Source organism: Drosophila innubila (assembly GCF_004354385.1).
Source record: "Drosophila innubila isolate TH190305 chromosome 2R unlocalized genomic scaffold, UK_Dinn_1.0 1_C_2R, whole genome shotgun sequence".
NCBI classification, from domain to species: Eukaryota; Metazoa; Arthropoda; class Insecta; order Diptera; family Drosophilidae; genus Drosophila; species Drosophila innubila.
The window spans coordinates 22,632,844-22,698,183 of NW_022995374.1; the positions used below are offsets into that span (position 1 = coordinate 22,632,844).

General features: G+C 37.1%; 2 protein-coding genes and 4 non-coding genes across 8 annotated transcripts; 5 read left to right on the forward strand and 1 right to left on the reverse strand.

Moving 5' to 3' along the window:
- The first annotated feature begins 8,788 nt into the window (after positions 1 to 8,788).
- Positions 8,789 to 11,750, forward strand: LOC117784156 (protein gooseberry). Its single transcript, XM_034621814.1, has 2 exons — positions 8,789 to 9,103; positions 10,266 to 11,750. The coding sequence occupies exons 1-2, from the start codon at positions 9,049 to 9,051 to the stop codon at positions 11,525 to 11,527; spliced, it is 1,317 nt and encodes a 438-aa protein (XP_034477705.1). The 5' UTR covers positions 8,789 to 9,048; the 3' UTR covers positions 11,528 to 11,750.
- A 10,968-nt stretch (positions 11,751 to 22,718) lies between these two features.
- On the reverse strand, positions 22,719 to 43,598 carry LOC117783326 (protein goliath). Of its 3 annotated transcripts, XM_034620694.1 has the most exons (8): positions 43,567 to 43,598; positions 30,901 to 31,587; positions 30,707 to 30,839; positions 29,201 to 29,318; positions 28,981 to 29,132; positions 28,821 to 28,917; positions 26,616 to 26,984; positions 25,998 to 26,562 (listed from the first exon to the last, which is right to left on the reverse strand). In XM_034620694.1, exons 2-8 carry the CDS (start codon positions 31,448 to 31,450, stop codon positions 26,131 to 26,133), a joined length of 1,851 nt encoding a protein of 616 aa, XP_034476585.1. In that variant the 5' UTR covers positions 31,451 to 31,587; positions 43,567 to 43,598; the 3' UTR covers positions 25,998 to 26,130. The 3 variants fall into 3 exon arrangements, with proteins under 3 accessions (XP_034476587.1, XP_034476586.1, XP_034476585.1); XM_034620696.1 differs by lacking the exons at positions 25,998 to 26,562; positions 26,616 to 26,984; positions 43,567 to 43,598 and adding exons at positions 22,719 to 22,745; positions 28,466 to 28,720 and having other exon boundaries at positions 28,763 to 28,917; positions 30,901 to 31,450; XM_034620695.1 differs by lacking the exons at positions 25,998 to 26,562; positions 26,616 to 26,984; positions 43,567 to 43,598 and adding an exon at positions 22,719 to 22,745 and having other exon boundaries at positions 28,466 to 28,917; positions 30,901 to 31,450.
- Positions 29,479 to 29,550, forward strand: Trnaa-cgc. Its single transcript has one exon. It is a non-coding gene; the product is annotated as a tRNA-Ala (tRNA).
- Positions 29,859 to 29,930, forward strand: Trnaa-cgc. The gene has a single exon. It is a non-coding gene; the product is annotated as a tRNA-Ala (tRNA).
- On the forward strand, positions 30,240 to 30,311 carry Trnaa-cgc. Its single transcript has one exon. It is a non-coding gene; the product is annotated as a tRNA-Ala (tRNA).
- Positions 30,581 to 30,652, forward strand: Trnaa-cgc. The gene has a single exon. It is a non-coding gene; the product is annotated as a tRNA-Ala (tRNA).
- Positions 43,599 to 65,340: the final 21,742 nt, after the last annotated feature.

Consider the following 65,340-nt stretch of genomic DNA (forward strand, 5'->3'; position numbering starts at 1 on the left):
GAGGACAAAAGAATTCATATATAGATATGCATTGATGACTTCTGCTCAAAGCTTATGAATACATTCATGAAAAACGCTGCTTATTTAGGTACGAGTTTGATTTACTCAGAGAATATCACTACTGAGATATTCACAAGACTTTCGCACAGTGTCTACAATATATCTTCGCATCAATAACATAAATTAAGTGCCCACTGAAGGGCAACTCCCCGCGGCATTGCTTTGTGCACGCTGCTGACACATGCAACACCCATCCCTGGTCGCCCGGTTGGAGCAACTGCAGCAGACTGCATGTCGTCTCCCACATGGCGAGCTGAGTCTCGGACTGAGCAATTTGTTAGCCCCAATGCGAAATCGGAATTGCTCAACATTTCGAGTTCGACGGTGTTCCTGTTCGACGGGGCAGTTCGTTATAATTTATTTAATGGCTGGCAACAAGCGAGCGGAGGACGCACTGGGATGCACTGGAGGCAGTGCGTCATCAATGTCGAAGTGTTGAGTAATTTGCTAAACATGCAGCCCACATACTGAGGGATTGAGTGAGAGTGTGACTGTGAGAGGAGGAGGAGGAGGATTAGGAGGGAAAGGGGAGGGGACAAGAGGGAGGCAGCCCCAACCGATTGCAAGTTCCCGCAGATTTATGATGACGGTCGGCGTTTTTGTGTTTATCACTGGCATTGGCCATAAACATTTTTAAATGCAGTCGAATGCGTTTTTAAACAGCGCATCTTAAATCAAAGATCTGTGGGCACCGACTCAACTTGTCCGACTGTCAATTTCCGGCGAAAATTGCGTGCGGCTTTTGCGCAGATAACTAAATTAACAGAGCAGAAGGCAGAGGCGTCATAATTGCAGCGTAAGGGGGCGTGGCTCTGCAATATGCTGGCAAGCAACAGGTGACAGAGAGTCTGGCAGTCAAGGACATGTCGTGAACTAACAAACCATTAACACCCGAACCGCAGAAAACAAACTAAAAGATGCAGATACAAATACAAATAGAAAGATAGAGATACAGCTACACATAGCGTGAGAGTGAGCTACCTGTTGGGCAACAGCGCGGTAGGTCCTGTCTTTTGTCGCATGATTAGAGCCCATTACAAATCGTAAGTGTTATGCTATGAACTCGACTCTATACGACTCGACTCGGCTCGACTCGACTCGACTCAATGTCTGGCAGGTGGTCCCATAGTCGGTAAATAGACTTGTCAAACTGTGCCAATGATCGATTTGATACGCCAACTTAGTCAACTTCTGGATGCGGATACAGATGCAGATGCGGATGTATCTGTGAGTCCTTCCTTGGCGTTGCCAATCGCTTTAGCAGCGCTTTTTAGTCTAAACATACACAAATTTACAGATAGAGATACAAACACAGCTGTAGATACAGATACAGATACAGTTACAGTAACAGATACGGATACGCTGCTGTTAGAGCTAAACTCTTGTGGGCGTGCTAAAAATAACCAAAAAGGTGTTGCCAAATTATGCTAATTAAATAAGTCATCTTATGGCAATCGCTTCAGCTACCGTTTGTTAGCCTGTGCATCTTCGAGATACAAATTTACATACCATAATAATCACACATTTTATATATTTGACTGTTTGTCTGTCACGTTTAACGTTACGTTGATATGTTAATTGTGAATTTTGTGTTTAGTTTTAGCTGTTTGCAAATTGATTTTGAACGCCCACTTAAAATCACATTTTATTCAAATTTATATAGATATTTTAATTGGTTAATAATGAATGAATTAAGTTTTAAAATTTAAATATACTTTGATGGAAAAAATTATCTGTAAAGGTACTGATTTTTATTTGAAAAGTTCATTTGATTTATGGGAAAGTATGCGGCAAACTTCAAAACAATTTACTTGAAACTGTTTGAAAAGCAATCACTAATTCTAAGAAAAACATCAATTAAATGCAAAAATGGCGCAACAAATCAAAATCGAATTAAAACAACCAAAGATAACATGCAGCTTAATTATTCACAGTCGACCTTCGGATTCAAGAAGAGTCAAAAATTATTGCCGAAGAAAGAAAATAAGAGAAAAAAGCAGCCGCTGTAATTTGTTTTGGAAAAGTCGTTGGCACGAGTCGAAAGCTTAACGGCAACTTGTGGCTTGATGCCACAATTATAACTGCAACTTGGAAACTACACGTATTGATAAATTAATAACTAAAGCCCAACTTGGGCTTTATGTGCTTTGACATGTGCCGCCTGATCAATCTCCACCTGCCGCCTGCGGGGAATAATTGAAAATCACGCTGTCCAATTGCCACTTCAATGGCAACCAAAGGTTGCAAAGAGCGGCAGAGAGGGGGCATCGGAAAAATCAACAAAAATGGAAATTGTAGCCAATCGATTTTGGTGGGCTGACTGGAAAAAGGCTAGTGAAAAACTGGAAGACGTGTCTAGAAATGCGTCTTTAATTAGTAGAAGATTCAATTCACAAAAGTTCAAAACCAAATGGCAGCCATGTAACCTTTCGATAATTATTTATTTTCCCATTTTCACATGGCACTTTCTGGCGATAATTTCGGGAACGGTGGCTGCTTCTCTCAATGCAGAACTAAAATGCATTACGAAAATCCATTTACTATGGAAAATAAATCAAACGAGAAAGCGACTGAGATACTGAGTTGGAAAAGAAAAGCCTTTTGGTGCTAACCAACAGTGAAAAACTGCCTCAAATGCGTCTATTTATTTTTATTATTTATGTATTTGTATTTGAATCTAAACTCTGTACTTCTCTGTTCTCTATAAGGGTGAGTGAAAGACAGAGCATGAGAGAGAAGCAGCATCAAAGGATTGATTGCTTTTCGTGATTATGTGGTTTATTACTATACTGGATCTATTGCTGGAGAGAGCGAAAGAGAGAGACAGTCAATTGAGAGCCCAAATATTCCTGAACATGCTAATATTTCAATGTCAAATTAGTTGTAATCAAAATGTGATAAATATGTGAATTATGAGAAATATGTGGGATTTATGTTGGCATGCATAATTTGGTACGTTATCAACATAACGATTCAGAGATCGACCAAGCAAAGAAGTTCATTCTCATACAGAATACAGAATGATAAAAGAAAATAAAAACTTACAATATAAATAAATTATGCTATGTAATATTTCGAATTTAGTACCGTTAACATTTTTTTAATTGCGTGCAAGAAAATTGTCAAAAAATTGCAATTGACTTTTATTTTGATAAAAAAAAAAAATCAGAAGTGATGATTATTTGTGATTTTTATTTTTTTACTCAAAAATATTCATTATCATTGATGAAAATCCATAAAAATCATGATGTAATGATTATGTGTAATTTTTAAAAATTAAACTTATACTGATTACGTTCTCTAGTTATTTTAGTTTTCTCGGGCTAGGGTGAAACATCGCCTCCTAATTTTAACTGCAGATTAATGTTGAACTTCTTTAATTGTTACCAAAAAGAAATGTTGTAAGAAATGTATAGTTTTGATATAGTAAATGATTTTCTACACATACGATACTTTTGTGCTTATAGTTTTGATGGCTTAGTCACTCACGATAGGTTTCATAAAAATTGAATGAAGAAAATTTATATAACTTTTAAAATTAACAATACTAAACATTTATTTCAAGTAACTTATTTAAATATATTTGATATTTTTGAATACTTAAGACTAAGGTATTCCACTTGATATTTTGGGATACATTTATTAAATCATTTTATTTTTAGCTTCATTTATTTTCTAAATTTAGTTTTATTGCAATTGCAGATGATTTCATCAAATTTTTTGACTGTGAAAGAACTTTTTTATTAAATACCAGTACACAACATTCTCAAAATTTTCTTGAATTTATTTGGTGGGGCTAAATTGGAAAATATTTTTAATATTTTGATAAATGTTTAATTTTATTCAATGCATTCGTTACTAGATAAAAAAAAGAAAAAAAAATATAATTGGCTGCAAATTCAATAAAAATGTTAGAAAAAATGAGCCGATAAAGTTCACATTCACCTTTGGTCTTCAAAATATATTTTCTGTAAATTTTGTACATATGTAGTTTATAAATTTGATGGTTCAATAAGTAACTCTGCTGGCAACAGCAGATTATTAGAGCAATTTTAACAATCAATCTGGAGCAGATTGATTAAGTGTGGTGTCGGCAAGCCTTTCATTAAGTAAATACTAGGTGCAGGCGTTATAATTATAATCATTGATATCACACCTCGCCTCACGGTTGAGTCAGTTGCAGGTGCTAAACGAATTTTATGGCTTGACGCCACGACAGCAACAGCAACAACAGCAAATAGTACAAGAAGGGCTCAAAGCAATTGGCGCATAACGGTGCGATCGACTGGCCGCAGGCTCAAAAGGAGTTGGCACGCCCCTAAGATCAGAGCCATCAGTGTTGAGAGTGTTAATCAAGGATCTGCGATGTCTATCAAGGGCAGAATTAGCAGGAAAGCGTTAAACGAAGGCGCTACGTTCAATGCCGATGGCAATTAGGAATGTTCCTCATCCTCATCCTCATCATTATCATCATTATCCTCTTTTTTTCACATTTGGTTTTGTTTCAAAGAATCCGCCACATTTCAGCGAGGATCCATGGATCTGCTCTGCAGCTCAAATGTTTTTATTTACGATGATCTTTCCAACGCCGACGCGGGCTGTTAGAATTCACACTTCAACGGCGACGCCGCCGGCGGTGGCAGCGGCGTGTGTGTCCTACTGGCCACGGACTTTGTCGACTTGCCGACAAAGCGCCGCAGCGAGCACAAAACGAAGCAGAACAAGAACAAGAACAAGAAGACGTATCAGAAGGGGAGATGGAGAAGAGAAAACCACAGATCATGCACATAATGGCATCCTTTGTTTCGGTCTGCCATCGAAGTCAAACTGCTCTGGAGTTATCCTTTTTCCCGGGATCCTTTCTGCCTCATCATGCGGGTTGGCTGCGCGTGCCCGCCCGCAACACTAAACAACACTACACAACACAACACAACTAAACCACACATTTGATTGGCCATCTCAGAAATACACTTATCTCTGACCTTCCTTTACTCTCTCTGCCCTCTCTGCAATTAGTTAATTTCTCCCGACTGTTTCTCTGGCCGCATTCTTTATAGGCGTTATCGGATCACACGTTATTAATTCATTTTTAACCGCTCCGAAGGAGTGATATATTTGTACATATTACTCTTCTCACCTTGGCCAGGCCATTCGACCAGGCAGCTGACCAACAGTCTGGATATGGATCCTCTTCTCTGGCAAGTAGCCGATCCAATTAATCATCTTTCACTCTGGGATTTCATCTCTTGAGACGCGGCTTTAACTTGCCGCCCTTTTGTGGTAACATTTGCTGTGTAAACAGTTGCGGTTGAGTTTTAATTTAGTTTTCTTGTTTTTCATTTGCCCCAACAGCTGTTGCTGGTCTTTGGATTCGGGTTCCGGCCAAAAGGGGCTTTCGTTTAAGCTGACATATGGGCGTTAGTGGTAATTTTTCAGCGAAGTTTATTGGGAACATTTTAAGTACCATTAGTCTGGCATTTTCGGGAAATACTCTTTAATGGTGCATTTTATATATTAAGCGTTTTAACTAACATATGACTGAACTGGAGATCAACATTTTTGAATAATTTATACTGCATTCAAAATGTCTTTATAACCAACCCATCTGCAAGCGATTATCATTCTTGTGGTTTGAGAAGCGATTAATATGTAGCACAAAATTTCATAATTATTTTCCAAGTAGATCTTTAAATATTTCATAATTTTAGAGTATATTGAATATTTTTATTTTAATTTCACAATGCAATTTTCCATGTTTCAAAGTGTGAAATCAGTAATTCGTAATGCCCTTTAATATATTTCATAAATTTTATGGAACTGTTCCTAATATCTCCCAAGATATTTAATTTCCTTAAAGTCAGCCTCATAAATTCCAATTTAAGCTCTCTTGCTGAAAGCCAAGCATTTGAAGTTAATCTCAATATGTTTGTCGTGTAACTGTTGCACTTTAAAGATACGAGAGGCAAAAGAAGAAAACCAATAAAAAAAAATTAAATTCCAGAGCCATCAGTCAAGTCAATTTCTTTCTAGCCGCATGCTTCGCTTGCAAATGAATTTTCAACTTGAACTAGATACTCGCTCTGCTCGGTCTGACAGCTAGGCAAATATTTCTTGTCCCCTTCCACTTTATGGGGCAGAAGCAGCAGCAAAAATGTTGCCACAGAAAAAAACACGAATGGTAGAAAGAAGGAAGAAAAAGTAGATCGTTGGCAAAATATGTAACAAGTTAGAGCCAGGCCTATATATATTTATTTATTTCTATCGACAAATAATGTGAATTGAAAAGCGCGCACATGAGACACCAGCTCATTGAAAGGGGACGGGGAACTGTATAGGACAGAGAGAGGGGACAATGAAAGTGTAAATATTAAAAAGCGTCCACCGACAAAGGCCACAGTCTTGAAGCCCCAGACAAAAGAGCGAACGTACACTTGCCATTCGAAAGTTCAATAGCTATAGTAGATACAGCTACAGCTAGAGCTACATCAATGCCGCAGATACATTTACAGATACAGATACAGATATGAACAGTAGCAGTTTAGGTTGTCATAAGTTTTGAGCGATTGCCCCGCAGCGAAGCCACACACACAGCGTGGCGGCTGGCCAAACAATAGCAGCACAATTATTGCCAAATGGCACATACTCACACGCACACACGCACACACACACGCACACCCACGCAAGTGTATCTCACGGATACATGCGACTGACGAACACGTACGCAAAAGAAATACGAGCAACTTGACAATTGCCTCACTGGCAACAGAGGCAATAACAACTTGGCTCTTGTTGTTCAAGTTGTGGCTGACTTTGTTGTTGTTGTTGTTGTTGTTGCTGTAATTGGTGTTGTTGTCACGTTACCCTTGGTGACTGCGCTTTTGGCCAGCAACAACACAGCAACAGCAGTCGCCGCATAATTTCCATGCGCGCACACGCGGCGTATGCGCAACATGGACAAAGTTCTTTGATTTCGACCGCCCTGACAACAAGAGGCCAAGCCTTAAATTAACCAAGAGTCATGCACTAGGAAATTACGTTTTACTTTTTTTTTCTGCTCGTGCGAAAATCTTTAGCCAGCTTCCCAACTTCCAAACAAATACATTTCGTCTCATTTGAAGCCATCTTTTTCTCATGAATATTAATTTGGTCTTGCTGTTGTTATTTTCAGGTTTGTACTTAATTAACTGGCCAACAACTATAGCAATTGTTGTGTGTTGTTACTGTGGTTTCAGTAATTAAATGGTATTAATGAATGAGAGCGAATGAGAGAGATAATATGTATATAAGTGAGAGAAACAACTCACAAGCTATTACAAGAAAAACTATCAGAATTTCTCAATCGCAGAAACAGGATACACACAGCTTAAGAATACTTTCCATTACCAACCATTTGTTCTTATATTCCTTATGTCCTTATCAACTAGTTCTGTTTTTGCACTACAGCACTTTGCAGCCCTGGCATTTCCATGTCCATCAGACAGCTATTAAAAGCGTCAGCCAGAGTGCAGGTCCTGATGCTAACAAATCCTTGCACCATTTCAGCTAAAGGCATCTGCAGAGGCGTTTGGAGTTAACGTTCTAAGAATGCAAAAAATGGAATTTAACCCACGCACCAATCTGGCCAAAGCTGAAACAAAAATATTTCTCAAAGCTGAATGTTGACATTGACATTGACATTGACGTCGTTGTTTTTGCTCAGAAGAATGCTGGCTGACATCGTGCAACGTGTGCGAGTATTCCTGGATATCTTGGTAACCTTCACTGTCGCCTGCCACTGCATAATATTTTTGCATTCCGTTTAGAGCATAATCAGAAAAATATTTGTTGATGGGGGTAACATAATTGTTGGCATCCTAACATTACACTCTGCTGCGCATTTTGTTATGCAAATATTTTCAATTTGAGCTGATAAACTATGAAAATGGAATAATGTTGGCGTTGATACTTTTAGTTTTATTATAAGCAATTTACAAATGTTGTTATTTAACCCCGTTGAAATATGTTATGGAAGAGATTATAATGCTTTAATTTACAACCCTCATAATATTTAATCAGTTTAATCAAGTTAAAGATTTCGCTTACTATAATACGAGTACAAAGCTATTCGTATTGCAAGCCGGAAATATAAAGCTTAAGTATTTTCAAGCAACAAGAACAGTTAACTGCCTGGGAAAGACATCAAAAGGCTAGTAGAGCAGTTGGTTTCGCATAACTTCAAATCAAGTACTCGTATAAATACGAGTGAATATAAATAATATTAATGGAGTCAAATATGAGCGGTACAAGATCCAGATAGATTCACTTAGAAGCCAACACTCTACTCCAAACCTGGGATCAAATGGGGCGGCGCTACGTCAAATTGCAGCCATGCTATGAGTACTCATTGGTTCTCTTTAACACACGCACACACACACACACACACAGTCACAGCGCTGAGAGTAGAGCGCAAGCAAGCAAGCACGAGTGCTGTACTGCTCTCGCAGTCGACGTAACAGTGATCGGCTAAATGCGCTCTCGCTGTGCATGCATGCTGCCATCTCGCTCGCACTTGCCACCCTCGTTGCGTGGGTTAGGCTGTTTGTTGTTTTTGTTCTTTGAACGAAAACAAAAAAAACTTGTTTCTGTTTGTTGGTGTTCTGCATGCAGCGCTGCCGTCGACGTCGTCGTCGTCGTCGTCGTCGTCTGAGAATCTCACAAATTCGTTTTAGTCTCGGCTGCTGACCGTTTCAAAATCAGTTTCGAGCTGTCAAGCAAACGAGCAGCATCAACCAGCAGCAGCAGTGTTACGCATGCGCATTAGACAAATATCAACAAAAGAAAAAAGAACTTGACCAAAATACTTTGATAAATACAAAAAAATAAAAGTACTAGAAATAGAAACTTGTACAGTTTAACAGTGCGTGTTGTGTGTGTTATACTTACTCTGACCAACGGATTATATTAAAAACAAATACCACAAAAAAGTAATAATAATAATAATAACAAATCATGGCTGTATCAGCACTCAATATGACACCCTATTTCGCTGGATATCCCTTTCAAGGTAAGCATACGACAACAGTGCATTGATCATCATCGCTCTATTACCAATTACCACAATTACGAGTACAAAACGACTAGACGAGAAGACCTAGAGTAGAAAATATGCTTGATCATCATGATGATGAGGGGCAGCGCTTTCGCCGGTTTCGGTTCGAAAACGAGAGATCATTACCCGTATATGCTAGGCAGAGGCATTTTAGACTTTCTGGCCAGCTTGTCCAGCAATCATGATCAGCTTTTTGACTTATTGATTGTGATCACAACTTGCAGCACAGCCACAACATTCCAGACTTTGCAGACTTTTTGGCGCGCTTGTTGTGTCTTGGGGTCCCTTTCAGTCTACACTCTACAGTCTACAGTCTACGGACTACAGACTCTACAGACTTGTCGGTGCGGCTCCGCTGCTTTGATCTTGGCTCAGCGTCTGCTGTTCGGGGTCTTGTGTATCACGTAGCAGCAACGTCAGCGCCCCAAAACAGCAACATCAACAGCAACAGCAACAATAACTGAGTTACAGTCTTTGGGGTTTTTGGGGCCGGCCTTTTATGCTCACTACGTACTGATATTAGGTGGCACAGCTGGATGTCCGTCTGTCTGTCCGTCTGTCTGTCTGTCTGTCTCTCTGCCTGTTTCTCTTTCGGTCTGTCCGTCTGTCCGTCTGGCTTATGGATTATTAGTTTGATTTGATTGCATGGGCCACATGGGCACACAGCTGCACAGTGATCGGCATTTTCCAAGCCATCTTAGTTACTTAGTATTATGTTTTCTTTATCAGAGCAAAATTTGACCCACGCAAATTGGCAATTTGCGCATTGTTATGTTTGCCCAGACAAATGGCCAACGTATAGTTTTCATGCCAAAACAATAGATCGTGCGAAGTGATCCTCGCACTGATCCTCAACATAGTACACTGCTGTGCACTCTGCATAATTGGATTACTTACTGCCGCTCAATCGAGCAGAGAAGAAAAGTTAATTGAGGATCACTTGAAGATCGCATGAAGATCACCAAAAAAACAAGTTCGCTGCCCACACACACAGATAGATCTATAGTACAATTGTAGAAGGGAATCCTATAGCTTATGTAGATCAGTTGCACTAGGAATTTCTATTGAAGATCACACATCACTAATCACTTATTTTCTCTTTATTGTTATTTTGTAGGACAAGGACGCGTCAATCAACTTGGCGGCGTCTTCATTAATGGTCGCCCTCTGCCCAATCACATTCGCCGCCAGATCGTGGAAATGGCCGCAGCTGGAGTGCGTCCTTGCGTCATCTCTAGGCAATTGCGAGTCTCGCATGGCTGTGTCTCCAAGATTCTTAATCGCTTCCAGGAAACGGGTTCCATCCGCCCAGGCGTGATCGGTGGCAGCAAGCCACGTGTTGCCACACCCGATATTGAGGCCAGAATCGAGGAGCTCAAACAGTCGCAGCCGGGCATCTTCAGTTGGGAAATCCGCGCCAAGCTCATTGAGGCGGGCGTCTGCGACAAGCAGAATGCCCCATCAGTCAGCTCCATTTCCCGTCTGCTACGTGCCACCTCCGGCTCCGGTTCGGGCCATGGCACTGGCTCCCACAGCATCGATGGCATCTTGGGCGGCGGCGCTGTCTCTGCCGGCAGCGAGGATGAGAGCGAGGATGACACTGAGCCCAGTGTGCAGTTGAAGCGCAAGCAGCGTCGCTCCCGCACCACCTTCTCCAATGACCAGATTGATGCTCTGGAGCGTATCTTTGCACGCACTCAGTACCCTGATGTCTACACCAGGGAGGAGTTGGCCCAGAGCACTGGCCTGACCGAGGCACGTGTCCAGGTCTGGTTCTCCAATCGTCGTGCCCGTCTACGCAAGCAGCTCAACACCCAGCAAGTGCCCAGCTTTGGAAACAGCTCCGCGGCCACAACATACGGATCAGGTGGCGCCGCTGCACCCAACATGGGCATGGGACTCTACAGCACGCAGTCGTGGCCAGCTGCCAGTGGTGCTGCCTATGAAACACATGCCGGATACGGTGGCTCTGTGGCCTCCATGTCGCCAGCCAGCAGCAGCGGCAGCAGCTCCGCAGCCCACAGTCCCGTGCAGTCACAGTCCCAGACTCAGGCCATCTCTGGGGGCAACTTCATGAACTCCGCCTATGGCATGGGCACCACTACTGCCAGTTATCCCACCTCTGCTGGCGCCTCTGCCGCCGCCTACTCCATGCCCACAACCGCCGCCAGCTCTGCCGAGCAACTCCGTTCGCAGTTCGCCTCCGCAGCTGCATCAGGATCACATCATCCTTCGTCCTGGGACAGCTACAACTTTGCCGGCTCCTTCTTCCCCAGCGCCAGTGGCAACCACATGGGTGGCTACCATCAATCCGTTGCAGCCGAACAGAAGAGCTCCATGGCGCCAGCTGCTCCCGCTTATCCATACTTTGGATTCTAGGCTAATGTCAACATTGCACCACCTCCCAGTTTTAAGTTAATTTCAATGCCTGTTTCTCTAGTAGCTGGTTCTATTTCATACTAGAATTTGTAAGATCTGTGCCTGCTTTTTGTTTTTGTTTCATTTACTGATCGCAAAGTATTAAGTTAAGACCCTAAGACTGTTTAATGTAAGTTTAAATATTAATGAAAGATTTTGTAATTACAATAAATAAGAAATGACTTGAATCAAAATAAATACAAAACATATAAAAATATTAATTAAAATGGCTTTATAATTTATAGTTTCAGAGGGTCATCTTAAAAGAAAGATCCTCTTGTAAGAATTATTTGGAATAAAATCCGATGTTAACCAAGGCTACAACCCAGCAAAATTTTGCAAATGGTTCGGTTTTGTGATTCAAACCTAACACCGGGAATTAAGTTCTGGCTGTGAACCGGTTTATAGGCCCGAGGTTTCGGTTCGAACCATGGCTCAAATTAATACAACAAAATAGTTTTAATGCTTTTATTTGTATTTTATTTCTTTAAATCAACTTTATTTTTTATGCCAAAAATTCATATTTGGAAAATAATTAAACGATATAATGACTTATTATTATTAGAAAAGTATAAATTTTATTTTTTTTCGAATGGAAACTATTATTTTAAAAAGTGATTCGGTTCGGGGAGTAAATAATTTCAAAGGCCCTATTAGGTTTTTAGGCTACCCGAACCGAACCGAACCGGTTCTGCGAGGTTGGGATGTCAGAATCGAATCAGTGTTAAGCTTCCATGAAAAAATTATATGTTGGTTACGTTAAATGACGAAACTATAATACAATTGAATTTGATATATAATTCTTAGTTTTTAATATGCTTGGAAATGTTCTTCAAAAAAATTTTTTTTAGTCCCTTAAACTCATTAAGTAGATTATAGCTCAGGTTAAATAATCATTAAGATATTATTTATATATTCGTATTTCTCAATATACAACATAATTTTTTTAAAATCAAATATGATTTATTTGAATCCCCCTACTTCCATTCTATATGTTAGATTTCGTATATAAAAAACAAATTCTCTGTCAATATTTTAACTTTGTTTGCAAATGCAAGAAATATTGGATAAGTTAACAGATTGGCTTTTGTAAAATATCTTTATATACTGTAGAAAATATTTGTAAATTTGCGTCTTAAAAGTGCATAAAAAGATTTGTTAATTAATTTTAAAAATGAATGCATAGTCCTTATACAGCGTATAAGCTAATTGTCTCAAAATACGTTTAAAAGGTTATTAGCCCACTCATCCTATTAGAAGTTACAAAAATATCAAGTCCCTATCGTGTATACGAACTCTATGATACAAATACAATTTTAAAGAATACAATACGTTCATACTCAATTAAACTGAGGACATTGCAAATAGTTTTTGAAAAGTGACAAACGTAGACCACACACAGGAATGTGGACATGTCCAAGGAGCCACAACAGGTTCAAGCCCAACTAGCTAATCCCTCAAAAACGTACAGAAAATGTCTCCTAAAGAGACAGGATAACAATAGACGATCCACCAAGGACTACAGATAGGCCTGTGTGTGTGTGCGTTCCCATTCCTTGACTGGATCACAACAATCCTCTACTCATGAGCTGACAATTAAACAATTAGAGACAATTGGGAACACGAACTGCGACTCGATAATACGAAAATAATTTACGAAACTGTTGATTGTTTAAAAAAAGCCGACGGTTAGCAACAAAATAGAGCAATTGACAAAAGGACATGCGCAAAATATGAGCTATCAAAAAAGAGAGAGACCACCAACGTTATCGCTGGATTCTTTAAAGATGCCGACTTGTGGGCCTGCTAAAAGATGAGAGCCTGTGAGCCGACTCTGGGAGTGGACAATGCCATTGACAAAATGCGGGAGGGATCCTGTCCAGGACCCTGATAGGACCTGCACTAGTTACGACTTTCTTGGGTGGCTTAGGTAGCGCTCATGTCCCCAGGACCCTCAATTATGTGTGCACAGCGGGCGTCGCACTTACCACCTAGAATGAATACATTTTCCTCAGCATAGTTTCCCTCGCAACTCCGAGCATCTAAATGAAAACATCAATTAGTTCATGTAGCTAGGGCCTAACAGGCTATGCAAGTCCTGGCAGGACGTACAGGACGACGACAGGTTCGCAGGTTGCCTGCCTTCCTTACAAGGGTGATAATGTGTGTCAACTGTGACAATCATAATGGATCGCCTGTTCGACTTCCTATGGTTTCATAGCCTGACATCCTTAGAGTGCCACTCTGTCCATACAGTAGCGTCTCTTTGACTGCCGAGCTCTTATCCTGGGCCCACCAACTTCGATATTTTTATACAGATTTAATTTATGTGGCAAGTCGAGAGTCGAACCTCAACAAAGTGTCTTCCTTTTTGCGGCTCTTTGAACAAAACTGTTGAAAGGCCTCCCGATCGTTTTGAGCGATCGCCCGATCGTGATTTATGCGTTTTTGATAGTTGCACTGAGATCAGGCCGGTAGCATGCGAATATTTTTGGCCAACTTCCTGTGTGGCCCAAACAGAATTGCTAAGATATACGGTAGCTGGCGGCAATATGTAGCCGCTTTGTCTCCTATTGCCTCGTTTTGATTGATGATCACTTTTTGCTATGATGAACGAGCCAATGAACCAATGAGCGGTTTTATGTGTTGGAGGCGATCATAATTGTGGAATTGCGGACGGGTTGACATGCGAACAGTATCGCAAATGTGGGAACCATTTTGGCTAAATAATATCGGTTATCTTTGATCAGCCGAAAGTTATGGAAATATTCCATTTAGATTTGAATCGAAAAGAAGTCTTTCTAAATTAAATAAAGAGGTCAAGTTAACAACTATATCTTAACTTATCCTAGTCCAAACTAATCCCATTTTATAAATCTACTTTAATCTTTCTAAAATTGAAGCCAAGAACTTGTCTTTCGAAAGTTCCTTACAGTTTCCGCCACCTGCTGCATATTTCTTTCCCCACGCTTTACACCTTCCCCTACATCGGAGTACACATCGCTTTTGGCATTATTATAAAGCTTACATGGGTAACACTCGCATCATAAACACCAGGCTTATCAAATTTTTAACGCGAATCGATCAAAATTCATGCGTAAATCGCCTTTTGGCGTTTTGCGGACCAAAAGAGGAAGTGGACAGAGAGACACCCTAAAAAAAATAAGATAGAAAGAGTCAGAGCGTCATGTGAACTGTATATCTCTCTATCACTATCTCCTTCACACACTCACAACATACATTGTTACGCTCTAAATTTGCGTTACGTAACGGAATTTAAAGCGTTCCTTATCAGATTGGTTTTGATGTTTTATCAACGCTCGCTGCACCCAAAATATCTTTTATCGTTCATCTCACTCACACCTTCACTTCCTCAACAGTTGTTGGTGTCTTTTTTTTTTTGGTTGCGCTATTTAATATACGTAAATAATTTTTAATGAATATATGATAAATTTATTTTGTTGTTTTTTTCTACTTCTCATTTTTGGCGTGTGGTTCAAATGAGCGAATGAGTACGTGAAAAATTAGCGGAAAATTTCATCAGCATCATCAACACTTGTAAATTGTCTGTGGCTGTCATATTGGCCGTACATGTTTATTTAGTTGAGATCGGCTACCAGATCGGTGGCAATTAACGGTTGCATTTCTGATTGGCCACATACAATTTGCCACACAATTGGGGAACAGCCACAAACAAGACGGTTACTTAGTTAACTAGGGGATTTACTTAATACGGATTGAAATTTTGGTATTTATAAAATGTGAAAGCAGTTCTATAATAAAACGGAGGATTAATATTGAAAACTTGCTAATGAAAAGAGTTTTGAAGGACAATATATTTCTATCAATTGTTTCAAAATTATAAATAATTAAATAGTATGTTTTTAAAGTATTTTCTTTGTAAGATATGACAGAACAGCATATTTTAAAATATATCTAAACATAAAAAGAGTCTGCCTAAATTCCAAATTCTAATCAATTCTATTTATGTATAATGAAGCTAGCCAAATTTTGGAGTCGGAATACATTCCTGAGTCTTATTGTAAGTTATAAGTGAATTATCATTAACTTATTTATAACCCGTTTAGTTGGCTTATCATAATTTTGGCCTTGCAATGTCTTTATAACGTCGCTCGGCAGAGACCTTAACGATCGGTTTATGGAGACTCCCGAGGCGATCTGTGGTACCAGTGAGTCTGGGCCTGATAAAATTGCAACGATGACGTAGTTGCAAGCACCAAGTTGCAACCAAATAACATTATAATTCAATAAGAAGCCACGGCACAAAGAAAGAAGAATCAACTCTATAATGTTGCAGCTGTGCGCTGTACTCTTGGCCCATTCGACTGGCACCTGGCTAGAAAGCGGCAGCCAACTTGTCTGCGGCAACGATGTTTTTGTTGCGGCCAATTGTAGAAATGATCAAAGTGGCAACATGTAATTTCATCATTGATGGTGGCACAGCCGTCGGCGAACTGCTTTGAGCTGCGATCATACTCCGATCACTGATCGCGAGTTTAAGCGAGCGTTAAATCTGCCCGAAGAGAGAATCGGACAGAGGAAGCAAGAAGGGGCATTTTTTTGGGGGAAATGTGATTACGTTAGGTTCTTTTATTGCAACAATGCTCGATCGATGGCTCGATCAGTTGATGAAATTGCTTGATCAGGTTGCACAAATTGAATGTTATTTTGCAAAATGCGCACACGTAGCAAGCCGTGGAATATGCGATCACCATGAAGATTTACCTACAGTTGGAAGTTTGCAGTTGGAGAAGAATGGGACAGACTGTAGACTGGGACTGTAGACTGCTCTGTGGATTGGCATAGCGCGCGAAGATTCTTTGATCATTTTACGCTCATTTGGCGGCACACACACACACAAACGCACACAGTCGCTGACACTCGCTGATCTTTAGCATATTTTACGCTCAACTTGTGATCAAACCGTATCTTTGGTGTCGTACCTGCTCCATGCTGGAAACACAGCTTCGACTATGACTCATGGGCCGTTTGGCTGTACCATCCATCAGGGTAACTAGCCGCTATGATATATTTGCATATTGCTTGGGAAAGTCGCCACAGAGTCCACAGTTGCTGTTGCTGCTGTTGTTGTTGTTGTTGTTGTTGTTGCAGTACATTATTATTATTTTTTCTTTGGCTTATATTTTATTATTTTTATTATTATTGTTAGTGTTAGTGTTATTGTTATTCTTCGTTGGCCAGTTAAATTTGTGTGATTTTTCTTTTCTCTCGCCTCTCGCTCAGCTTTTGTGCCTTAGCTTTGATCTTTTGCCGCCAAATGCGCCAACTGACATTGTAATTGTAAGTATTATAACTGAGTACTCAGTGTACAGTACAGTGTACTCCGACTTTGGCGCAGCTTCGGTTAAATTTTTCATTGGATCTTTTTTTCTTTGATTGGAACACACGGCGCGACCGTCGTTTGTTATTATGTCAATTGTTTGTAATTTCTTTCATTTCAGTCTCAAAGCTGATCTTCCATTGGTTGCGCTTTGCAATGATCTTCAACTTATTATTAAAATATATTTCAAATCTAAAAACCCTATATGTTAGATGGATAGACAATTTCCATCGGCTTTTGGCAGACTAACTATCTCAAAATGCACAGGTTATACATTGAAAAACGATCCTAAATAAATCTTAATAACTCTGAAATAACTAAAACGTAAAAAACTTAACTTTTAAATATTAAAAATTATTTTTATTGTTATTTAATAACTATATATAATAACTATATATAATATGAATTAAATTGTAAAATATAAAAATTTAAAAGGTGAATTTTTTAGAAAATTAAAATCAGAATTGCAAATATTTTTATGGAAAGTAACATATAACGTACCAAATCATACAAAAGATTATACATAAATAAATAACAAACTTTGAACTAATATCTTAAAATATCCAAATCTAAATACGAGTAATAATATAATTTATATTATTTCCATTTATTAAGAGTATTTAAAATGGCTTCAATCAAGTGCATTCTCCCTCAACATAGAAATTTTGGCAACAAAAAACAACAAAAGATTTTGTTGAGAAAAATCAGTTGTTGTTAAGCGCAAAAATAATGCTGTGAACGATAGGAAAAACGAGTTTCCACGACCTACAGTGAAGTCTATACAAACAACCCAATCATTTAAATGAATTATTTGGCGCGCCATTGAAACCGATTCTCATGGTGGCACATAGGAGAGAGGAAGGCAGCAAGGGAAGCGAGTGAAGCGAGCTGGGAAAAGGACATAGGAAGAGGCAATTGCCAAACTGAAATCTGCAAAAGCATACGCATACGCAGAAAGAAGCAAAGGAACTGCACCACCACCACTGGCAGCAGCAGAACCACTACCACCACCACCACCATACCACCATTGTACAATGTACATCAGCGGGGCATGGCTGGGATATGGGCTGGGATATAGCAATGTCGATGTCGATGTCGACGCTGATAGGCGCGAAAATTGGCGTGAAGCGTGCAGAAATCGTGGCTGCAAAAAGGTCCACAAACTGAGACTGCGACTGCGACTGCGACTGCGATTGTGACTGCGACAGCGACAGCGACGGGGCTGCACTTCTGTTTCATTCAGTTTCATTTGGGTCTCTGCCATTATTTTTCAACATATCCAAAATGAAACATTTTTGACACTTTCCTCTTTATGTTATCGCTGCTCGTCGCTCTGCAGCTGCTCATGCTGGAAGCTGGCATAGCTCAGGGTAGTCCTGGGGTCTGCTTCTGATCCTGACTCTCTTCCTGGCCGTGGTCCGCCCGTGTGTCAGCATAGGGAATTGCAGCTTGCTTAACGCGAAGATGGATTATTTTTACGCTTATTTTGATCTGCTCGGTGGATGTTTGCTTTGGACACTTATAAACGCTTGGTGTGACCGAGGTTTCCAATATGAACTATGATTTCATATGGTTCCACGAGGGTTGCATTTTGTCAGCCATATTGAATTTGTGAGTTCTATGACTTTTAAGCTATGTCAAAAGGTGAAATGGAGGCAATTGCTGATTTGAGTAGACATATCTAATGAGATTTGCTTAGTGAAATTTGTTTATTGATCAATCAAATTATTGGTTATATGTAATAAAAAAATTAATAAATATTATTTTTATTCTAAAACGGAACAAAGCGATATTTGACGTATATTTAAATAATGGCATCCTTTATAAATGGTAAGTTTAGCTTCACTCTGAATCAGAATCGACATACAATATATTTGTTTTTCATACATAAATTAAAAATTAACTCTTATTAAATTTTACAATTTTAACTGAATTAACCGTCAGTTAATTTTTTATTATCACTTCTCTGAACATTTAAATTATTTTGTTTTATTTATTCTATATAACTTTGATGCTATTCGGAGCTCTGCACATAGTTCATTCATAATAGCTGAGCTACACGAAAGATCAAAAAAAGTTAATCCATAAATTGTCGCAAAATCAAAAATCAACCAAAATATTGTTTGAAAAAAACCTTAATCCTTTGAGCACCTAAAAACAATATGTATGTGTGATGTTTGCTGTGTGTGGTGTATGCGGAATTCTGTTGAAATCAATATCCGATTATATAGATCAACCAGACCAGAAAACGGCATGTTGTCAAACGTTGTGTTGGCTGAGCCGCAGGCCAAGCTTAAGTCAGGGTTTCGTTTTAGCCAAGCATCGGCGAATTGGCATTGAGTCTCAATTGTTGGCCTAGACGAGTGGAAGGTGGGCGTGGCTGCATATTGATTCGAATCAAACAGTACAGCAGATTACAATTTATTTATTTATTTGGGCAAGCGTGTGAGCAAAAGGACGCCCTCGTGAGTTGCGCGTGCAGAGGATTATCCTTGTGCACTTGTTTCAGTTGTTACACACACACATACACACACACAAACACAGACACACACACACCCACACACACTGGCACTCAGCAGGTATGACGTAGTCAGTTGTCGACTGTCGGCAGTCCAGGGTAGGCGACAAAAGTAACAAAATTTAAAAACGTTCAAGTTCAAGAGCGTCCCGGCAAAAGAAAGAGATGAAGGGCAGAGCCCTGAGATGAACTCATCAAGGTTCTGCAACCAAGTGAGAGCAGACACTGATCCGATTTCGAAATCGACATCGACAGCGGCTACAACTTCAACTTCGACCCACATGAGCCGATTCAATTTGGATTACACGGCGAAGCCGCTGTTAAGTCGAGTAAACGCCTACGTAGTCCAAAAGTCATGTCATGTTGTGCCAGAGAACCAGCAAAAGGACACTGACACAATTTCTTGCACCTTTTTGTTGCAGGCAGAAAAAGAAGCAGAAGCAACAGCAACCTGCTTCTAACCTGCTTCGGACTGATCCTCTGATCCTCGTACTCACAAAGCGCTGAGCACGCTACAGTTTTGGCAATATTTATTGGCTTTATTGGATTTACAGCTTACCCAAGACGCTTGACGCAATCTTAGATACGAATCTGGCTGACGAAATCCGACACATCCTTGTCGATCTTGGTATCCTGTCGCCCCCTTAGGTGCAACTAATTTCACTTGGTCATGGCACATTAGTTTCTCTCTCGTCCTATTTACAAGTTCATCTACCCAACGCACAGTATCAATCTATGTAATCAGCTTCAAATTACAATTTCCGGTTGGACTAAGTGTTAATCTAGACTTAGAAGACTGTGGCAAATCGATATGGATAGAGATATTGTTCGAAAAATATCAAAAATGAGACATAACTGACAGTTATATTACAATATCATCTTCCATACCCAGAAGTAATAGCTAAAACTAGTAGAAAGATCTATATACACTTCGGTCAATAGTAGAAGACTCTCTTAGTAAAATATCAGACTTACTTATTATGATATAAAACCTATTCTTCCAACAAGAAATATAACTAGACTTGTAACTAGAACTATTTTCATTAAATTTGCATTATGAATAGATAAGACAACTAGAAAACACTATGATCAGCTGAAGATAATTGCCTTTAAGCCACATTCAAGCAAATTTCAATGCACATAAACTTAAATAAATTTATAAAAAGTTAAACAGACACTCAGATCGCTGAAGAGAGCCATTTGCAAGATCAAGATCGCAACTTGATGTCGAAGTTTAGGTTGCAGTTGCAGTTGCAGTTGCGATGATCGTGGATCAGTGATCGAAGCAGCTGAAAGCTTTCGTATATTGCCGTTAGACTTTTGCTTTGTAGTTGAGCCGACAAATGAGCTCAATACTCGCCCATTTTTATATTCATATCGGCAGGCAATCGACATGATCAACGGCAAAAAAGATATATGGCCCTAGGTGATCATAGGAGAGCAACTGGCTTATGAATCACTTACAACAACGAGCCAGAGAGCCGAGAAATCACGAGAGTCTTTCGGTTACTTCAATCTGATGCAGCGCTTGCCCCCTCAAGGCGACCACAATCCATCCATGCAACATGAGGCGGTGAGTCGTCTAACTGTCTGTCTGTCTGTCCACAAGTATGTCGATGTCAGATTAGCAAAATTACGATCAAAATGGAAATCCGGCACCACAAATGCTCCAAATTCCACAGCACATCTTTAAATATATTTATCCCGACTGTACATCGATTTTCCACCCACGCAAAATAAAACAAATACAAATGTCCAGCCAAAAGGAAAAGCCAAAATTGAAAAATGCATCCAACTCGAAATGCCAATTGCAATACTGGCTTTGAGCACTCAGTTGGCCACAAAGAACAGTTTTTTTTTTTTTTTTTGGTAATGACTACATTCACATGGGAAAGCTGAATCTAAGCTGGTGGCGAGTGGTTGGGTGGTGCGTGGGTGGACTCGGAAATGTAGACGTCATCGGTCTTAACTTATGATAAATGTTTGTTGCTTTCTGGACTTTCCATTACTGCATTTGTATCTGTCTTAATGAAACGAAGCTTCCCACAACCAAATAGGATATAATACATATAGGAAACATTAATTCCGTCTGTGAGTTCGAAGCGTAGTCGAGCTTATATATACATATGTGTATGGATGTATGCCCGACGGGATATATGGGGGACTTGGGAGTTGTCAAAGAGCTGATTTTACGTTGACAGCTTTTAATTAGTAGCATGCACTTGCTTTGAGCACCACCAAGTTCATAAGTTCAACTACTTAAAGTTAATAAGTACAAGTAAAATTGTTGACATAATAAGTTCGTATATAAAAGAAAATAACAAGCTTGTATCTGTTGCTTGTATCTATGCTACACTTGTTAGACCTTGAACAAAGGTTTTAAGAAGTCTGTACTGTCTGTTACTGTACTTTTTTTGTTACATGTACTTTTAATCAATGTATTCAGTTCATTTATATGGGTATCTACAAGTGTTAAATGTATTACATAATTTAAAAACTATCAGTTTAATAAGCATTAGATAATTATTTTGAACCAAGGCAGCAAGCCTCAAAAATTTTTTTAATGGTTCGGTTCAATTTGAACTTTACAAAACAAGTCTACATTTAATTTAATTCTTCACTAACTTGAATTTCTATGACTCGAATTTTCTCTAACTCGAACCAAATTGAGTGGCAATAGCGTTTACCAAGCAAATTACAAACAATTCAGCTTCCGTAACTCAAACTTCCACAAGTCGAATTTCTCCATAACTCGAAAAAAAATATTGACATGTGCTTCGATAAGTCGAGTTTTTCGGGGAAATAAAATATAAAAAAAACAATTTTCAGACCGTAATTTCCGATTTTTTAAGTTCTGTTTAGCTTGAAGAATAAAAGAAAACTTAATAGTTAATGTACAGAGTAAAAGCAATTTGAAGTGTATGAACACAAACAATTTAACAGCTTGCAATTTGAGTATATGTCACCAGTATCTGATTTTTTATTTTTGAAGTAAGCTTGTAAGTCCTAAAATAAATTAAAAATATCACAATTTAACAAGAATGAATTGTAGTTTCTTTTAATAAACTTTAAAAAAATCCATAGCTCGAAGTCTCCATAAGTCGAACTTTGTCTTTGGATAATGGTGATTCGAGCTAGGGAAGTTTGACTGTATTAAATTATAGCATTTACTCATCAATACCTTATCTAAAATTAAATTGACATATATATGTATATAATATATAATTTTCATATTAGTTTAAGATGGATTTTCAATTTACATCTTTGTATTTATGTTTTTTTAAATTAATTTTTAAATTAAATTTCAATTTGAAATTATAACTAGTTATTTTCCTGAAGAAATCATAAATAATAATTTTTTAATAAATAAGTTGGTTCCAAAAGCGGACAGTGTAGACTTAAAAAAAAAAAACTGTATCACGTACCATAATAAATTTCTTTCTTTCAAATTTGTACGTCCAAATAGTACGAGCCAAGTCCATCGAATACATAGACGTCATCTGGTGCGAAAAGGACAGCAATAGCCATGCCAGTGATAGAAAGAGACGAAAGTATTGTGAACAGTTGACAATGGTGACAGGAACACACCCAGATCGCAGTCAGAGATCGGCAAACAAGACAAGCCGGCGCAACGAATCGCCATTTTGCGCTCAGTCCTTTGGTTGGTCCTGTCGTCTTTTGGTCCTTTGGCGATCATCCTGTCACGCGTTCGTTGCGTTTCCTTCTTTTTTGTGTGGGGTGTTTATTATTTGCGTTAAAATAAATTACAATAAATAAAATAAAAGACGAAAATCTCTTGAAAATGACACTAAAGTACAATTTTTAACTCGCCCTCTACCACTCTCTGTCTTTCTACATATCTCTGTCTCCTTTCAGTCTATTAGCTCATTGATAGGATTTAACTTCACACCATCGTATGGGCAACGTCCAACTTGGCACTGAGCATACGATTTTATTGTTTCCACAATTAGTTCCGATTGGCATTGGCTGGATCGGAGATCCTTTAGAGCATATGCTGCATCCGATCCTGATCCTCAATAGCTCGCAAATGATTGCTGCCTGTTGTCCATTTACAGCAGATTAGCGACGCCGTTCGCAATCCCATTGTAGCCCCTGAGTATGAGTTGGAGCTGCAGTTGCACAGCTGCCGATCGTGCGATTTGTTGCGCCTCAACGTCAGTGCCTCCTACTTGCCACATTACCACATTGGCATGCTGCATTGTTTTTGGCGTGCGTCTAATTATTTATGGGTTCCAGTGTTAACCACACACAATCTTGGGGTTGCACACACTTACAAAAATGGGTTTCCAATCGATGAGCATCACTGGTTTTTCATTTTTTATTGTCAAACTATAATCAGGCGACACATAAAAAGAAAAAAAAAAATAAATAAAGTTCTAAATTCAAGTTTAATATTCTTTAGCATGTATATTAAAAGAAAGTTTTTGGAATATAATTGTTAAATTAAGACACAGAATTTGAATAAAAAGCCTAATATATTTGATTCAAGTAAAAAACATTCTATAGATTTTCGATAGTCAAAATATTTGCTGAGAGCGATTAGGAACATCAGATTTTCTCTAAATTTAAATAGATCGAAAATATACAAGTCTAAAGATTAAAAGTGTATTTTTTTTAAAGATGTTTATATTTAAGTTTGGGAAATTATTTCAGAAGTAACCTATTCAAAACAACTAAAGTTATTTATAATATTATAAGTTAATGTTATTCTTTCTAAAGATGTTTACACTAAATTTTGGGAGATTATTTCAGAAGTAACCTATTTAAAACAACTAATATTAATAAAATGTGTAAGCCGGTGTTAATTTCAAGAACATGGAATCTGTTTGTTTTCGCAGATAATAATAAGGAAAAACCACTGCAGGGTTGCTTTAACACTAGCAGACCTCTAGTGGCAGTTATAGTGAAACAAAGTGACTACATCTATTCCCGGTAGATGTCGCTCTTCACATTACGAAAATGGGCAGCACTATCAGGTAACAAGCAACTGATAGAATGATATATTGTAAGTAATCAAAAGGAGATGTTATTGCAATGACAGTTGAGTAGTTAGTGAAGGCATGCGATTGTGAGATACAATTTGTCTTTCCTTAGCTGCCCAATTGGAGTAATGATGTATTTTTGCGCCTTAATAGACATCAACACGTATCAGCTGAGTTATATGTAGATTTGTTATTGTTATTTTTCTTGTTTTTATTACCCACGAGTCTGTAAGTTCCAGCTCCAAGCGGCGACTGCATTTCCTACAATGTAATCATTTTATCTTGAATGTGCCCTGCAACGCCCACTGCTGACACGCCCACCTCAAAGGTGAATGCGACGACGACTACGAGGAGGCGGACGAGGACGAGGTTGCAATCGAAAAAATTGTACGTGCTGTCATCGATCGCGATCGTGGGATATGCGGACAGGGAAGAGACCTCGAGTCGAGGTCCGTCAGGTGATAAAGCTGCAACAGTTGGTCCAGTGGTGGAGTCTGTGAAGTGGAGTGGAGTGGAGTGAAGTGAAGCTGTGCTCTCTGGCTACATGGCTAATGTGATTACAGACTTTAAGTTTATAAACATGGGCCCAGTCAGGCCGCTGCCTACCGAGAGCCAACATCTGCAGTCCACAAACTACAGATCCAGATTCAGATTCAAACGTAGCCCTCCTGTTGCGTTGCAATTACGGCGCGTGCAGGCGACCCAGTCGATCCCAGTCCCCTTCTACTCCCCCCTCTATTCTTGGAGAGCATACCAATCTGTGGCGGTGCCCTCTTCTTCTGCATGATGAATTCTTATTAGCTGCCTTTCGGTGTCCATCGGCTGCGCAGTTATGAGCGGCAAACTTCAACCGTAGCTTCCTCATAACTTTTGCTCTATTTTTTTCGTGTTCTGCTTTTTGCTTTTGCTTTTCGTTTTTTTTTTCTTTCTTTTCTTTTCGAATTTTGCTTTGCCATGAGGGAACTCGGGATCTCCCTTGAGCTGTCGAAGTGTCTGGATTTGTCGGATAAAGCTGCTGCTGCCGTTGCTGCCTCGATGTCTGCCTCTACACACTCGAGCAGCAACTTGGGTCCAGGTTCAGCTTGTCAGCGAGGCACGCGCAAATCCCTAATGGAATTCAGCCCCAACTTTCGGCTCGTGTGGAGCGGACGAGGGACAGAGTGTAGAGAGCTTTGCCATACTCATATCTCATGTGGTTGGGTGAGTGAATCATTAAAACAATAACTTGGCCAATGGAAGATAGAGTTTACAATGGTATAACAGCTCACAATTTATTTTATGAGTTGTTAAAAATAAGGTCTTATTCTTTCTTCCTCACAACTGTTAGTTAAAATGAATAATTAAAAAATGTATTGTGGATTTTATTACGATGCATCTTTTAAAGCTCTTAATTTGATGTGATCTGAATTCAAAGCTGTTCATTTTTTTTTTTGCCATTCTTCTGTCTCTTTTTACCTTCGGTCTCTTTAATTAATTATTAATATAATTATTGTTTGATATTTTAAATCAAAACTATCAAGTCGATCTTATCTGAATTATAACTCGGTATTACTCATTATGTTCCATCTTCTACGTCCTTCCACCTCCATTGTCACTTTATTTACATACAGATATACTTTTACATTAAATATACATTCTCGTAACTATACAGATAATTATTTGTAATCCTATTCATATCACTTTATTCATTGAGATCCACACCTTCCCCATTCACCTGAATGGTGATGTATTCGCCACCTTCAGCGTCTCGATGCTCCCGCTGAGGATTGGTTGAAATAGGCAGAGGAGGAGCTGATGGCCTTGGAAGACCAACTCCAGTGGTGACACGTCTAGGCATTGACTGCAAGGATATCTCATCGCTCTCTCGTCTCATAAAGAGACGACGAGTGCGCGCAAAGTCGAAGGTTTCCCTTTGCCTCTGACGGGTCTGGGCATATGGGGCATCTGTCAGTTGTTGCAACGTGTGGGTCGAGCTAGTGCGTCGCATTTGCTCCAGTCCTTGGGCCTGCTGTAACGATGGTGTTCGCTGGCGACCGAAGCAACCTGTGGCATAGCGCCCATCGGCGGAGCGGGAGCGACGTTGTCGCTGTGAATCTCTAGCACTCAACAGTTGCTGCAGTTCAAATTTTGGTTACACAAGAGTGGATTTGAGTCATAGCTACATACCTGCTGCATTTCATCCTTGCGCACACGTCGCAATCCTTGCTGCTCCTCCAGCTTGTTGCTCATCTGACTCATCCAGTCGCGGGCTTGCGATCTCAGGGATAACGAGCTCTGGGAACGCTCAGGCAATCGTACCGGAAAGAGCGTCTCTCGGGCGCCGACCACGCTGCCACTGTTGAGAACGTAGACGCGGGGAAAATCTATCACAAAGTCGCGGCTGCGAATGAGATCGGCCAAGGCGCTGGATGGACCAGGTGCCTGGACCTGGACAGAGTTCTGTGCTAAACTGATCGCCGCTTGACCGCTGGGATTCGAACCACGTGCATTTCGATCTGGCTCATATTCGAGTATGCTCTCCTCACTGCCCAGAAACTGCAATAAAAGATAGGCAGAGAATGGAAGAGGTTCCATCGAGAGATCGGTCCATGGCAATTCTATGATTGGATGACAGGCGCTAAGATTTCCAGCGAGCGGTTTCTACATTGCAAACAAGCGAAGCGTTTTCAAATTCAATCAATTTATTTGGTTTGTAGGTTCTTAAATATGCTTGAGTCCACAATTTGTTTAAGGTTTAGCCAAAACTATATAGTACATATCTGGTATTCGTATCAACAACTAATTAAGGCTCTACGTTTTTTTGTTCTTTCACTTAATTAATTTTCAATCTTAAGCGGGCAGTTGATTTGTTGGGTGTGTTTCTAGAGATGAATAATCATGTCAAACGAATATAGTAAAATAATAAAATATAAATAAAATGCAATTGTTTTTGGCATTGGATCGCAGATATGTTATACTTAGACTTAAAGCAATTTTCAGAAACCCTGGAACTCATTTCTACATGACATATTTATATATACATTCATAGTATACTCGTATTGTTATTTGTGCTGTTGAATAGTTTAAGTATCAAGCATTAACACATCTATTTCTAAACATTTATGAAGCTTTCTCTTTAAGCTCGTCCAATTTGCCAACTTTTCGCATAACGCAAAAATCTGCTAAACTGACCAAAGTCCGTCTAGGATATGTAAATAAAAATGAAAATATAGAGAGGAATTAAAATAAATAATATAACTAATGGTTTATTTATTCAATTCGAACAACTAAAGCTAAAAGCAAATACTTTGGCACCTTCGACATTACATTTTAAGATTGTTAATGAGTGTTTTGAGTTTATATTTATGTATATAGCGTGTATTTTATGATATCGTGTGGTTTCGTATGTATGTGTGGGGAGCATAGCATCGGTGCCATTGCCAATGACTAGCAAAACAGGCATTGATTTTGCTCCGAATTATCTTGCTTGCATCAAATATTACAGCTACTACATCTACTCGTTTCATGTGTTATCATAATATTATTATAGTTATCATTATCATTATTGGTATAGTTATAGTTATACATATAATTATAGTAATAGTAATAGTAGTTATTGTAGTACTCGTAAATATTTCTGTTTGCGGTTCTCTCTTTGTTATCGACAATTGGTACTCTTAAATTTAGAACTTAAGTTAAATATTATCAAACTTAGAACGCTGCGGTATCATTAAATGTGCGTGGATTTTCCTTGCGAAGTCTTCATCCTCTGTCTACAGACTTCTATTGGGAGCTGCCAACTTGTCGATAATTCTCCTGCTATCATTTGGGAATGTGTCTTTAAGTCATTATGTTTAAAGATACATTCTAAATTAATAGATTTGAGTATTGAGCTCGATTAATTGGCATGCTCAATTTATGATCAGCGTTTTAAGTACACATTATGCACTGCTTTGCACTACTTGGCACTGCTTGTCGCAAGCAGAGCCGTATCTCTGCACGCATATTTACACGGTAATTACGCAGCAAACGGAATTTAACTGTAGTATGTGTATCTAGAAAAACTTAGACATCAGTCACCTGACGACTGGCAGTGCATATGATTTGAGGCATTGTCGCCGGAGCCGAGTTACGTCTACCGCGTTCAGCAATTCCAGATTGATGGTGCTGCTGACTACTACTAGGACTACGCTGATGGTAATTAATAGCACTAGCATTAAAACTACTGATGTTGTGTTGCGGCAGTGCCACAACAATGACAGGCACCTCCTCGGAGGCAGTGGGAACAGGAGCAGCCGCAGCAGCAGCCGCAACAGCAGCTGCTCCTTGGGGAGGCAATGCGGCGGGGGCATTGTGCTGTGGACTGGGTGTTTCATAGATTTGATCACCCACCACATAACCATAGAACTTGAGTACATCAAGTTTACACATTGGACAGGTGCGATGCTCGATCAGCCACGGATCAATGCAATTCTTGTGGAACTCGTGCCTGTGAAGAGTTAAAACTATAAGTTATCATCCTACGATTTGTAATTGTATGTATCGCACTTACTTGCAGGGCAGAATTCGTATGATATCCGCAGGCTTGTACGATTCTATGCATATGGCACAGCAGTCACTGTCCATGTCCTTTTCATCTGTCATTTTACCCGTTTTCGTTGGTATTTTCATAATGGCCTTCTTAGTGACGGAACAAAGATTGCGCTAAATTAAAAATTAAATACAATTTAGAAATAACATAACATTATGCAAGATTATTTTAGGCTACTCACCGATTGCTGATCCTTTGCCTGCATGTAACGGAATCTTTGTATGTAGTAGAACATTAGCCAAACCAACGATATTATCATCAGCACAATAAATGATATGGAAACAAACAACACTGAGGTTCTGAAAAAGAAAATTAAAGCATTTGAATTGTTTGTGGAAAGCAGTGCTAAATGCTCATAGTAAGCAGTAAATTGTAAATGAAGTGTCGATAATGCAGTTGCACTGCATTCGAATCGAGTGTTTGTCTGCAAGTACGCAGTTTGTCCAATGTGGCGAACAAGGGGACGTAGCTCAGTGGTAGAGCGCTCGCTTCGCATGTGAGAAGCCCCGGGTTCAAACCCCGGCGTCTCCATGTGGATAAAATTACTTTTTTAAATAAACGACCCCATTTTGCTTAGCTACATTTATTAAATCCTTTAAAGCGGATACTTTATAAATGTCTAATGCAAACACATTTCAAGCTGTTCTAAGTATAAGTTAAAGAATTTTTCATATTAATAAACACGCTATGCACTACTTCAGATTTAAGGTTTAGCCCTTTAAAGTTTAAACTACTTATTGCAAGAAATTCGTTAATGAAATTAAGATGCAGTGCTAATATTTTGCAAGGACAAAGCAACACTTGGCTTAAGTAAGAAAATTTTCAACATTCGTTTTCATGGGGACGTAGCTCAGTGGTAGAGCGCTCGCTTCGCATGTGAGAAGTCCCGGGTTCAAACCCCGGCGTCTCCATTGGAAATCGAATCTTTATTTTTTAATTTTTCTTTTCAAACTTAAGGCGCCATTGTCAGTATCCTTATATATTAATCCTTTTTTTATATCCTGTAATTCGATGTATATGAAGATGTTACATGAATTTGTATTTTTAGTTAATTAAGCTGTCTTCTTTAAAAGGACTTTTTTTATTTTTATATATACCCTCAAGAGTTGTATTGATTAAGTAAATCTTTAAGCCGATAATAAAGTTAAAATTTTAAACAAATTGCGCAAGATAGACAAACATTACAATCAATTGTTGCATTTGAGAATTGCCAATTGTATGGGGACGTAGCTCAGTGGTAGAGCGCTCGCTTCGCATGTGAGAAGTCCCGGGTTCAAACCCCGGCGTCTCCATGGCGAAGTTATTTTGTTTTATTTCGTTATTTTTACATAAGGTTCGGCCATGACCTCACAGATTCTTCACAACTAAACTTTAAACATTAGAACTGCTAATTTTTGTTTGTCATGGTTTTGGTTGTGTGTTCATTCTATTTTTGAAATTTAAATGTTAATAAACCATTACGGATATTAAAAATAGTTCTCTAATCGTTAAGTCCAGTAGAGCTGCCTAATCTGCAAGGGTTTGGGGACAACAAAAGTAGTGCAATCAATTATTTTAACTAGGGGACGTAGCTCAGTGGTAGAGCGCTCGCTTCGCATGTGAGAAGTCCCGGGTTCAATCCCCGGCGTCTCCACTTGAGATTAGTTAAATTTTTTGTGTTTGAGAATATTAATTTTTTAGCATTTACCGGTTTAAGTTGCTAACTGTTCGAACGCCCCGACGTCCTTCGATGATAGAAATGGTTACATTGTGGCCTTTGTCGACAGTACTTGCCAGATCGATTCCAATTGATTGATAGGTTATCACGGCGGCAATATTGCCTGAAAAGAAGTGGAGTTTAATGGAAAGGCAATTGTTAGGTTTCAATCTGTTCGATCTTACGAGTCTTGACTTTGATCTGCATCTTCTCCAGCTGCATGACCTGCTTATCATTGTAGATGATCACACCGGCGGCATTGTAGTGATATACATGCTTCACCTTATCCTCAAATGTGCAACGTCCACGTCGCACTAGCGCTATCCACGGTACGCCCTTCTCGGGCAGGGGCGTGCCTCGAGTGCCCCGTATATAGGGTGTACAGGCGAAATCGTCGCTATCGTCATCTGCGGTACTTATGTGGATCAGGCGACCTGTCACATTGAGCACTTTCCCCTCACCGTAGCGGGCCTTTTCCTCCGAGAATTCACTCTCGCAAATGGTATTCTCGTCCACGTAGGACCAATTGAGGAAGGCAAAGTTATAGACGTCGACGGGAATGCGCTCCTCAGGGGAGTGCGTCGCATTGACTGGCCGAAAGTATCGCTCCAGATCCTGATTGGCAATGGTCATCGCCGCTACAAGGGTTGTCGTCGTTGTTGTGGAGGTCAAATGCGGCAGACCACCGAGCAACAGCAGCAAACTGGCCAACAGCAGCATCTCCTGGCAGTACATAGCCTGGCTGAAGATTTCTTAACTATTTTTCCAAAACAATAACAGCGCTTCCGATTTACAATCGTATCTTGTATCTCTCTAAACACGGTGTAACATTTGTTGTTTCCTGTCCGAAACCAACCAAAGTCGTTAACCAACTGAAATGATAAGAAGCCAACAATCAAGTGTGAGTGTTTGAATATATTTGAAATTCATTCAAAGCCAATTGAAATTAGTTACCGTCTAGTGTTATTCATATTGTGGGGACGTTTGCTCAAAAGGCGATAAGCGGCCATATTGGTAACACTCATGAGCCCAGTCTTATATTTATGAATAGACTTGACTATAAAACCAAGCTGATAAACTTATCAGGAGTGCGTTGATTTCTCTATGTCTATTTAAAGGTCTACTTGAAGTATCGTCATTAATAGTTAAGATCATATTTTTAAATCTCAGAGTTACCCCATGACGAAATTGGCTAAATGCATTAGAAACATTTTATTACCATAATTTTATTTATAATAGTCTAAATAATAAACTGAAATGTAGTTAATGTTATCAGGTTGGCTGGAGTGCATAAATAGATTATAAGAATTAAAAAGCAATGCGTAGATTAGATTGAATATACATGTGCGACATTGCACGTTTTAAAAACTCAAGTTCAGCCCATTGATAATGGCTAATAAATTGAATAGATGGAATGCTTATTAATACTTCTATTTATTTCATATTAAATTGCATGAAGAAAAATGGAGGTCAAGTAATTTAACTTAAAGATTTCTCTACTTAAAAATCACTAATCACTATTATTTATTATTTAATAAAGGAGTTCTTTATCTGAACCTAATATCGTTGGCTAAAAGTACTATTTAAATCTGACACAAGTCATATTCATACTTATGGGTTGACTGGGGATTTCCGTAGTGGCCTTCATTTTGGCCATTTCGCTGCATTTAAGCGCCATCTGAAGGCCAATGCCATTGGCAAAGGCGCTGCCATTAATAATATGCACAACAATGCCCCATGCCTCATGTCCCTACCCCACTTGCAACTTGCGGCAACTGTACAGCCAGGCCGCAGTGTCAGCGAAATGCAATGCATTTAAATATTTCATTATACGAGTATGTACGAGTTTGTTTCCAGGGCTAACCATAGCAAATGGGTGGCCAAAGAGGCGGCACAAAACTGGCACTCGTGGGTGTGCAGCTGACACTGAAAAGTGGTCCGGCAACAAACCGACTCATGGAGTGGTAAAGAGGAGCAGAGGAGCAACCAGTTCTCAGCTTTCTACATGAAACAGCTTGGACACCTACTTGTAATACTTCTCTCTATCTTTCGTTGTTGTCTGGCAAAAATAAATTAAATTTCATATGCATACAGTTTTCGTGGAGTCAAGAACCACAGCACAGCACCACAGCACCACCACACCACCACAGCACCACACCACCAAGTGTCCCAGCACCAATTGAATACAAAACTTTATTTTGACGCCTATTTATGGGCTCATAACTCAGTGCTAGAGTGTATGAGTGTGGGTTACTTAGTTGGTTCATCGTTATGGCCATCTCAAGATGCGCTACCTCCACTAGATCTTATTAGTTACTTAGCAAAGAATATCTCTAAAAACCATTTAAATTACAAAGAGTCTTTATAGACGGACAGTATCAGCTAAGAGCTATTGTAGCGCCCATAATGATTCGACTCAGTCTTGCCAAAAATGTATTTTCGATTAGCCCGTTGCACATTTTGTATGCATCGTTGCATTTTATTTCAGCATTCGATATTGTTGTTGTTGCAGCTGTAGTTGTTGTTGTTGTTGTTGCTGTTGGCATGTGGCAAACCGGCAGGACAAGGGCAGCGATCGATGGAGTGGCATTGCCAGGGAATTACGACTAAATGGGGACAACAGTTCGAGCAGCGGATTTGGCCGACAGAAAGTAAGCGAGCCGTGCCAAAAACACCAACGACACCAACAACAACAATGGCAACAACAATACCAACAATAACAACAACAACGACGCATGTTGCCTGTTTAGGATAATGACCCTGACTGTAGATATCATTGTGTTAAAAGTGTGCATGCAGTAAATATTTATTCATATCTATATTTCATTGCGTGTAAGTGTGTGTTTGTGTGGTTGAGAAAGAGAGAGAGAGAGTGCAGAAAATAAAAGTGAAAAATTATTTTGGTATTCAATTTTTGTATCATTTATTTATTGCTTTATATCTTGTGTTTGCGATAAGTGTGTGCCTTTTGGCCATGTTTGTGTGTGTTTAAGTGTGGGTGTGTCTCAGACACTATTAGGATTTCTTTCCGAAATTGCGTCGTATTATTATCCTTATCCTATTCCATACTCCTTATTATTATATAATTTATTTTTTTAATATTTTGATTAGTGAGGAAAAAAAATCACATTGCTTTTTAAAATTTGTTTTGTCTGAATTTGGAAAACTGCATATATATATAATAGCCGCAAAACATTTACTAATTAATAGCTTGAACAGCGTTTGTTTTAATATTTTTAATCAGAATATATATCAAGATTTACATTTTCTTTTTAAAATTGTGGATTAATAAATTCGATTTTCTTTATTATTGTTGTTGTTGCTGTGGTTATTGCACTTCTAAATGTTTATTTATATAAAATGCTTCTGTTATTGTTTGGTAAATTTTTGGACTATTGCCAACATTGCGAAGTGTTTTCCCATCTAAATAAATAAGCCATCTTAATTGCTTTTATACCCACTAAAAAAGGGCGTATTGATTTAGATATAATGCGAATTTGACAACGTTTAAGAGCTGAGCACAGGGTAGCGTCAAGTCGAGTTTTCTCAACTTGCAATTTATTTTGTTTTCAGTTTTCTCGATCATACATACATATATATGGTTTTCGAATGCTTTTAGTTATTTATTCTTGGTTTTATGCATTTTTGATAAGTTCTTTGTTTATTGTTTTAGTTGTTAACAATTTCATTCATTGGGATCCACAGGTGTTTCTATTTTTAGTTGATTTCCTTGTGCTTTCAGTTATTGTGGCAATTGTTTATTTGAATTTTAGTTAAATGGCATTATGTATTTATTCTTTTAATTTATACATATATGTCGAAATTATTTCCTTTTTTTGGTCTTAGTTAATGTCGAAATTACTCAATAGACAAATTAATAAATCAAGTTGACAAATTTTAATAAAATAAAAAAAATATTTATAAACCATGCATAAGATCCGTTAAGCAAACACAAACTAAGAACGCAGAGATTAACAGATAAATATAATTAAATATATAAATATATTCGCACACGCATTCATGTTCATAAGAGCACTCACATAAATACTAGTTTGTTTGTATATTTATCAAAACGTGATTTGCAAAAACGTGATTCGAATGATAAACATTTCGGCAATACAAGTTTAAGTATTGCATGTATGTCCATTTTATTGTATTTGCTTATATCTAGAGTCGAGTGTTTGGTGTTGTTGTTCAAAAAAATAAGTAAATATTTTATTTATGCTAATTTTGCATATGAAAAGAGCGGAGGAAGCAGACACACTCTATCTGACGCTAAACAACTAAAAACAGCATTAAAAACTTCAAGAATTATGGCAATTGGTTTGTATTTAAAGGATACTCAGCCAAAGTGCTAAGGAAGTCAAATACGTCTGACCGCAATTAAAAAGTGATTAGCAAATATTCTGCATTAAAATGCAAAACGTGTGCCGGGTACTCAATCAATATCAAACAAGATTCGTATTGAATCAGGAAGAGTTATTCACAAGCCACATTTCGATTAAACAAACATTTGCCGCATTGAAGAGGAAGTTTCGTGTGTTTGCTTTTAAATAAAGTTGATTTGAATAGTTTTGCTAATGCATTGCAAATTATTTTTGCAGTAATTTTAAGTAATTAATTAAATACTTCAAATTAAATAGAACTTTAACTATTGGTTTTCTCTTTAAAAACAAACTTTAGAAATTATATTTACAATTAAGTGTTTGCTTATTTCAACCAACACTTCGAATATATTTTGGTACTTGAGTGCTGAAAACGGCCATATTAATTACTATTAACGAAACTGCAGAAATACGCTGTTGGCCACAACGGAACTTTTATTGTTATTATTACCAAACCACAAATGTGAGGTTTTGGAGGGCTTTCATTTGCCATTCGAGTGCATTTGATGCGTTTGTTTGCGCATCGTTGGTTTTAATGCATTTCGTTGAACTCTTTACAGAAAAATACAACAATACAAATGCTGCAAGAGTCGGAGAGTGAAAAAAAAATTATAGAAAAATTACAGGTGTAACAGGTAGCACGGAAATATGCACTGATTACGGGTTTAATTTATGCGGACTGCACCTGTTACAGTAAAAGCCGAAGAAATGAGTGCCAAATGGGATTACGAGTATTGTTATTATTCATATTGTTGTTGTGATGATTACGAATGATTCGAATTTCAAAAAAAGTCTACAAAAACAACAATTACATTAATGAGCGTGGCAGCAACAGAAAAGTGGCCATAAGCAATTAGTATGTTGCAAGGGCTAAAGAGCCTCCAACTGAATTATGCTGCGATTTAATTAGACTTGCGCCATTTGGTTGCCAATGAAGCCAACGCAAGTTTCCGTCCCTTTGACACACAAACAAACACACACATACACATACACACACACACTCACTCACACACACTCACTCCATGACATTGCAACACACGCATTTCAATTTGCTAAACGGCGCTCGATCTCAAAGTGTTGCCAAGTGCAGAGGGTGAAACTTTTCTGTGTCGTGTGTGTATGTGTGTGTGTGTGTTTGTGTGTGTGTGTGCACTTGTAAATGTCACCAAGCTGTGCTGCCAGTTATTCACAATGACTGCCAGTGTCAGCTGAGTCAGTTTCTGCCCGTCCCCCGCGTGCAACTTTGGCTCTATTAGCACATGCCTGCTCGACTTGCCTCTTCCGACTTCAATGTCAGCTGCAGCTTGCAGAAAGCCATCGAAAGTCGAGTTACTCAACTGACACAAATTGGCAAAGCAACTTTACTTTCAAGGCTGGCATGTCGATTGTAATACGCTCTGCGATTATATTGGCAATTATGTATTATTCAAATAAACGCAAAGAAAGTTGACAAAATTTTTGCTTGCTACTTCTTTATCTGCTCATTATAATTCTAAAATCCTTGCAACATAGATAGTAAAGTAAATTTTCTCGGTACTACTCTACTATGCAAAACATTTACATATTTTTAATTTATGTACATAGTTCAAACTTTCGCTGGGAAAAAGTTATAAAGCTTCAACCAATTTAGAAGTTCTGAATTTAAAAATTTTTAATTTTTCACTTGCATTTTTTCACATATCTAAAACAAATATTTTTTATTTATTTTATTTTTTCTAAATTTTGTTTGCCCTAAAGTAACTATAATACAAAACGCTTCTTATTTATTTAAGTATATTATCTAAGGTCTAAGATTTATACGAGTATCAAGTTGCCGTTGCATGCTTTGTGGTTTGTTTTTCTTCCTTTCCCTTTCCCTTCCCTGGCCTTAAGAAGGCAACTTATAGTTATTAACTGACAGTGACAAAACCGCAAGCAACTGAAATTATGTAAACACTATTAAATTCTTTATAAATCCTTTTCTTTTTTTTATTATTTATCATTAAGTTTTATTTTGTATATTACATTGCTTTTTTTTAGAATTTACGCTGAAGTAAATGTTTTATCAGCTGTTTCATTGTTTTTCTTTTGATAGGCAAAAGAAAAACTGCGAGACAGTGAGTACACAGTATAAAGTACAAACTGTTGACTGCTTAGCTATGATTCACTCTCCCTCTCATTCACCTTCTCTTTCTTTCAGTGTGACTCTCTTCGTGTTTTTTCGTGTTTTTTTTTTTTTTTTTTGAGTGTGCCTGGCACCTTGTTCGGTGACTGTTGTTCCGCTTGTTTGCATATTGCAACATCTGTGCAAGCGAAACCAATTTAAAACATACGCCACCACATGCTAACACACACACACACACACACACGTATACCAATGTGACCTATGAAACTCACACATATTGCCACAACACATGCTACTAAAAATATAAACCACAGCATTTTTATTTTCCCTCTGTCCGTCTCCGTTTCGAATCATTTCTCATCACTCGCATTTCTTCTCTTTTAGCATACTTTGCACTTCAGTGTCAACCATCGTTCCAAACATATCGTTGAGGTTTGCCTTTTAAACAAATACTTGTATCTTAACAACTTGTCATCCCTAATTGCTCACATATTCTTCCACTTTGATCTGGTTGACTTTTCCCCCTTTCAGCAATCAAAGAAAATGTGAAATCAAATTACTTTGCGATTTCCCTGAATTTGTCAATTGATAACACATCATTCAATAAGTTCCGAGCCTGAATCATAGATGATGCCACTAAAAATAAGTGCATACGATTTCTTAAAATTTGCAGCCCTTAAAAGTGATGTGCAAATTTAAGCTCAATTGGGTTATTAGTTTGCAAGTTAAAGGAACTTATTATTGTTATTTTTCAGTAAAGGAAAAATCTAAGTTTTTTCTGATAGGGTAAAAATACTGTTGGAGCATAGAAATGACTTGGCAAATGTTATTCCGACTGCGACGACTCTGGCTCCGTCAAAAATATTGGTTAGCGATGGTATGATGAGGTTAAACGCGGTCGTATAAACACAAATGGTCCCTGTTTGTCTAACTTTAGGAATTGTTCCGGATAGTAAAAAAGGTGCACAAAATCTTTTTGGCTGATCGTAAAATGAAGTTGAGGGAAGTAACAAAGGAGTTAAGGGTTTAAAAAGCAGTACATTTATTATTTGGCAAGCCACACTTAATTTATACTTTAAATTGGTTTTCTTATAATCTTTTCAAAGTGAGCGACACTGCTAAGAGTCTCATATTGTGAATTTGAAAAATCGTGTGCGGTATCTTCTAGTCGAGCAATCATGTATTGTTTTCACTTGCGCTTTATGATATTATCTTTAGCTTGAGGCAGCTGAACTGTAAGTAATTTCATTCATTTAAGAAATTCACACAATCTCGGAGACTTTGTTGACTTCCTTCTCCTTCTCCTTCCCCTCCAGTTGCTCTTCTCCTACTCGTGATTGTGTCTCTACATTACAATTTTCGTGACCTACATAGGATCTGAAAAACAAAAAATAAACTGCAGCTAGCAGTAAAGTTCATCTAAATAATGCATACAGGAAATATGGTTGGAAAGCATCTCTTGAAGTTGTTTGTTTTATTTTGACAGATATTGAAAAACGCTTCGCTTGAGCAGAAGGCCAAATGAAAAGTTTAAATGAAGTTGTTGAAACTTCCTCTAAAGTTTTCTGCAACTGCGGATATCCAGATGCACACTCCAACACCCTAAACACTTGCGAGTATGTGAGTTGATGAGTTTATGAGTGTGAGTTCGCTTGCGAGAGACTCATAAATCATATTACAAATTATAGACAATCTTTGACTTATGGCGAAACTTAAGAGTTCAAAGCGAATACGAGTGCTCGTAGCAAGCCAACTATTATCCATTTGGATTCGCCAAACGATTCTCCATTTACCATCGATTCGGAGTGAAATCAAAATAAAGCAGCTGGCCCCCTTCATATATTTGGAGAGGGTAACTAGCAGGGGTTGGGGATGATGCAAAGTGAGTTTCTAATTACTGACGGCTGCTGCAAAAGATTCAAATTGCGTGATGGCCATTAAAAATGTTCCCTCTCCGTACTTTTACTTTCGTCAGAGCTCCAATTGTCCAATTGCCAACTGAGGACTGATTCTTTGCAAAAGAGGGGAACCCGGCAATTGCTTGGCTCTTTGCCAGTGTGACGACTGCTGCTTTTTATTTGGCAAATGTATTTTAATGTCACTTTACTGCAAATTCTCATCGCAGCCATTCATCATGCCCTTTCCCCACACATCCCTCTCTTTTCGAACCCATTTCTATGTCATCATTGTCATTGTTTAAGTAGCTGCCGTAAATGGCACACAAAATGCTTTTGTCAAATGGGGAATTTCAATTGCAGTTGCTTCCATGCAGCTCTCTTGGTGCCAAAGACAAGGACATCAAATTTGGTCATAGGATGCCGTTCAAGGACACAGACTGGCATACTAAACATTATAGGGCTGACTATTGATGGTCACAGTATCAATTGACAATTACAACGAGTTGGGTAATATTTCTACAACTCTGCTAAAAGTAATTTAGTATATTTTTCAAATCAAATAAAAAATATTTTGTTTATTTTTTAAAGATATTTGAATTTTCTTTATTAGTTTGAATTTTATTTAGCTCGTTATAAATAAAAAGTTATAATAGATCATCTGCAAATTTGTAACTTATGTAAAAAGTTTTGATACATTTTCTGAATTTATAAAATGTATTTAAAAAAAAAATAAATAAATTGAATCATTCAGCTACAGTTTATAAAACCTTAGACATTTGGTTGTTTGGCATCTTTGTTGTCTGCCACATAAAAGTCACTTGCATAAAAGTTGGCTAATAAATTTGTGGTATCTGGTGCCACACCTACTAAAATTTGAATGCACTTGAACTGCGCTTGGTTCGATATTGGACTGTAACCAAGAAAAAAAAAAACAGTGGTAACTGTCGTCGTAATGCGGTATATAAATATTTATAGTACGTGTTTGACCTCGAGTTGATGAGCACCGAACTGGACTTGTCTTTGTTGTCTTGCCGGTATTAAGTCAATAAAAGCGTCGCAGGCGTTGCCATAAAACATCAACAGAAAGCGGACAAACTTTGGGAAAAACTTCTTAAGAAATCAAAAAATAAAACAATAAAAACTAAAATTGATTATAATAATAAATTTGTTATGGCCAAGATCATTCCCAGTAGCTGACAAATCCATAAAAATATACAAGAAAATATTAACACTCTGGCCACATGATTAAAACTAACTGAATGAAAATCACGTTCACAATAGTCACGTTTAACATCGGCGAGCACAAAATACGAAATACGATAAACAATAAAAATAACTGCAACACACTTTTGACTTGTGTTTGTGCCTAACTGCACACTGTATACTCTATAGTTTCAGCAAGTAGGGTATATAAGCGAATCACTTGCAAATGGCGACTGACAAATAGAATTAATTCATACAGGGTATGATTTGGTCGAGCAGTGACTATTGACTTTATCATTTGTTCTCCCTTGCGACTGCTTGCTGTGACACTGTGGATATATGGAGTGGGTCTCGGCCTGGGTCCGGGTAAATGGTAAATGGTACAACATGTGTAAGCCAGCACGGCAACGACGTCATAAATCTTCAAACACCTTCTGTGTGCGATGTCCACCCACATGCCACAACCCGTTGCCAGTCGGTTGCAAGTCGGTTGCCAGTCGGAAGCGGACAAGCTGCTCGACTCGCCACTGGCTCGGTTCGGTTCGTTGCGTCCCTTATACCCACACCAATACCCATTCCCATTCCCATCTCTTTTCCTATCCCCATTTCCATCCCAAACCATGTTCAGGCCTATTTCGCAGTCACCTTTATTGGCCACTCAAACGTCGGCATTGTTAAAAACGTGATTTCCGCTATTTGCTTCTTGTAATTGTTTACGTTTTGACGGAAGAATTGTGGGGAAGTACCGCTGGCTGTTTGGCGTTTTTAGTTTCGATTTGGCTTCTGGCTAAAAAGCCGTCATGTGCAGCCATTGAAAACTGCACAGAAATACTTTACCACTCAGCTGACGGCGAGATGTCATAAAAACTTGATCAAAACTTAGCAGCAAAACGAGAAAAATATATATTTAGAGTCAATATGATGTGAGAGTGAAAGAGGAGGTCTAAGTACCACTGTCAGTTTCCTTGCTATGAAATATTCTGACACCTGAATGCAGCTCGTTTTGAAAGGTGTTCACAAGATTCCAGCTGTAGATAAAAGAAACTTTCAAAATATCGAATATGGGGACAGTATGAAGTGCAAGTATTTGTTTAAATGAAAGCTTTTTTATATTTCTTGGTTCAATCATCATCTCGAAGATAGAAAAACAGATTCTTCCTCCTGCCTGTTGCTATTAATCGAATTTTCATTTTAATTACGATATTTTTATACAATCACAAGTTAACAATTAAGTGCTTACAATTAATTACATTAGCTGCTTCATATAAGACTTTGCCCATTTATACTATCGCATTGAGAAATACACTTTTAAAAGTTGCAAAAAATTAGCAACATCTCCCGCTGAGATCTTCAGCACATGATTTTTTAACGTTATTTGAGAATTTTTATAGCATATACTATGCTGTCTGTTTTAGACAATTACCTTTTGCAATGTCAATTTCGTTTTGTGCCACTGTGCTTAACGAACCGTAAGGAACTAGGACTGAGAACCAAACTACGACTGAAACTGGGACTGGGACTTGGCAGTGTATGTTTTTTGACATTTGGGAGCATGACACATACCACATGGCATCTTCACTTTTGCCGAGTTTGCAGGGGGGTGGAGGGGAGTTGTCAGCTATTGATTTTCAACAGCTACAATGACAACAATATTCTCCAGACTACTCGTACTGCAACTAAGTATTACCTATTGTTGTGGTTATCAAAGTCAAAAGACTGTCAACATTCTGTTATTTTTCATTTTAAGAGAATCTTAGAAAATTGTGGCACAAGTGAAAACTGTTAATGATTTGGTATTTTCCAGTACAAATTTCCATCTGCTCATTGTAAACTGTGGATAATAAAGAACTGACCTTAATTTTCTTATGAACCGTTGCTAAAGTGCAACGATTCTATTTCAGTTTCGGTTTCAATTGCAGTTTGGGTTAAGGTTACAGAACCACGAGATCTGCCAGCAACTTAGTCTCGTCTCAATCTCAATCTCAATCTCATGCAGAGCTTCAGCTGCAGCTTTTGACCTGGCCAGTTGCCGCTAATGTGGGCCAAACAATGATGTCTCTCTTTCTCTCTCTTTTTCTCGTTATGTCTCTGTCTTCTGATGATTTGTATTGTTGTGTTTTTGCATGTCGAAAACATGTTGCGTTGCTGTTGTTTCTTCGAAATTGTGTAACCCAAACCTGGTTGCGAGTTATAATTGCATTTTGGCCATAATTGTAATAACAAGCCGTTAAACAATGCATAGAACGGCAGACAAACCTAAACACATTAATATAGAAGACATGTTTACTATAAGACATATCGTAGATAGAGTGTCTATATAGATATTAGTACTATAATTTACTATCTCTTAGCAGCTTGTTATTTGTTATTCTACAATTGCTTTGATATTTAAATTTAGTTGGTTCCGTTTCATTAAAGATTAGATAGAATTTTTGATAGCTATCACATTTCAATTTCAAGCTTAACAATCATTTGTAGCTATGTCATGTATATTTCGTGTTTGCTTTTCATTTCTTATTTATTTGCTGAGCGTATTTCCCGGTGTCTTCTTGAATACCGAAGCCCCTTCCAACCACTCAGCCACCCAAGAGTGACATAAAAGACAGCACACGTGGACTGCCACGCGCTTTGCTAGCTCTACCTCTGTCCCCCCCTCACTGCCCTTAAACCACCCACTCTGCCCCACAAAAGGAAGCTCCTTCTTGTACCTTAGACCAATCGAGTTCCGTGTGTGGCTGCTAAGCAAGGTAAATCAATTGGCCATATCTATACTGAAATCTCTCAAAATATCTAAAAATATTTATATTCAATGAGATTGACATATTCTGTCTGGTGTTGTTATGAGTATTTAAAGCCGGAAACCTTACCCGTACTGGCATACTGATTAGTTAGGCATATTTTTTTAAATTACTGTTTTTACTTTCTATAGATAACCTGTCATCCTAACACTAGACTCTTGTTTAACTTGTTATTTAGTTATTGAATTTATCTTCTATATTTAATGACAAACAATTTATACAGAGAAATCTTTGCTATGTGTTCAGTCTCTAATAGCTTTAACTTAATTAAATCATGCTTTAACAACATCATTTATCATCAGTTCTGACCTTAATTTTGCATCAGGCTTTCCAATTGATATAGCATTTTTAATTAGTTGCATGTCAGAAGTTCTCGCATTATTAATATGATATATGATCTAACGCGCTTTTATGTCAAAAACTTTTGCAACAAAAAGCTATAAAAGTCAGCTTTGACACTTACCACAATTTGCAATTTCCTCCGGCTGCAGAAAGCTGCAAAAGAATAAATCCAACAAATAAAGTCAATAATTAAATTCCAATTTAAATATTATGAATTAAAAATGAACGCAAGTCAATAAGTAACGCAAACTATTTATATGTACACGAATGCCATTCATATGTAATTAAATTTTTACGTATACGTATAGTTGTGCCCATTCAACCTTGAATTGCGGGCGTTTTTAGTTAGCCTATTGGTAAAACAATTTAGTTGCAGCTTTTGTTGCTCTTTGTTTAACGCATATTACATACCAAATTAAATTACAAATTACCAAATCAGGCAACTTAAATAGTGAATAAAATAACAAATTAACTTTACGAAACGCATTAAATACCTGACAGGTAATTTGCAGCTATTAAAATGTCTCATTAGCCAGGGAAAGAATACATTTTTTGCTGAACTGTAAACTTTCAATTTTTTTTACCTATAAATTGAATAATTAAAAGCGCTATTTGAGGTATTAAATTTAAGTTAAACATTTCTTAGAATTCTAAAAAGTACTTTTCAATTTTCTTTAAAGATTTATAAATTTATAAATTGGAAATTTTGTGGAAATTCAAATTTTAATAGAGCTGGTTGTGTATCCCTTATGAGGGAAGGCCAACACAATGTTTTCAATAAAAATTAATTACCTTTTTTTTAAGTTAACGTTGAGTATTTTTTGAGACACTTTAAGAAAAATAAGTTTTTTAAAAGGTCAATAAATTGGAGTTAATGAAGAAATCTGAATATTACTCTCGAGAAGTTTTTTCAAAAGTCTTTGCTATGAATACATGTGAGTAAATTGCCAGACTATTAATGCTTTATTTAAGCGAATCAATTAACACTTGAATGATTAATAACATACATCTGATAAAGATACATCCGCTTGCTCTACTGCTCTCAACACGTTTCCCACTTGATTTGTGGTCATGTGCTGCAAAAACGTGCCACCAACAACAACAGCGAAGACCACAACAAAGAGGATGGAAATATAAGACACCCGCTAATATAAGTAGATCGACATTAATACTGAAATTAGACAAGTGGAAGCGAGAAATGCGCGTCAAAATGTTGAGCAAATGTTGGTAATTAGTGAGCGGTCCTCTCAGTACGCGCTCAACCACCAGGCAGTCCTAACACTCCCTATCGACCCCCTATTGACGTCTAAGCCCACCCACCCCTGGCCATTGTCAGATAGCCATGGCAACAAACTGCTGCTGCATAGTAGCTTCTGCTTCTGTCGTTGTTCAATTGCGTGCTGAGATTGTTGAACAATATTGATTTTCATAGAACGTCGAGGTATTTAATTATCCATCCCTCTTCATCGCTGCCCCGCAATTCCGAGCACCCCTCCATATTACATTCTCGTAATTCGCGTTCTGTATCCAATTAGTGGGACTCTTTGTTTTCATAGGTGCACAATGTATTTATTTGTATTAATTTTTTATCGATATTCATTTGTTATTGAATTTAAATTCTACGCATCTACGTTTATACTTTGTGGATTCCGTGATTGAGTAATTAGCAGCATAATTAATTAAAAATTTTTACAAGTATTTGCCAAAGCAATTTGCGCATTTTTCCAGTGCGGATAAAATCTGTCCCTGTCAATCTGTCAATCTGTTTGCTAATCAACGTTCGCTATTGTTCAGTTAGCTATTCTCTATAAATTTTACATGCCCACAAATCAATTAGTGCGTATGTATGTATGTTAGTATTATACAAGGTTAGTCAGTCTATATATTGTTCTTAGTTATCTGCCTGCAGTAAATCTATGACGTAGAGAACGGGTTCACAGACACATCTAACATATAGATGCTTCCTTGTCTCTCACTTTTGTATCACTCTTTGTGTATTTTATCTCTAGCTATAGCTATAGCTGTTGCTAACATATATCTATATCAGATTGAATCCATGTTTGCCATTCGTTCATTTGCATTCTCTACTCAGTCAGGTCATGTGATCATTTATTGAAACAAGTTGCCACAAATATAAAGTTCATAACAATATTTCTTCTGCTCTTTTTCTTTTCATTAAATTCTTATCAAATATTTACCCAGCTAGCTGTCACATTATCCAATTCCAAGTTTATTATCTGTTATATAGTGTTCTATTATCTGTCGCTGTCATAATCCACAGAGGGAAAAGTAATTTAAGGTAATGGCATTATCTTTTCATGAGACTTTCACTTTTGCTGCAATCGCAAACTCGGACTCAGTCAATAATCGATAAAAAGGTAGCAACAACTACCTGTCAAATGGAGGGCAATTGTCGTAAATTACAATATGTAACCATATTCATGTACTACATACTCATATAATCAACTGATGCTATAGAAACTACAATAATATATTGTGATAATTATTATTATTTGGCTTTGCATTACACGCGAGCCATGACGATGTTCTCGATTAGAAGAGGCCATATATAGTATATATATATAGAGCAATTGTATCTATAGATATTCGCGTGTCATTCAATTGCGTAAATTGCTTTAATTTAGCTGTAACTGATTGAAATCGCGGCGATAATTTGAAATATTACATGTGAGTTCACAATGCAAGTGCGTGATTAGAATACAGTCCCATTAAAATTTCATCACAGATGATATATTATAAATCAATACAAGTATTTGTCTAAATATAGATGATAGCAGTTTAGGTATTCTCCATTTCGGATGACATCTGATCTCAATTTGATCTCAACTTGTTTTATCTCATGGTTCAAGTGCTGCACTCGTGGGAACCTTCTAATGGGAGGATGCATTCATTTGCCAGACACTTTAAGCTTTTGTGGTTAATGGGTTGGGCTGTGGGGATGCCTACAGTGTCCACAATAAATTTGTTCACACAATCAATACCAATTAACCTCCTTGGCGCGCACTTAATTATAACGCGCACTGGCAAAGAGCAAATAAAATAAATATTTTCTTAAGCTCGGCGAGACGGGACTCAAGGCGGCATAAAAAGCAGCCTGATGGAGCTACAAAATCTTCCATTTGTTCTCCTCCGCCCCTTTAGCATTTCCCGCCCTAGTGACGCGCCTACAGACGCTGATCATTTTCCACTTCAACACGCAGCTGCTTTGGAAAAACAATGAGAAAAATTAAAGAAAACAACAGTTTCTTGGGAAAGAGGAGCGGGGGCCCAACTGCATGAGTACTTTGGTTTGGGGAGGTCCCTGCTCAAAGACCGTACACATTGGCCCCACGCCTCTTATACCCTGTACTTTATACCCTACCCCTTATATTTCTCGTTCTTGTTCGGCCATTTGTCGCTTTAATTAACGCAGCGTCGAGGAGTTCGTCCGATTGCCATCGGGAGCTGACAACGGCGATGACTCACAGTCTGTTGTAGTTGTTGTAGTTGCTGTAATTGCTGTTCATGCAAATGCGCCTCCTGCAGTGCCAGGAGCCCAGACCCGAGTCCAACTTCGGCGCCTGTGAGGCACTCTGTGGGCGTTTCTTATAATTATTTTTTAAATCTCTCTTCGTTTTTTTGGAGTATGACTCATTTGGTAAGGCGCCTAGACTAACCAAAGTAATAGGTATACTTTATTCCAGGGAATACTTCCGTTTACACGCCAATAAATTCATTTTTGTTTCACAGAAAATTATATTCCGTATACATATTTACTTAGCTGCCATATGGAATTTGTAAATATGTAACTACTTTCTATTTCCTGAGAACTTTTCTTTTAACATACGTATCTAAAAACTTACAACAAATTTTCTTGAAATAATTTTTTGTTAAATAAGAGATTTTATAGTTATTATTGTTTTATTCTTAAGCTTAACAAATATTATGGAAACTTTTAAGCTTGTCAAGAAAGCTGTTTAAATATTGAGTATTTTATATTTGTTGATGACTCTATTTTTCTTTGTGTTTGCGTATCAACTTGATATATTATATTTTATACATTTGGCCCGTAGCATTGATTAAGTTCATGGGTTGAGGTAAGCCTCTGTCTGGTGTCACTGTCCAATTCTCAATGCCAACCAACTGCCTAGACAATATTTACCTTGCATTTATCAGACCGATACTAGTAAATGTGTCTTGTTGTGTGTGAAAAAGCAAATATGATTCTTATCGGAGATTGCTCAGTCATCTGATAAGCTCACTGAACATCAGCAAACACAACAACACCAATGAAGAATAAATCGATGCAAACATTAATCATTAATAAGCAAAATGCATTTAACAATTTATTTGCTTTGTGTCATTCCCGATATTCTGTTTACATAACTTAGCATAAATAAAAATATAAATCTTTTATAATTATATTTTATCTATAGAGAAATAGTAATTATTAGTACGTTGATTCCGTTCATATTATTTTTATTCCAATTCGCATTAAAACCATTTATTACGCCTCAGCTCTGACATCAAGAACAAACGGCAAGCAATTAAATCGGCCACCAAATCGCAGACTGAGAGCAACAATATCACATCAAAGTTTTTATACTCTAATCAAGAACCGTAAAGACTTAGTAAATCTTTGAGCAAGGAACATCAAAAAACATAGTTAATATAGACATAAAATTTTTGTCAGCTTATTTAATTAATTGCAAATGAAGAGTTTTTAGAGTGTTTACAAATTTTGATGCCTATAAAAATTAATTATTTTCCAAGGCGGAGATAAAAAGCGTGAGACTTATGAAATTGAGAAACAGAATTCAGAATAATGTCTCGCATTGGCGCTTAAATTAATTAAAACCTCAAGTGGCAAGTGATAGCGTTTCATCAGATATTCAGATACTTGTACGCGTACTCGAATGTGTGTACATGAAATTCACAGTACTGATTGAAACCAGAGAAAACTTCACAGTAGCTGTGCGAGGGCAATGCCAACTGGTTTGAGCCAAGTCAGTGAACGCGCTTCCTACATCTGTGAAAGGTGGGGAAAGGGGGAAAAGAAATGGGAGGGAATCATCAAAGCTGTCAAAAATTAAATACATAACGTGCTGAGTCTGAGTCTGCTGAGTTCAATCGGATTCTTGCCCTATTGTCATGGTCATGGGCACACGCACTTGTAGATACATTTCGCGGTGGATACTCAGCTGTAGATACATTTCTGTAATTTGCCTTGTTGACGAATTGCTCGACATGCGTTGCTTATTTTTCTGTCTGGCGCGAATGTCTGTCACATATCATTAATGTATATCTCTTTGGGAAGGGGTGGGAGGGGGACTTAGTGGGGGATGCTCATTGTGCGAATCTCTTTATATGTTAGACGTGGCTGGGTTGTTAACTCGACGCTGAAGGCGTTTGAACTTTTAACGGTTTCACATTTTCATTTGTTCTACTCGTCTAAAGTTCATTGTTAAATGACTTTTCCAGCTGTCCCATGGGCGTGTGTAAGTCTATGAGTATGAGTGTGAGTATGAGTGTGTGAGCGTGTGCGTGTTTTCTTTTTTTACTTTTATTCGCTTTGTTCTTGTTGTTGTTGCTGGGTGCGGAAAGTGTTCGGTTTGATTTCAGCTTTGTTTTGTTAGTTTTTACGGTCTCTTATTCCTCTCTCACCACCTATAACCCACCTCTCTCTCTCTCTTTCTTTCTCTTTCTTTCTCTAGTAAGTTTAGTTTAGTTGGACGGGAGGTAAAAATCGATTTGTCATGCAATTTGACGTGCCTTTGTACTTGGACTTGAACACCATATGACTGGCAATGTACAACATTGTTGATAACTGATTTCAGACACTAGTAATTTTTGATATCGTGTTCACAATACTCAATGGAGCCTTAAACAGTCACTTACCAGCTAGTTACAAAATTAAGAGTTAAGAATGAAAACTGAAAACAAAAACCGGATGAATTCTAAAGTCTTAGATATAATATTTCTGTAAAGAAGATAAATTTTAATTTTCATTGTTTATCATTACAATCCATTTTAACTCTTGTTTTTTATCTACATTTAATAGGTTCTAAATAAAAAATTTAACTTTTTATTATAAAAATTGAGTAACATTAATAAATAACAAAAGTATTGTAATTTTTGAAAATTACAAAACTTTTTTAAGTTATAAATAAATACTATTTCGAAATTTCAGTTTCCTTTAGCTTTACTTTATCAGTTGGCACAAACAGTATATAAGAATAAATATAGATATACTTTAAACAAAGATTATCTCTTAGGTTAGAGAACGTGAATAAAACGTTCAATTGTAAAGTAAAAAAAGTCACATAAACCGAGTCAATAACAAATGCAACACGTGCAATATTTTAACTGGAAATTTTTAACGGGGACATTGAGTACGTGAAATCTTTGAGTTGAACTCTGAACGGTTGCAGAGACAATTATGTTTTGAGCACACACTTCAAAATCCATATGCATTCGATTTTTTCACTCACTGCATTTCCACTTTAAGGAGACAGAATAGCCAGACTAGTTTGAGGATGCTGAGGGGAGAGGCAATACTATAAATCAATTCAAATTGATTTGCATATTACATTTTGCGTGGGTGATTTTCAATTAAAATGGTTTGACTGACTCTCTGGGAAATTTAATTGATTTGCCAATTGAATGTCTACTTTCACTCCTCATCATAGTGTTGAGTATCGATATGTGAATGATTCGATTGAATGCCGTTCGATTCGATTTCGATTCTTTTCTCCACTCGACAAATTTTTACTTTCATTTGAAGCGCTGCGTGTGGACTTAACTGTTATTTAATGAGTCGTCGCAGCGCTGTAATTATGCCATAAAATGCTTTCAAATTAACATAATTTACACTTCACGTTCCACACACACACACACTCACTTACACACACACGCACACACTCAGTCACTCGACAGTCCGAACTGGTGGGTGTCTCCCCAAGAAAGTGACTCATTTACAATATTTTGACACTGTTAATTGTTAATGTTTACTCGTGATCGATTTGTTTGTGAGCTAAAAATAAATTCGGAATTTGCATTTAACCTAATTTTCCGCTTAACTCAAGCGTTAAATTTAATTGATATTGCAACTGTTACTGAAATTGTAACTGTTGTTGTAGTAGCAACTGATTTGTTAATAAGCATTTGGCTGGCATACATTTGTATAGATCTAGACGCCCACCTGCCTGGTAATGAGCCATTATCGTCATCATCATCATTATCATCATCGTTATAAATAAACTACTCTCAGTTACTGCCCCGTCTCATGGTATTCAGCAGTAACAGTTGGAAACAGTTCGAAAGTCATTTCGTAGAGCGTGTTCGTAGTGGGGGGTTAATTGGGGAAAATGGTGATGGAGGTGAAATCTCGTTGGCTATTTGCAATTAAAACTCAACCGACAGCTAAGTACGTGCTTGGTAATAGCTAAAGAAATACTACAAATATATATATCGTCTTTAACTGCGGCCTCAATCTAATAGATCTTTATGGGGTACTCAAACGGTACTCAAAACGTACTCACAGAAGTTATTGTCTCTAACGGTGCACTATAACTAGATTGTTATAGCTAGAACTAAAATTTTTAAAGTGTCAAGGGGCTTACAAATTACAAATGATACTCAAGAGCATAATATATTTAACTGATATAATGTAAATTAAATTAAATGATTAAATTATGTTTTCATGACGCTGAAAAGAATAAGTTTAAGTTGAGCTTGAGAGTAATTAAATAAGTATAAACTATCTTATGTTTTATATTTCATGATTTTTCAGATAACAAAAATATAATATACTTAGGAAATCTTAAAATAAGTGAAAAGTATTTATCTATTCAAAGGGATTACATTAATTTCTTCTAATAAACGTAAACCGTTTTCACTTCCTTCCGCCTCAGACGCTTAATAGTTATGTATTCCTGACAATTGTAATGAATGGTAGACACATTTCAATTGCCATTGACCAGTTTGGATTGGTTTTGTTTGCTGTGTCTGAACTGGGATCTGACGTCAAGACTTTGGTGAGAGGCGTAGATCACAAGGCACATGATCATACCCGGAGTATGGGACGCCGGGGGCTCACCACTTATTAAACCAGCTTAAAGCCAGCTAGCCAGCTGACCAGATGCCGGCTTAAAGCATAGATGCAGAAGGGGAGCGAGAAGTAGGAGAAAACGAGAGGCACTTCCTCATGGCAGTACCATTCGAAAACCTGAAAAGGCCGGCGAGTTTATATAGCTGTTGTTGTGTTGTTGACGACGTCATCGTCACGTTCTGGTTTATTCAATATTGAATATTAAATAATACGGTTCGGTATGGCACATACTTGTACGAGTACATACGAGTATGCATATATTAAGTGGGAAGCGTGGGGCAACGTCGAGTCCCGACTCCGTTGGGGCGTCTCCGACGGCATGAAAAAAATAACAGACTTGAAGCAAAACAATTACAATAACAATAACAAAAATCAAGCTGCGACTGGTTACTTGTAATAATATTGTTAACGAATATTAATTGTTTATTACATTAAATCATTACAGCCCGGACATGCGACTGTGCACAGTGAAATTGTTTATTATTTTAGTGTTCACTAATTGATTGACATTTATAAATTATTGCACAATAAATGAACTTAAACATTGTGTTTTAATTCTCTACTGGGACTTGAACTGATAAGCTTATCACAATGGGTTTGTTCAACTGTCTAAGCTCACACACACACAAATACGAACACACACATCGAGTGACTTGACATCTTTATTTTATGATTTGTAATCAGCTTTCTGTATGTCTGTGTGTTAATCGCTAATTTGTTTTTAATTGTTGCCCTTGCTGAACTCGGAACTCGGAACTTGGTTCTGGAAACTGGAAACTGGCAACTGAAAACTGGTTTCCTCTTCTGCTTTTGACCCTGGCCAAAACGATGCGTTGCCCTTCATGGCAAATGCTCTTAAGACCAATCAGAGAATGTTACCAATTTGATTTATGATTGGTCGAGTGAGTCGGAAAATCATTTGATTACTTGTTGCATATTCATGAGCTTTTAGCCAACTTTGTAATAAATATTAACTTTTATGTACGCCTTACACGAACTCCTTAAGGCGACTTTTCAAAGACCTTGAAAAACTTTAGCTAAGAGTATTGAAAAACTTTATTCTTTCTCTCTCTCTCTCTCTTTCTCTGAAATCAACATCTACAGTGATAAAAAAATGTTCTTAAGTCAAGATTTTGGTCTCAGAACTAAGATTTTTGGTCTAAAAAATGAGTTGAGAACATAAAATTCTTTAACTAAGAGAACACATCTTAGTTTTAAGAACATTTCAAATAAGACCAAGTGTTTATTTTAAGACAAAATTTTGTTAAAATTAAAATCAAAAATTAAAAATATAAAAATTATTTTTTATATTTATAAACGCCACGGGGCCACCATATGTTTTATATGAAATAGTACACATTTATAGTTTCCTAACAATTTAAGATTTTTATTCTTATATTAAGATTTTAAGATTTTTTAGATTAATAATCGTAGTTTAACAAAAATGTAGAACAAAATATTTAATATTTAAGATGAATACTCTTGATTTTAGAAGATGGTATTTTCCTTTAAAATCAAAGATATTTTTATAATTATTAAAGTAGTTAGGTTCATAGGCTTGGACCATGTCATGTTTGCGATTACTGACCTAACCCAAGACAATGCCTTAATTTTAACACATAAAATGCAATTTTCATAATATATATAAATTTGCATGTTTAACATGGAAATGAAATTACGCTCGACCCAACAATTCCCGACCTAGGGCCACACGCACATGGAAACCTCTGTGATAGGGCGATTAATATAACTGAGTAAATACTCTTTCCCCTACGAGTGTGCATTACAATGTGTGAGAGTGTGTATTGTAATGCAAAAGGCCTCAAGCACGATAGTGCAAACCAAGCTTACTGCACAATGGATTTACACCCACCCACTCACACTCACACACATAGCCATACATACTTGCGTATACGTAAGCTGGCAAACATACATATAAGTCAGTCAGTTCCTTGCCTCTGGTACAGGTCTCATGCGATAACACAAACATTTCAAGTGATTAAAAATGTAAAGCAGATTTGCCTGACAGACATGGACATGGATAGAGATGTCAGAGAGAGAGAGAGAGAGAGAGAGAGAGAAAGAGTGACTTGGCCAAACATTGCATGCTCAACGGAGATAATATAAGGACTTAGTCAGAACGCCAGAGCTAGATACTAATTGACTTTTGAGGGCACAACTACTATGGGATGACTTGAAAAAGAATTAAAATGTCAGTAAAATCAAAAATTAATGAATTAATCTATTTTTTGGTATTTATTTAAGATATGATTCCTAACGCTACAAGACAAAGCTTATAAATTAAGGCGCTAGTTTAAAGTTACATGTCAGAACGGAAATTGATAAGTTAGGTTAACATTGAATTATAATTATTTCTGTTACTGATTCTTAATTAAGTAAATGCAACAATTTTTGCTTCCATCAAATAAGTTCTAGTATTCATATAATATTAAAGTAGACTTGTATAAATACAAGAATACTTATGAAATATTGAAAATCAAAATCATACAATTTTTTTTTTTTTGAAAAAATGCCGACTATCGATTCTTTAGAAATGATATTTGTTAAAAAAACTCTTTTATGGTTTATTTTTTCTATAGTTAAAAACAATATTTTCCAAAAGAGACATTTTTCTTGCTATTCAGTGGTGCTACAGAAATCGAAACCAACCGATAATCCCAAAAAAATGTATAGAGTTCTGATAATGGCAATTTGAAATAAAAGGCGAATTTAGCAATATCGATTAATAAAGTAAAACATATTTTACAACAGATATTCTTTTGCTTACTACAGTTGGGAATTTGTCCCACTGTCGAATTAAAACTACTAATGCTACCGTGCTGTGGAAAATTATTTAGTACAGACTAAACATGAGGTATTATATGCATGCAGCTACACCTTAATATAATCACTCTGTCTCGCTCTATCTCTACTCGCGACTTCTCCCTCGCTCTGTGAGCGTTTGCTGCGAAACGCTGTTAAATGTTGTTAAATGTGAGAAAATAAAAGTGGAAAACTGGCTGCACCGGCTACTGCATTTATATTTGTAGTCGGACCCGCTGGTACAATTAACACACAATTTACCTCTGCTTCCTCTTTCCCTCACTTTCTCACTCTTTCTCTCGCTCTCTCTCTCTTTCTGTCTGTAGCCGCTTGTCTTTGTTTTTTATTTGCTGACACATGGGTCTATTAGTTTGTGTGGATTTTGAGAGTGTTTTCAAAGTTTTGTTGCGAAACTTGGGTGCGATTAAATAGCCATACTTAATACTCAGCTGATTGCATTGCCAGCTGCAGTTCAATGTACTTTGAAATGGCACAGCACCATTCGATAAATATTGAACAAAAAGAAGAGACCATACACAAGTGCGGATTGTAAACAGAGCGTCATAAACGTATTGACAAGGGATTATAGAGACAATGCCGTGTAACATTACAGATTAATTGTTATTACAATATTGTGGTGCAAGCTGAAAGTCTGCCTTGAGATTTGCAACAAAAGGGATTCCATAGTGAATGCTGCTCATAAATCACAAAGACCACGAGGAAACAGAGACACAGCGAGTGAAAGAGAGAGCAAATGGTTGAGATAGACAATGGAAATAACAATGCGGAAGCTTTTCGTTAGAGCTACATGCAATTGCATTGCATTTTCACTTTCCTTCTTTATGGCCAACCAGGTTTTTCTTTATCCACTTTTTTTTTTACCATGGCAACGCATATGGTGCTTCTCACTTCATTTTCAACTTCAACTTTTTTGTCTCTTCCTCTATGTTTGCCCCCTCTTTTTGGCCCACTGACCCGACCATTTGTTGATTTTCACTCTATGCGCTCTCGGTCTTTTGTGGGCATAGATTAAACCGAAGTTAGCCAAGTGCATGAACAGACGCCACATTCTATGATAAACATATCCGCTCTAGATATTAGTAAAGAATATTATTTCAATGTGACCCACTTGGAACCATTGAGAACTGAATGAAAAAATGAAAGAGCTTCCACTTTAGATATGAACTCCACTCTAACAGCCACTTGTTAGCGAGAATCAGAGAAAGAGACAGAGGAAGAGAGATACACAGAGATACAGAGAGAGTGTGAGAGGATGCTCTCAATAAATACTTGTAATACTCGTACAACTGCCCCGACTTTTTCTTTAGCCACAAATGACCCAATATAATTGTCGCTGCCTACAGTTTAGTTTAGTTTAGCCTGATAATGAAATCATGCACTGCATACTATATACAAGTTAAAAAAATTAAATGTTATATACACATTTATTACTTATTTAGTTGAGGAAATGACTGAGTTACCAGACTCGTGTGCCAACAGCTAAGACAGGCGACGAGGATATCTAAAAATAATTTAGTTACTTGAGTAGTATACTCGTTTAACATACTCGTACTTCTGTGTGCCTGACTAAGCAATTTTATTTGTAAGTGCGAATAAATTGAGTAAATTAAAAATAACAGAAGTCTGTGCAAAGTTTTGACAATTTAAGAGGGAATTAAGAAAGTGTGAAAATGAATTAAATGAAATATAAATGAGCAATTCAATTGAAAAGATTAGACAGCAATATGAAAGATATTATTAAAAAGAACTGAAGAATTAATCAAACAATGTACTTTTAAAATATATATGAAATACTTAAATAAATATAAGAAATAAATATAAGTAGATTGTATAGAGCTTAAAAGAATATAATGCATAGTGTGTAAATAAATGTAAATAAATATTAGAAAAAGACTATTTGGAATATATTTTTATATTATTAGCATAACTGGATTTTAATATAGTGTATTTCATTTTATCAAAACTGATTATAATAAATGAAACAGACCAAAATTTTAAATTTAGTGACATCTAATTGATAGAATAGATGTGTTTTTAGAATAATCTACAATTATAATCAAACTGCCCTATATTAAAAAAAGATATATGCAAATGCTGCTGAGATAAGTATGTTAATGAAAATACTAAGTAGGAAAGTAATGAAAAATATAATTGCTAAGCGACACGTGTATACAAATATCTAAATATTTATATCTTCCTATCTGATATGTCCTCTTAATGCACAACTGGTGTTATCGATAAATATACTTTTCCCATAAGCAAAGCTTTCACTTTTTCAACAGTTTAAAGTGATTCAATGCAAAAATTGAATTGTCAACTGCAACTATGCCACGCCCACAGCCCATCGTTCTATTATATATGGACATATATATATGGATATCAGCAGATTGATGTCACTGCCTGACATCAGCTGAATGTATGTTGCAAGTCGCAGCTTTTTTTTGTTGCACGGATTAAATGAAAAACTCGTTTCTCATGTCAATTTTCATTTTGCTCTACCCAAAAAAAAAAACCAACAATTACTGCTATTGCAATTGCTATTAGTAGGGCCAAGGTAGGGGCAAAGAGTAGCGAGAAGGATGCGGGGAACAATGCAATCCTAAAGATACATACGAGCGACACAATTCGCTTTGCCAAAAAAGAAATCAGGACAACAATAACAATAGAACAGGAATAGCAGCAGGACAGAAGTGAAGGGGTGTAGAGGGGGGAGCAAAACTTGATATTTCGGAGAGCAAACAAATGTTGTTGAGAGGAAAATTGCTGTGCGCCTGCGCCAGAGATTCTCAATTCGGGACCCTGTACTCGTTTTCATTCCTTCTCTTTCTCGAATGGCAAGCGCCAAAAAGTTTCGAGTCTCCCGACCCAAAATATCGCTTAGCATTTTGTTGCCAGCTGGATTTTCGTTTTCGTTGATGGCAATGACTCCTCAATGCACTGTAGGGGGTAAACACCTTGGGGGTTGGGGTTAAAGGTTGAGGGTGGTGGGTAGATGCCGGCTTGTCTTAACTGCACTTGATAAGCGCGATTTGTGAGTCATCTCGTTAATTTGTCCTTAGAATCTGTGATTCGCTTAATTAAAAGCCAAATCCCAACTGCTGCCTGTCACTGCATCCTTGGGACAAGGACTCTCTTCAGTTGTAGTATTTTTAATTTTCCCTTTTTGTTTCTGATGGTGATGGCACGTAGGCTCAAAGAGAGAGAGAGGGGAGTAAAGTTGATGTTTGCCTCGTTTGCGGCTGGTCGCGTGCGTTTTTATTGATTTTTCCCACAGTGCGATGAAAATGCTCTTTATTATTATTGTTGTTGTTGTTGCAGCAAAGCTGAGATGTAAGTGTGCGTGTTGCGTATTCAGCAAGTTCCTGTTTCTACTCCTGTTCCTCTTGCTCTTTCACTTTTAGGCTCAACAACTTACTAACTTTGTTAGTTGGTTAGTTATATACGATATGTGGGTTAGCCGCAGACCCGTAAAGAGTACAAGTTACTCGACATGGGCAGCGATGGTAGAAATAAATTTCGAATCACTTTAGACTGTGTCCAACTCTTCGATAGACAGAAATGAGCATGCCAAGTGAAATGACACTGGCTTAAAGTCTCTAAGCAATTCATTTCAAACAGTAAAAATCAACACTAAATCACATTTGAATCCGAAATTACCTTAATAAATATTTAAATTGAAAAAACTGCTCAAAAGAACAGTGAATAATTACACACATTTAATTAAAATGATCAACACTGAATGCACTAAAAATATATTCGCCCAACACTTTAATTTCCATTTGTTTATAGTCTTGTTATTATTTGCTCAGTCATAAAGGCCCAGGTCAATATAAGACTTAATGAATAATAACAAAAAAAGAACAACAACAAATTAAAAAAATTTAAACTCAAATTAAAACCTAAAGAGAGAATTCATCTTTATATTTATATAAAAGGTAGACAACTTAAATACACAAGTGTTTCTCACAGTGTACTTTACAGTTACTGAACCCCAGAAATGCCACTGACTTGCACACAACAACAATCTCTACAGTCTTATCAACTTTATTGTGAGTGCTTGAGATTTAAATTCAACCGGCAAACTTATCAGAACAACAACAAAACAAATATATATATAATATATGTTTGCATATTTTAACCGGCAAGTGGACAAACTTGAAACGGTAAATTGCTTGTATCATTGCGAAACTGTAAACATATTTAAACTCACCTTTAAAGTGGTCAGTTAGTAGCAGGAAATGTAATTAAAGAATAAATTTGAATATAAAATTTTGATAGTTGTTTTCGTTAAGCACTTAAGATGTTGTTCTCCTTCTTGTTGTTGTTGTTGTTGCACCAACAGCTGTTTCGTGCTACACACACACACACAAACAGATACACGCACACAATCTCAGAGATACACAGACACAAACGCTTTGCCGAGTACAAAACATAAATAAACAGCAAATATTTTTGGTATGATAAAATAAACGTCGAGTATTTATATTATTTATGTATAATTTCAAAGCTGTTTAGTTTTTAATTATTTTGTTGCATTATTTAAATAAGTTGTTTTTTATAATTGTTGTTTTTCGTTAGGTATTTTGTTATGCACACGCGCTTGGAATATTTATTTGTATTTGAAAGTGCGCTACGGAACGACTTCGAGTGCGAGTACGAGTACGAGTACAAGTGGTATCTGTGAGATACTTTGTTGACAATTTGGTTCTAGTTGTTAACTTAAGAAAAACTCAACCAATCATTCGCTGAATTTGTATGAATACAATATTATTCAATATATAGCATTTGTTTAAATATTTCGCGTTTGTTTAGGAAACTAACTGCTAAACGATTCACAGACAGACACGGCCAGATACAGATACGCAGCGTACAAAGCGGCAGCAGCGCCAACCGAATTGTTATCCAACTCGTTGCAGATACGAAAAGCAACTGATTCCACAACTCACACAACACAAACTGAGAGCACACGCCGCAATAACTGAGCACGCGAGCAGCGAACAGCGAACATCGAACGTTGAACGCAGGCGCCTCACAGCGACAGTGAGAGAAATACAGTAAATACTCGCTCTAGACTCTGCCCATGTAAAGAGAGGCGTCTTTTAATAGGTTGAGTATCATTAGAAAAGATATGTTTGAAGAAAACTAATATATTACTTAAGATATTTCATATAATAATTACAAGGACACTTATTTATAATTAATCTTTTAAAATTGATTTACATTTACATTTATTTAATTTCAACACAGTTAGTAAATTATTTAAATCAAATCGTTCACTGTTTTTAATCGGTTGAGTAACACTTAGATGTTTTAAGAAAACTAATATATTACTTAAGATATTTCATATAATAATTAAAAGGACACTTATTTATAATTAATCTTTTAAAATTGATTTACATTTACATTTATTTAATTTCAACACAGTTAGTAAATTATTTAAATTAAATCGTTCACTGTTTTTAATCGGTTGAGTAACATTTAGAAAATAGATGTTTTAAGAAAACTAATAAATTACTTAAGATATTTCATATAATAATTACATATTAATTCATTTTTAAAATTGATTTACTTTTATAATTATTTAATTTCAACACAGTTAGTAAGTTATTTAAATTAAATCGTTCACTGTTTTTAGTCGGTTAAGTAACATTTAGAAAATAGATGTTTAAAGAAAACTATTAAATTTCTTAAGATATAAGCGATAGATAAGATAAAAAAAAATCGAAGTCATTTAATAATAAATAATCTTTTAAAATTGATTTACATATAAAATTATTTAATTTCAACACAGTTAGTAAGTTATTTAAATTAAATCGCTCACTGTTTTTAATCGGTTAAGTAACATTTAGAAAATAGATGTTTAAAGAAAACTATTAAATTTCTTAAGATATAAGAGATAGATAAGATAAAAAAAAATCGAAGTCATTTAATAATAAATAATTTTTTAAAATTGATTTACTTTTATAATTATTTATTTTCAACACAGTAAGTTATTTAAAGTAAATCGTTCACTGTTTTTAATCGGTTGAGTAATATTTAGCGAAGAGATGTTTTAAAAATACTCATGAATTATTTAAGATACAAAATTAAAGTTGATTTACATGTATATTTATTTAACTTAAATACAGTTTATTAGTAATTTTAATTAATTCAGTCATTAAATCCTTGAAATTCTCTCTTTTCCTTTCGAAAAATCGATGACCTTACTATTACCAATTCTTGTACTAACACTCATTATAAATAGTAATATTTATTGATTTGATTGGGTTTTATTGTTTTTTCTGGGTTTTCATGCAACATGTGTATCATTTAAATATTTTTAGAACGCCTCCTTAGATTGTTTACACTTTTAATACTTGATTTCATGTCAATTCATTTGAGTTTTAAATTTAAATTTATATTTAGCTTATATTAAATTTTATATTATTGTAAATCCAATTTTTTAAGTTTATTTTTCATTAATTTTTAAAACTTTTTGGTCAACCGCTTTTAGTTGACGTTTAATAAAAATATAAATGCTGCATGTACACATTTTAATTTTGTTTCACATGTATGAGGTTCTACTGTAGTGCACTTAAAAGAGCGCGAGAAATCTCGAGTGAGAGAGGTAGTGAGAAAGAGCAAGAGACTTGCCTTAAAAAAGGCTGAATGCGACTTGTTTCAATTTCAGTTTCCATTTCTGTTGTTGCTTCTGTTGTTGCAGCAGTTGTTGTTGTTGTTCTTGTCTAACTTACCACCAGCTGTGCCTGTGTCTGCACTTAGGGCTTAGGCTTTGTTATTTTTAGCGCCACTCGATGCCGTTGTGGGAGTTGGGCGGTGGTGGGTTCGGCGGGTCAATGCGTGTGGTTGCCGCATGTCACATGCCGAGGCGCATCGTGCACATTTCGTTGGTGCAACATGGTGACGATGCTGGCTTCACTGTCGTCAAAGTCTTGCAATGTGACCGTCTCACAGGGCGTTATTGTTGTTTTTGTTGTTGTTGCTGTTGCGTTTGCTTAGCTACTAATTGCAGGTGCTACACAACAGCCAGGTGGACTTTCAGGTCACAATTAGTGCAACTAATTAATAATCGAGCTTGCTAAGTAGTTTGCTACCTCAGAATGCACCATCTATCGATCACCTCGAGATAGAGATGTAAACGTCGATGCTCATCGATGTTTTCAAAATGAAAATTCGATGGTGTATAAAACATCGGTTAAAAACTTCGATGCATCGATGGTGTCCGATGTTCCGTTTTCTCAACAAAATTCCATTAAAAAAAAATGTTAATAAAAATTAAGCGTTGAATCGTATATCTATTATTCGAATTTAATAAAATAATAAAAATTTGGTTTTCTTAACATTAATAATTTTGTATTGACAATGTTTAAAATAAATATTATCACAATAAATTCCGTTGATTCCATTTCGTTGATCCATATTTTTGATTAAGAATGTTTTAAATTATAATTATAACAATTAGTAATTCCGTAGCAGTCATATATATTGTCGTTAAGACCGATGATTTTGTCAAACTTCGATGCATCGATGAACATCGGTATCTGCAAAAAAATCGTGAAACATCGTTAAATAAAAATCAATGTGCTATGCATCGATGTATTTTTACATCACTACCTCGAGACCTTTTTGCTTTAGCTATGAAAATTACATGTAATTACAGTAAGGGCTCGCAAATGCAAAAGATCCACAATTATAATATAGTACATACAGAATTACAATATGAGACAGTTTCATTATAATCATGAAACTCTCGTATCTTGGATATTGATACAATGTGGTTGCGAAAATAATATCGACGTCATTTAAATATTGTTCAAAAATTCTATTCAGCAATAAAATAAATACAACTGCATATTGAGGTAAACACACACGTGCCACTTGCCAAATGTACATAGGGTATACCCATTGAAAATGCTTACAAAAAGGGTGTTATGCCGTGTGCTAGCTTAAAGTTTGATAATCTTATAATTCTCAAATTTAAGGAAGGAAAGTAAATATCAAATGTATATGTACATATGTTTTGGATTGTTATTATACTCGTTACTTAAAAAATAAGTAAAAGGGTATATTGTGTTCGTTGAAATGTATGTAACAGGGAGAAGGAGGCATCTCCGACCCCATAAAGTATATATATTCTTGATCAGCATCAACAGGCGAGTCGATATAGCCATGTGTGTTTATCCGTCTGTCCGTCCGTCTGTCCGTCCGTCCGTCCGTCCGTCCGTATGAACAAAAGAATCTCAGAGACTATAAGAGATAGAGATACCATACTTTCTCTCACAGACTTTTATATACCAAACGTAAATCAGGTTTGCTTAAAATTTAAGCCACGCCCCCCCGCCTCCGCAAATCGCGAAAAACCACCACACCCACAGTTTTTAAGATAACACGTTTTTTGTGGTAACTAACGATTCCTATTAGTATTATCTTTTATCCCACTGAATTGCATCAAGATCGGACTAGTAGAACGGCAGCTATAGCGATTTAATGTTGTCAAAGTAATACAAATAATTTCTTTATACATATTAAAATAAGTAACGGGTATCCTATGGTCGGGATCTCGACTATAGCCTTTCCCTGTATAAAGATACAGGGCATCGCATAGTCTAGCACTCTCGACAGCCGCTTTCATATTCGTTGAACCTGATCCGCGTTGAACAACACTCGAAAGGCAAGAAAGTAAGGCACGTGTTTAGTATTTATAGCGATTACTTGGTCTGGGGCAATTGTGAGATGATGATGGAGCCTACGAGAATCGTCAGACAGTGGATGGGTCGTCGATAGATAGCGGTGCATGACGCAATTTGCAAAGCAAACTGAAGGTTAGCAAACCGCTGAAAGAGATACTTGAAATGCCAAAACAAATGCAAATCCACAAATCCACAGAGCAGAAATGCAACTGATACGAGTATGAAAATGTGGCGGGCATTTGAGTTAATGATCCGATGGCTGAGTGCGTCAGGAGTTCAATGGCCAATTCAAAACGACTCTCTCAGAGAATTGAGTCACAATGCATTGAGCATAGTCGACGGTGGAGGTAGCCAAACATTTGCATAGAAATGCTAAGATAATGCGAGGACTGAGGACCAAAAGGCGGGCGACGACAAACGGCAGACGACAAACGGCAGACGACAACAATGACAAAGGCAAAAGGCCAAACAACTGGCCATGACTGACACCCCGACGAGATGATGATGTTGTATTTTGTATGTTGATGAGGTCAGAGAGACAGCCAGACTGACGCTGAGCCATGTGTCAATGTGTCTATCTGTCTGTCTGTCTGTCTGTCTGTCTGTCTGTCTGTCTGTCTGTCTGTCTGTCTGAAACTGGATTGCTAAATCACGTGCAATACAAATTAATCAAATGTTTAATGATATTTTGACTTGCAATTGAAGAATTGAACAACAAGGATGAGGAGGAGATTGAATGCACCTGCAGCGGGTATCAGGTATCATCTCTGTTTCTGATTGCAACTGGGTTGCAAACGGTGCAAAACCCACAGAAGCCACAGACCAAACCAGACAAACTCAACTCAGCTCAACTCAACTGAATACAACTGATTCTGATTCTGTTTCTGATAGCCATGTTCCATCTGTTGCCACCAGCATGAAAATTGCTGTCGCTTGGCAAACGCAGATACATTTTGCAGAGCTGAAAACAAACACAGGCACAGATACATACATATATATACATGTATGTATGTACACCTACAGCTTCAGCTAATACTACTATATAGCTACTTACACTAACAGGCAATGCTGATGTTCATTTTCCACTATTCAAGTCGAGGTCAAAGTTGGATTATTGGCTGACCATTGCCACTTTTTCTGACAGCCATTTTGGCAACTTGGTCCTCCGGCTGTTACCCGATTCATCACCAGTTTTGAGTGCACTTTGGAAAAGCCAGTTCCAGTCATACTACTACAATCAGCAAAATAAACATACATATCAAACTTGTTATGACTGACAAATTTCATGAATGAAATTAAAGGTCAATCATTTTTTTCGAATTTGTAATTCCATGCGATGAATCCGATGTTATTACTAGGAAGAGAATTCTTAAGAATTTTGGTATAATTTTAGTAATATGTCTTATGAAGCATCATTAATATTAAAACCACAAAACTTTATAGAATCTTCATTAACTTTTTAAATAAAGAATCTTATCTGCAAACACTTTTCAATTTTTGATTTTAGCGCCAAACTCTATCGAGAATAAGCTAATTGCTACAACACCTCATATGCACATATACCTATCTCGCCTAAATAGTCTATCTTACTCGCTCGCACACAAGTTTAAGTGTGAAAGAGACCGAGAGACAAGCTCACTTGACGAATTGCGCTCCACACCCAACGATTGTGTCCAGCCTAGACAAATACAACAAACTGAACGAAATGGTGGGTGACATTGCTAAGCCAGCTGTAGCAAAGACTTGTACCTGAGTAAGAACGCAAGCTAAGACACAAACCTTGCAAAACAGATGTTCATCTAGTGAAGTTATCAGTCGATATCGAAATAGCTTATCGATTATGAATAAAATTTAAGGCTTTGCCGCCACTTAGAAATCACCTAATTGTAATAAATTATTTAATTTTACTGTGAAGTAAACAGCCAGAACTTCTCCCCCCTTAGCTGCCATGCAATCTCTAGATTACTCCCTCCCCACATATTTTTCGTGAGTCTGTTTCCTTTTTGAAAAAATAGTGTTGTGTCAGATTTAAATATTGAAAAAATAATTAAGGTAATATTTAATGAATGATCTCATTTAACTTTTTATTTAATAACCTTTACTAATTATATGTATAACTTAGACAATACATTTCCATTTGTTGTGTTTTCTTTAATTATAGTTATAATTAAAATATGTTGAGCTTATAAATTATTAAAACTATGCGCGGGAGAATGAGTCACATGCCAATACCAGAATCGGCTGGTTCATT

Coding starts and splice junctions, on each gene's coding strand:
- LOC117783326 (XM_034620694.1), bottom strand. CDS start 31,450: ATGTACTGCCAGGAGATGCTGCTGTTGGCCAGTTTGCTGCTGTTGCTC. Junction 30,840..30,900: donor GCAGATCAAAGTCAAGACTC/GTAAGATCGAAC, acceptor ACTTCTTTTCAG/GCAATATTGCCGCCGTGATA. Junction 29,319..30,706: donor ACAGTTAGCAACTTAAACCG/GTAAATGCTAAA, acceptor TTTCTTTTTCAG/AACCTCAGTGTTGTTTGTTT.
- LOC117784156 (XM_034621814.1), top strand. CDS start 9,049: ATGGCTGTATCAGCACTCAATATGACACCCTATTTCGCTGGATATCCC. Junction 9,104..10,265: donor CGCTGGATATCCCTTTCAAG/GTAAGCATACGA, acceptor GTTATTTTGTAG/GACAAGGACGCGTCAATCAA.